This window comes from Gymnodraco acuticeps, unplaced genomic scaffold (assembly GCF_902827175.1).
Source record: "Gymnodraco acuticeps unplaced genomic scaffold, fGymAcu1.1, whole genome shotgun sequence".
Lineage (NCBI taxonomy): Eukaryota > Metazoa > Chordata > Actinopteri > Perciformes > Bathydraconidae > Gymnodraco > Gymnodraco acuticeps.
The window spans coordinates 736,176-796,052 of NW_022992177.1; the positions used below are offsets into that span (position 1 = coordinate 736,176).

At 40.1% G+C, this 59,877-nt stretch overlaps 1 protein-coding gene across 1 annotated transcript; it reads left to right on the forward strand.

Annotated features, from left to right (window-relative positions):
• Positions 1-9,652: 9,652 nt before the first annotated feature.
• Positions 9,653-44,051, forward strand: LOC117538960 (alpha-2-macroglobulin-like protein 1). Its single transcript, XM_034204971.1, has 36 exons — positions 9,653-9,957; positions 12,326-12,506; positions 13,502-13,658; positions 15,601-15,653; positions 16,486-16,506; positions 16,950-17,118; positions 17,221-17,305; positions 18,401-18,521; positions 18,614-18,728; positions 18,824-18,933; positions 19,703-19,858; positions 20,583-20,819; positions 21,114-21,177; positions 21,672-21,817; positions 21,926-22,075; positions 23,157-23,333; positions 23,555-23,630; positions 27,026-27,140; positions 28,996-29,221; positions 29,514-29,640; positions 30,656-30,777; positions 31,672-31,723; positions 32,504-32,587; positions 33,075-33,251; positions 33,596-33,677; positions 35,156-35,312; positions 36,337-36,411; positions 37,046-37,214; positions 38,444-38,640; positions 39,490-39,705; positions 40,423-40,541; positions 41,569-41,659; positions 41,806-41,874; positions 42,018-42,123; positions 42,813-42,852; positions 42,996-44,051. The coding sequence occupies exons 1-36, from the start codon at positions 9,878-9,880 to the stop codon at positions 42,997-42,999; spliced, it is 4,326 nt and encodes a 1,441-aa protein (XP_034060862.1). The 5' UTR covers positions 9,653-9,877; the 3' UTR covers positions 43,000-44,051.
• Positions 44,052-59,877: the final 15,826 nt, after the last annotated feature.

Genomic DNA, 59,877 nt, shown 5'->3' on the forward strand with positions numbered 1-59,877 from the left:
GGAGCACTAATCCATCATCATGTGAAATGTCGAGTTAATCTAAATAATTACTTATGGGTTGAAATCAAATTAACATTAAAACTAAAGTCAGTCAAAATTGGACTTTGCACGGGTCAGAATCTAAGCAATACACCATTTCCCCAGCTCTGTAATGAAAAGGATAAGAAGATTAGGTACATTACAGGAGTGTTCCACACCCAAACATGCACACTTATCTTATTCTAGTAGAGATTAGAGGACAAGGTCTAATGTTGTGAACAAAATGATCAATTCAAAGTTATTTTGTTTATTGTTATGTACCTAATTTAATTTAATAATTAATCTTGAATTACTAATAACTTTAAAGAAGGCAACAATTTACAATTTGGATGAAGTGATTACTCATCCAAAGTGTGTGTGTGTGTGTGCTTGTCTGCCCAAGGTTTAAAACATTTGGGACAGCACAGCAGTGAGAATGTTATGAGAACCAATCTGTTGTTTACACTAAACTCGAAGGAAGCTAGACTGGAACATTTTAAATAAATCAAAACACTTGCACATTAATTAAATACATTTCACATTTAGCTCGAGCTGGGTTCAATACTTTTCTTTATGGTATTTAAATTTGGGCTCGAGTAGAACCCCTGGATTTGGCTTGCAACATAAAGTGATACTGATCTCTGTAGGACTTGGAAGTGTTATGATTCAAAGTGCCTGTGAAAGAGAGGCCCTTGGAAAACAACACCTATTTTGTAACTGTAATTACTTATTTTAAAGAAATTGCAACATTATACTTTTAAAGAATTGCTCAATTAATTTAACACATTTATTATGCACACAATCAAAACTTCAACAAATATATTGATCCTGGCTTAACCAGCAACCTTTACTCTGTTGTTCATAAGCTCGGTTTCAGAAAACTTGTCAGTAGTTTAACAACTATTTTAATTTTAGTAATGTCGATGGAGACCAATTGGTTGATACTAGAAATAATTTGAAGCAGTTTAATAAAAAATGTTAAACAATTTTTTTAAATGTAATTGAACTTCAACTTATATTAATTACCTGATTCCAGTGGCCAGTTGGAACAGAATAATTAACACAGTTTCCATTTTGCTGCAACAGCGCAAAAGGTTTCAACAACAATTAGTATTATGTCTGAGTCTAGTTCTGCTTTGTTTCGGAATGTGTTCAATACATTACGTTTTTATTCATTATTACTATACAATACATAGATTAAGAATAAATGAAACAAATAATACAACATTGACCTAAAACCAGATTTTGCAACCCTGATCTCCTCAGGCAAGTCTCTGAGGGTCTCGGGGCGCAGGACGGGCATAGGGTTTATACAAGGTCACAAAGATATCTTAACATACCAGCAATACCATTTAAGAATGGATTCTTAAAGCAATATAATCTTATGTTCTTCTTACACCTAGCGCTCACCCTGAACAGTGGGCTTCTTGTTTACATTTTCCCCTGCACTCAGAGGCAGGACATAAAAACACTTTTTATTTTTCTCAGGTCATTTACTTTTGGTGAGATAATTAAAGTTTAGTTCATTTTACCCTGTCTATGGACTGATTCATTATTGTTCCAAAACATACACAAGACGGCGGGACAAACCAATATAGACCCCCATACAAACAATCAGACAAACAAAACATGAACTCTTAATAAACACCAGCGCGACAGCAAAGCTCTTCAGCTCAATTTAGTCCGGATTTTAGAGATCTTAGAGGGGGGGGGGAATTCTCTCCAGTGCGGCGTCTTCTCACGCCTCACCCTTGTATACAAGTTATTTATCGGTGCCTGAAAGCCGTCCAAGAACGATAACTAGCTTATCCTCTTGCGACAACCACTAGGCTATTTGTTTCTAGTGGCGCTGTGCCCCCCCGATCGGAGCCCACAGACTTTTCCCCTGCCCTTTCTCTCCAAACAACAGCTCAGTTGACTGTAGTCCGTACGACCAGCCTATATCTACTCGCCATCGAGTTCACCTCAAGGTGAAACACAGTTTGCCTATGCTTGCTTGCCACTACACACCTCTGATCAATTAGCCTATAATTTTATGTATGCACTCCTGACCGCCACCTGCTCCAGAGAGCCGTAGCACATCGGGTGATGCACGCACTTCGCGCTGGCCCGTCTAACCATGAGAAAAGCGGTCCTAAACAACGAGTGCTTTTAGACCGTCCCGTTTGAAGGACGGTGGTGCCGTGAGTTAAAGCCTATACGCAATAAGCTGTGACTTTCTCCCTCTCAGCCTGCACTGCTCCAGCCCCACACACACGCAGTGAGGTTTCTTTTACACACACACACGCAAGGCTGCAGCTGGAGCCGTGTTTTTACAGAGAGGTGATAGCAGTAAATATCTTTGGCTGCTTATTTTCAACTGCTATGTTTAGCCACTAAGACCCTCAAAATCCGGCGATTTGTTCAATACAAATCTTTTACATTGCTTTCAATTCACACAGAAGCTCCACTTCACTGATGCCCTTTCTTTAAGGTATCTCTAAACATGAGCTGTGTATGCCTGTATGGCACTTCCGTTCCGAGCAGCACACACAGAGGAAATAAGCCAGGACTGAGTCCCCAGACACTGATCCCCTGGGTTTATCATCCCCAAATGTTCATTAACCAAAAGGAAACGCAGCCGATCAGTTTCACAGGTAATTTTAGGATACCGTCAATCACAGATTCTGATAAGGCAATGTCCAAAGTAGATTTGAAAATCACACTTACCACAATCTGTAGATCTGTTGGCATCCTGCCGACAACGCCAATTTGTAATGGAAACTTCTGTGTAGCTATGCAGTGGGAGTCACCGACTCAGGAAGGAGACACGGGAAGAGCAGTAGCTTTGATGTCAAACACATGATGGTTTATTTGGAGTTAACGGCCGGAGGATTCACATCACAAGTCCAAGAGTCAGAGGTTCTGACTTCACGGTAGAGTTGCCACGTCAATTCTGGAGAGCCTCTCTCTTGCCAGCCCATCTAACTGGTTTCGCAGAGAGTAAACAACATATTTGAGGAGATAGCCTAAACAGTGTGGGAACACAGAGCTACTTGCCTCGGACACTTATGACCTCGAAGGTTTTACCTTGGAGTCCACAAATACAGAGAAGGAAGTGTCCCAGTGTACCCACAACACAGACCATCTGTATCCCAGTATTGACCGGTCACAGAATGGGAACAATAACATTATTGGCTAAGCCGCCTGTGTCCTTAAAGAAGGTAAACAGACATCGAGGTTTGTCCTGTATGTTACAAATTGGCATGATAATTGATGATGATAATTATTTCCACAACACTTATTGTAGTTGTAAGTGCACTGTCTTGCGGCTTGTAGCACCATCCTTGATGGAGCATATGTGTGGGCAGGAAAGGAGTGAGCAGAGGAGAGTTGTTGATTCTTGTTCTGTTTTCTGTTCCTCACCCTATAGACTTTCAGTTGCGTGCGCTACTAATGAGACGCGCTACCATGGAAACCAAACAATGGTGTAGCTGTATTAAAGTCCGAGTGGAAACAGTCCTGAGTAAATCTGATTTTGTCAGAAATCGGGAGAAATATGACCCCGGGAGGAAACCGGGAGAGGGCAATGAAATCGGGAGTCTCCCACGAAAATCGGGAGGCTTGGCAAGTATGGCACCCACTCATTGAGAAGGAAGACATCGTATCATAAATATTAGATATAAGCAGATCACTGTTTTCACCAATATCTTCAGAGGACAGAGTGTCCCCCCAATCAATCATTTTCACTGCATCCATAAACGTTGTTGCAGATTTTTGGGAATGAAGCGAGAACCGAAGGCAGGGGTTAGGTGTAGCCATGAACTTTTTTTTGGTGAGTTTCCTGGTAAAAAGAATAAGATTATGGTCAGAAAGACCAGTCAGCAAGTTGTAGGTTTTAACTATTATGTCAGCTTTGTTTGTAAATAATAAATCTATAATAGTTTTGGAGGTTTTGGTTATTCTAGTCAGTTGATCCATTAGTTGTATGAAGTTGTGTTTATCCGTGATCCGTTTTAATTTCTTTCTATTTTGTTTGTCATTCCAGTTTATGTTAAAGTCTCCTAAAATAATTAGCTCTTAGTTGGAGTCACAGGAATTCAGCATGAGTTTTACCTGATCATAGAAATCCACCTTAGCGGTGGGTTGTCGATACAGGCAAATAATATTGAGGGACATTTCCTCAGTGTGATTTCCACACCAACACAATCAAACTCAATATTAGCTGGGAGGTCAATCTCCCTACAAGTAATGGTATTCCTCACATAAAGCAACACACCCCCTCCTTTTCCCTCCAGTCTGTCCTTCCTAAACACATTATATGCTGATTGCTGACATATATACAAGAGCGGATGGTGACGACTGTTTTAGCCAAAATTCCGATATTCCCAAACAGTCAAGATTGAACTCAAGGAGGAGATGTTCTAGCTATTCATGTTTATTACAGATGCTGCGGAAATGTAAATGTACACTGAACAGTCCCTTCGGCTTGCACCGAGGATCCCACACTACTTTTGCTTGATTCACTGTTTGAAACATTTTTGTGTAACGGTGTTTTTTTAAATACTGATTTCTAGGCTTTACCTCTGTGCTTTACCTTACTTTCATGTTGGCAGCTACTGGGCAGCATGTTTCTCTCACAACACAACACACTGGGAATTGAATGCAGATCTCCTCTCTGGTAAACAAATACACCCTGAAAACTCTGGCAGGAGCACTCATTCAAGGGTACTATGACTATGCTTGCACGTCATGGTACCATAGCACCTCCAAGGCGCTAAAAATAAAACTTCAAACATCGCAAAATAAACTGGTCAGACTACTGCTTGACCTTTAATCTAGAACCCACCTCACCTCTGCCCACTTTGACAACCTAGGATGGCTTAGAGTAGACGACAGAGTACAGCTACTTGCAATGGGCCTGGTCTACAAGATCCACTACACCTCTATGGTACCCATGTACATGTCAAAATTCTTCCCAAAGGTCAAGGAATACCATGATCATAACACCAGAGGGAGCTCCACAAATCATGTGAAACCCAGATTTGGCACAAAAAAGGGGGAATACACGTTTCGCAATTATGCCACATCAAGGTGGAACGCTCTTGCCACAACTGTAAAGGAAAGTAAAACTATAGTTACCTTCAAAACCTCTCTTAAAGAGCACCTTCGGGGGAGAGCATTGCAAAACTGGCCCCGGTAATGGTACAAATCTCAACCTGTCGTTCAATGGACAGCTTCCCCCCCCCCCATCTATGTATATACTCACATTTTAGACTCTGTTACTAACTGTATATCTGTAGACTTGGTATGTCTTAAATGTCCGGTTAGGATGTATTAGAACGAAATCTAAAATGAAAATTGTAAATAAGCAATCTGTTGTGGAAATATTTTCCAAGGCCTATAACTTTGACCCAGTTTATCAGTTCAAACTGTCCTGACTGAGCACACGCACCTCGTAACCTTGGCTGCTGTGCTCTCAGTGTTCTGTCTCCCTGTTCCTGCCTGTTGGCATCAGCTGATAGAGATGTTATGATTCTATGTTCCTGCCTGTTGACGTCAGCTGATAGAGGTGTTATGATTTTATCTTGTTATGCAGCAGTTTGATGATGCTCTCAGAACTAGTTAAATACATGGGTCTGAGGTAGAGTTCTTTAGAATTGACGTGGCAACCCACCCGTGCAGTCTCACCGGGACTGCTGTGATTTGTGATGTGAATGCTCCGGCCGAAACTCCAATAAATCATCAGTGTTTTGACATCAAAGCTACTGCTCCTACCGTGTCTCCTTTCTGAGTCGGTGACTCCCACTGCATAGCTACACAGAAGTTTCCTTTACACAATCTGTATGTAAAAAAACCACCTGTATATAAATTGTAAATAAACCATCTGTATGTCAAATATGTCTTATATGTCTTAAATGATATGATGAACTGGATATGGGGGACCCTGATGTAAACAAGACGAAAGTCTTTCTCTGGTCTGCATCCCCTTAACAATTGTATATTTTGAGCTGTACTGTACTGTACCCAATATACTAGCTGTTAATAAACTTTTCAATCAATCAATCAATCACTCATGTGATGCCTGCACACTATGGCCATCTTTTATTGAAAGCAATAGTACATCTTATCCTTTAGGGCTGTAAAAAGACATTCTGGAATACGTGACATACTGTATAAGTAAGGGATAATGTGCATTGAAACGGTCATTAATGAAAAAAGAACACTGTCATGGTCAACCGGCGTCTCGACGAGAATACTAAATAAACCAACAACTCACAATATTGATTAAAAATAATTATATTGGTTTAGAAATTGACGTAGTCCGTTCCACTGCAGACCAAAGGCTGGAACTGTGGCGACAACAACTTAACTTAAAACGAGGGCAGCACTGTTTTACAAAGCTATGTTCTCTGGTTTAAATAATCATACCAGTATTTAAATAATGGGGTCAAGAGCCTTCAGCCACTTTGCCCCCGTCTCTGGAACTCTCTCCCACAAGACATCCGCAATATGGACTCACTCAACCTTCAAATCCTGCCTGAAAACCCACCTTTTTAAACTGGGGTATTCAATATCATAATTCCTCTAAACTGATTGTTGTTTTTAATTCTTTATTTTTTAAGTCTCGAATTACTGTTTGACTTTCTGTGTTGCTTGTTTTTAATTATGCTTTGTAATGTGTCCTTGAGAGCTTTGAAGGGCGCCCATAAATAAAATGCATTAATATTATTAATGTATGCTGGTCACCTGGAATCCTTGTAAGCTTCCAGCATGGTATATTTAATACTATTATTAACATAAGCTGGTGATAGATGGATGCTGGTGACCAGCCCAGCATAGACCAGCATACTATGCTGGTCTATGCTGTTTTTTTTAGCTGGCCAGGATGGCTGGTTTAGCTGGTGGCTGTTTTAGCTGGTTTAGCTGGTTTAGCTGGTGCACCAGCTAAACCAGCTAAACCAGCCATCCTGGCCAGCTAAAGTGTCCAAAACCCAGGGCTTGCCCTGACCAATTTGCTGCCCTAGGCAAGATTTTAGATTTTCCCCAAATGCAGACACTCACTATGACTCGCGCATGCACGGTTGTGGCATGACCACCAAAACAGAAAGATATGGACACAAGATGTGTGCAACTGTATTTAGTATCCTATCCATTTGAACATGATTTAAGCGGGGGGTGGACCTAACATCCTCTAGGGGGTCCAGGCTCCCCCAGGAAGATTTTTTTTTTTATATTGAAGTTAAAAGCATCAATCTGGTGCACTTTGAGAGCAAAATTAAGAGATCTATGGATACATCTCTCCCATATAAAACGGAACTGTAAGCAGATTTTATTTTTCTTTATGGATATTTTACAAATCACTCCCCTTTTAAACTGTATCCTTGTTTATTAATAACAACTTTTTTGTACTGTCATATGGTATTTTATACCTGTTTTTCATCTGTTTTCTTATTTATTTTTATAACTATAATGATCATAATAAAGGCGTGCCTTTACCTCACTGAACTGAGGTTATCAGAGCCTCTCAGTCTTTCAGGAGAGAGCTCTCTAAAGCTCTCCCCCCGCGGCCGCTTACACAGTAAATTCCAATGTTCATAAAAGCATACAGAAGCTGTATACGTTTTTTGGGAGTTCGATTTATTTTAAATGAACACAAATACAAAATTAAAACCTATAATTGCACACTAAAACCATTATTTCAAAAAAAGAACTATTTCACATAAACCTGTTTTTTACTGGGGCTGGGGCAGTTCAACTTGATTTTTGGGTGGGGGGGGGTGCCATAGTTTATGGGCGGTGTACGCAATATAGGCGTAGTTCTGTTAGTACAAGACAATAAGATGTACTTTGTTGATCCAAAATCGGGAAATTGTGTTTATGAAATAAAAAAAATAAAAAAATATAATTTCAAAAAAAAATTCCTTTTGTTTTCTTCCCAATTTTCGGCGCCCCCCGATGGGTTGATGCGCCCTTAGCATTCACCTATACTGCCTATGCCAAGGGCCGGCCCTGACAAAACCCCTATAAACCAGCCAACCATTCCAGCCTAATATCTACTGGCTGGTCCATTTAGCTGGTCTAAGCTGTTTTTTTCAGCAGGGTGCCATGGTAAATGTATGTTTAGGTTCACATAGACTATGACAGTGTTCAGTAGCTGCCAATATACTTACACACACAGTATCACTAACAACTGTGTACAGTATGTTAAGTACAGCCTGCTTGAATGTACTTTGACAGTAAATTGATATTATGAAGTCATCAAACTGTCAGTTTTAAAAGATTATTTTTTCCTGAATAACTACCAATAGGTGTTTATATGCTTCATTAATCTCCATAAATCACACTGAAATACTTTTTATTTAAACGTTTATTTAGCAGGGACAATGCACATCAATGAACACTTAAAACAATAAAATGTGTCAAGCGTAAATATGCCATATTTAGCTTTGAGCTCATTTCCATCCGCAGTCCCTGACATAAAACATTTAAGAACATTTCATTTTACAAACATAGCAAAAACAAATACATGATATGCAAAAAGAGCAAGAGCAGTAAACAAATATTTATCACATGGTGATACAAGCGGCAAGAGAAGATACAAGAGATACATAAAGTGTGAGAGAAGATACCCCTGTATTAAATTGCATTTCGCGGTGATTGCACGGATGTTTGTTTCTCAACCATTCTTTCAGTTGACCTTTGAAGCTATTGAGTGGGACAATCCCGTATCTCAGTTGGGAGGCTATTCCAGAAAGAGCTGCCTTTAATGGAAAGGACATTTTGTCCAAAAGTGGTCCGTCTGCGGTGGACTTCAGTCTCCTCTGGTTTCTGACCTAGTGCAGCGTCCAGTATCTTTTTTGTGGATGAATTCCCCTAAGGGAGGGGGGCCAATCCATGTAAACATTTATAAATAAAGCACCTACTTTTAAAAGACTTAAAATTGTCAAAACTCAAGAAATTGTGTTTTTCAAGGATGGTACAGTGGTGGTATGAATATGGCTTTCTGTCAAACACCTTGTTAGCTCTCTTGTACAGCTGTTCTATTGGTTTAAGGTTTGTGGCACAAGCAAACGACCAGTTTGTCAGACAGTATTCAATATGGGATAGAATCATACAGTGGAGGTATGACTTTGCAGCATTGACAGTTAAGAAGGGTCCAATTTATTTAACATGTTGCAAGTTGAATTTAATAGTATTTGATAGTTTCTTAATGTGTTTCTTAAAAGTTAAGTTTGAGTCCAATATGTCTCCAAGATACTTGAACTGGGAGACTTGTTCTAATTCTTCTCATTAGTCAAAGCGAAACCTTTGTGTAAATGTTTGGTGATTAGTTTTGACAACCATTTCTCAGCTATCTTAGAGACACCGGGGAGGATGTATGCATTATTATTATTAATGAATGCTGGTCACCTGGAATCCTGGTAAGCTTCCAGCATGGTATATTTAATACTATTATTAAACATAAGCTGGTGATAGATGGATGCTGGTGACCAGCCCAGCATTCCAGCATACTATGCTGGTCTATGCTGTTTTTTTTAGCTGGCCAGGATGGCTGGTTTAGCTGGTGCTGACCAGCCTGACCAGCCTGACCAGCTAAATTGGTCTAAGCTGGGTTTTTTTCAGCCGGGTAGGGAGGAGGCTGCCGAGCTCCAACGGATTTGTGGGGGAGTGACTCCAGAGGGAGGGGTGGCGTTGGTTTGGAGTTAAAAAGCCAACCACTGCCTCCATCCCCACAACGTTTGAGCAACCTGCCCTGCACATCACTGTCCGCTCTCTCTGCATACGGCCTGCAGTCAGTTGGTCTGGAAGTTCGGGCTCCTCCGGTGCACTCTGCTCAACTTACCCCGCTGCAAAGCTCTGTCTCCGGTGTGCAGACATGGCACCGCCACCTGTGCTGCTAATGCTCGCGGTCGTCATCGCATCAGCGCTCGTGCAATCTGCATTCCTCGATGGAATGTGAGTACAATGTTTTTTTTCCCCAAAACTGTCCCAACTCGTGTTATTGTTTGCAAAAGTTTGCTATGTGCGTCCCGTCACGCAGTGTTTGACGGTTGAGATGAAGTTGGCTCAAAGTTAAATTCAATGTGGTGAATGTTTGGCATCACTAAAGGACTTAAAATCCAGTATCGTGTCTTGGAGAGGCAAAAAGTCTTGTTGGCCTCAGGATACTGTAATGCAATATATAGTGGTGTTTGTGTGTGTGTGTATGTCTCAGAGAGTACCCCCCCCCATCTGCTAGCAATAACCACCATTTGAATTTTAAGCTGCCAACAGGTGTAATGTAACTCAATTTAAGTAATGTACCTAAGTACAATTTTGAGGTAATTGACTTGAGCATATTCATTTAAAGGTGGGGTAGGTACGTTTGAGAAACCGGCTCGAGATACAATTTTTGTTATATTCCATGGAATGCTCTTAACATCCCGATAGCAATGAATATCTTAAGTGCTTTGACAACAAATCCATAAAAAAATGTCATCAGTGGAAGCCGTAGTACTGTAAAAAGCACGACCGGCCTGGCTAAAATAACTGGATGGCCTACCTGCCTGTCAGCCTTCCATCTGTGCACAAACTTATCTTGTGCCCTCATTGGCGTTCGTGTGTTGGAGGAGGGGCTCTGTAAGAAAGTAGAAGATTTCTTCCGGCTGTGTATTTTCAAATTCTAGTGCACTCAAGCTGGTTTTTCCAAAATTACCTGCCCCACCTTTAATGCTACTTTGTACTTACTCCGCTACAATTCAGAAGTAAATCGTGTACTGTATTTCTACTCCACTACATGTATAGGTTAGGTTACTCTGCATATTTAGATTAATGATACATTCACAATCTACCCTGCAGCGTACAAAGTAATTACAATTTGTTCAACCTTTACCAGCTTTGATAACACTTGAATGCAGCAATACTCATCAAAACGTTGTATTATTCTAAAATGGGCCAATCTGCATAATGAGTACTTCTACTTTTGATACTTTAAGTATATTTTAAGGCCAATACTCTTACTTGAGTAACATTTTGTTTGCAGGACTGTTACTTGTAACCAAGGGTGTAACTTTGGTTTGAGAAGTGGGGGGGGGGGGGACAAAACAGGGGGTCCTCCGCAATGAAACATTGTTCTCGATTTAATTCCATTCCCTGCCTTTCTACAAATATATTAATGACTATGGTGTTAACTAATCCAAGAAAAATGTGTAATGTATATAATGAGTGCGCAAACTTATCTAGTATCCTATTCATGTGAGCCTGTTTTATTTGATACTCCAAACCATTAGAATATGCTCACAACCAATAACAAATAATTGATATACTCCTCTCTCCTATCTTTATCTTACCTAGTCTGCATTCTTTCTTTTTATTTATGCATATTTTACTAATCACTCCCCTTTTAAATTGTGTTTTTTTTATCTTTTTACTGACATTGGAATTATTTTTTACTGGGCATTGGAATGATTTAACTTATTTTGAACAACTATATTAAATAGATGGAAATATTTGTTTACATAGATGACCAAACCGTTTGAGACCCACTGAGATAATTTAGACTAAAGTTTACAATCTAATCGCTCAGCGAGTCCTTTACCTCACCTAAACTGACGTTATCTCAGTCTCATGTTCATGTTGTGTTTGGTGAACACCTGCACAGTGTGGGACTGTGTTGTGTTGTCTCGAATCGCTTATGGCTGCTATGCCTTAACTGGAAGTAATGATAGACCCTCAGCTAGCTAGTTAACTAGCGACTTCATCTTTCGTGGTAGCAAATCATTACAGACGTCTCAATTTACCCAATAAAATGAACAGTGGCTGCTTTTATCACCAGTAGAGTGGAAAGTGTATAACATATAGAAAAACAGTCACATGTATAACTTTAATTGAAATAGTGCCGTGTTGACTTGAGCTGTCGCAATTGGGCCTGGAAGCGCCACTACTGTTACGTAGCCAAGATGGCGATCGTAGAGTGTGATTAGCGTTCCACAGTCAACTTTTTAACCGGAATGAGTGCACCTTTCGGGAACTCGTGGTGCATTGTTACCATCATTTTGCATGGGAACGCACTTAAACAGCTAAAATGGCACGTTTAATCACAGATGTACGACAATTAATACACAGCATTTAATTTATGTAACAGGTGATAACGGCTAATTATTTCCTTCTGCTCAGCCTCAATGGGTACTAGAAAAGATCCATGACTCCAATAGTTGATATAGGAGCATTTTTGCAATAACCAAACGCATAAGAATGAGTACTAAAAACCCTGCTTTCTGTTCTGATGTGAAGCACACCATGTCCTTTTTTTTAAACTAATGTAATGTCTTCTTTCTGGCTGCAGTATTTTTGCAGTGACTGTGAGCTCCCAGGTGAAAGGAGGGCAACAGGAGACCCTGTGTGCTCACATCGACGGCCCAACGACGCCCGTCAAATTGACCATCACCCTCGAGATGGGGCCCAGCAAAACCACCATACTCGAGCAGGCTGTTGACAAGAACTTCTATCGCTGCTTAAACTTCCAGGTCTGACTCAGCATGTGTACACCCACATTTTGGCAATTTGCAAAGTGTCTTCTCAAATTTCAGTCAAAACAAATAAAATGTATAACTGCTCTTAGTCATTTGCCAAAGTAGAGTATGGAAGATCAGGAAGTTGTTGTTAGTGGTTAGATGCATTCATGAGCTTTCAAGGCACGTTCCTCTCGCCCCTAATCAGTCAGCTGGCTCCATGACTGAGGCTTTCAACACCCACATTTTGGAAGTAGTCCCTGTTATATAATCGCAGTTCCATTAGCAAGTAAAAACACATGACGACATTTCCTGATTAACCATGTCTGTTCTTTTATTTCTCCAAATAGTTCTTGTATACAATTATAGGTACAATCTACATTGAAAATACCCCAGTTCTTACCTTACATGGTCCCCTGTTTTGCTTTTTGGGGTTTTCCCTTTCTTGTAGTGTTATATAGGTTTGTGTGCATGTAAATGGTCTGCAAAGGGTAAAATCACAAAGTTCCCTCCAGAGGGAGTTTCTCTCCCACCCAGCGCTCCAACACAACACATTGTACATGATAGGCTAAGGGGAGGGACATTTTCGTCATCTCTAAAAGGTTGAACAATCACAACAGAGCTGGCCAGCTAACCAATCAGAGCAGACTGGGCTCTGGTTTCAGACGGAGGGTGAAAAGAGGTGCTGTAGCACAGGCACTATGGGGAAAAATAAAGGCCCTGTTTAACATTAAAGCATGTAAACATGTCACAGTAGAGGCACAACATACAAATATGAACCTGAAAATCAAGTAACATGTCCTAAGCAGCGGACAGATGATGCTCATATTCAGTTTGCTCTGATTAGTAAACTGGCTGGCTTCGTTGTGATAGGTCAACCGCTTACAGATTAGCGCTAGTAAATAGAAGCACACGTGTTACAAAGTGATGTCACTTTGTCGCAGAAGTAAATAAAGGTTGGGCCATGTCACATACCCTCTCTGAAAGATGTATGTTTTCTTCTTCTACAGGTCCCCACAGTGCATCACAGAACTGTGGCATCCATTATTGTCACTATTACGGCTGAGGGTGTCTCGATGAGCAAGAACACCAAAATCCTGATTGAGCGTCCTGCTTTCATCCACATCATCCAGACTGATAAACCCATCTACAAACCTGGACAGAAAGGTTAGTATCACATGTTGTGGTACTTCAGTTTTAGGGTTTCCTGCTGTGTGGTAAAATGACTGCTCTGCTGCAGTCGTACTGTTCATACAGCCCACATTCTCCCATCTGCAATGCTCACCGATTCAGCTGCACTTGCACAATTTTGGACTACATAATGCTGAGCCACTACTTGACAACTTTAGGAATTATAACTAAATTCAGCACACAGAAAGATGGTGGTTGAGTTCTTAGTGGAGGTTTAATGCAAAAAATATCACAACAAAATCACCAATTAAACGCAGTAAAACCCCACCTAACTTTTAAATGTGCATTAATGTAATGTTATTTTTGTAATCACCACGTTATTGCTAAATTAATATTACCTTGGTATATTTGCTATAGAAAGACGAGACGGGTGTCCTAATATGATACTACTATTATCTACTGCTACAAAAGCCAAAAACACTAAAATTAGGAGAAAAACACTGCACTTTAAGAAATGATGCAAATGACTGACTAAAGTACCGGCATAAACAAAACCCTACAAACTGAAAACGCTGCAAATACAAAAACGCTGCAAGAAGCTCAAATGAAAACGAGGACACTAAAAAGGGATGCACAGCTGGAAGAAGAGTGCTTGTTGACATTGGTCTGTTTCATAATTAAGTGTCATCAGTATATTTGAAATGACTAGGTTGGATACGTTCCCTATAGCTTTCAGCAGATTTGGAAGGAATCGTGCGATCACATTGTTGGAATAATCCAATAAATAGGAATTTTAGGAAAGTTTCCAGCAACAGTTACAGTTGTTTAAATTATTCTCGAATGCCCTCCAGAGTGCATTCATTTTAGTGTCCCTGTTGTGTTCTGAGCAACTTAAAGCGTTTTTACTTGCAGCGTTTTATTTTTGCAGCATTTTGTGTTTGCAGGGTTTCATTTATGCGGCGCCTTCAGGAAACGATGTGCATGTATCGTGAAGTTGGTGAAGATGTTTCCTCATTTGGATGTTTTCGGGCACATTTTTGTTTTTATATATTTTTTTGCAGTGGAAAATGTGCAAAAGTGTTTTGCTGGTTTTGAAGAGCGCTGGCCACCGTACCGTACATATGTAATCAAAAAGTGCTTTGGTAGTAAAAGGCATTTCACGCAATCGGGTTGAATAAAAAAATAAAAAAATAAAACAACCTAAAGAAACGTTTCTATGGTGACCTCCCCTGCTAGCTTCATTCAGCTTTCATCTGATTGGTTGTGTGTCGAAAGGTCAGTGGGAAAGAAGGTCTTTGTCATCTTTACCATAACATCCTCTATGATTAGACCCTACCCACTCCATGGCTCTGGAGGAGCTTCAATAAAACGACTAGTTCAGTGATGTCATCAGGATTATTTTGTCTTGTGTTTGGGGATTTTTCATGAAAAGCCAGTATTACATACAGGGGTTTTCCAGGCACCAGAAAAGAATCACTAATTCTACAGAGTAGCATTAAAAAATATACAGTATCCAGTGTTTTGGACCTTTTGTCCCTTACTACTTCAGAGATTCTGCTGATCTAATTTTGACTGGTTTTCTTTTTAAATAATTCCCCTAACTTAACAAAGAGGCAGATATTAATTGCTGCAGTGCCTTTTTTAAACATTGTTTCTCATAAACCCTAGACTGTGGCTGACTAGCACTTCCCCATCTACAGTGTAACGCAATAGGAAAACTTCAGAAATATGCTTTTTAAAATAGCTTCACACAGTCCGCTATCACTAGAAACGTTATCTAAGTTAGGCCTTTAAGAATAGTGCCTTTGTACCATGCAAGTTATCCATCAATGTCCCTCCTCCCACTGGCTGTACTGTAGGGTCTTATTTAATTGATTCTCTGTTTCCCTTACCGATGTTATGTATTGCTGTTTGTGTTTTATGTTCAGAGAAAACATTAATGCTATTTTCTTTTTTGTTTCCTGCTTTTTATTTACAGTTCAATTCCGAATTGTCTCGATGGATTCCAATTTCATTCCTGTAGCCCGACTGGTATGTATATTTATTTGTTATCGCCTTTCAAAATAATTCTATATCGCATGATATATTTAGTTATTCCAACCAGGGAACTTTGCAATCTGGTGCGATTTCTACCAAGCAGTCAGTGAATCTGAGGAGCGAGGTCTATTTTGGTTCAGGAGAGTGGGAGGTGAAAGGAGAGCTGCTTGTTGATTTAGAAGACAGCGTGGGCGTGAATCGCCTTGTGGAGTAGTGTGATAAATATGCCGTCAGAGTTCATTTGGCACACACTGGCCGTTTCTCAATGTCGAGTAAACCTGCTGCAGAGCCACTATTTCAAGTATACTACGTCATCGAGTGGAGCCGAATGACTGTTTAAATGCATGTTAAATGCCCTGCATTCGGCGCCACTTGATGATGTAGTACACTTGAAATAGTGGCTCTGCAGCAGGTATACTCGACATTGAGAAACGGCCACTGCATCTGACCCAAACATCTGAAATAAATTCAAATGTATCGTATCAGGTGGGTAGGAAGCTAAAAGTAGTTAATTTAGCTGTGATATTGTAACCATTTCAAATGCTCTGAATGCTATGAAACTGCATCCAAAACTATGACTGTTTTCATTTAAGTGAATGAAAGTGTCTTTTTTTAAATGTTGATATTCTGTATTTTGCACTTTGGTGTCTGTTCAACCAGGTAAATCTTGCCAATTACCCAGTACTCCTCCTGTTTGTGGATTGTTAATTTTTGCTATTGAAAAAGCTAATGATTTATATTCTGTGAATTTGCTTTACAGTTGTATTCTTCTTGCATATAATGTACAAATTCTACATGCAACTGAAAATGTTCTTTTCTTTTTCAGTACAAAGTGGTGGAGCTCCAGGTAAGAATGAAACAAAGTTATAGTATGAGAAGCTGTCTCTAATGCTTGCTGTATAAGACCCTTATACACATTGCGTGCTAATTCTATAATTCTATACTAATAGAGTACATAAATGCAGTGTTTTATTTTGAGAACATTTTAAAGGCCCTATTGGCAGGATTTAAACATTGTTTCTGGCTTTTCATTTGATCATGGCGACCCCTAGTTGTAGTGCCAAACATACAATCCAATCAACAAACATTGACATGAACTTACACTAACTTTCACAAGTATTATAATGTCTTTATACAAACTGCCATCTGAATATTTTAAAAGATGTAACTATTGCAGGAAAAAATCCATAAGGTTTTTGTTGCCTTATTATAGATAGATTGTAGATACCATGAGACACCGCAGTTCACAGTTCTAAACTCAACCTCAAATGTGCCTCTGCCTTCATGTAGGATCCCAATTCAAATCGCATTGCTCAGTGGTTGGATAGGACCCTTGTTAGCGGTATCCTTGATATTTCCCACCCCATGATTCCTGAGGCGGTTCAGGGAAGCTACCTGATCACTGCCATAACGGACCAAGGAGAGCAAATATCCCACAGCTTCGACATCAAGGAATACGGTCTGCTGCAGTTATTTGCTGAATATTACCAAAATGATTGATATGTTTGATCTTTGTTCCTTTTCAGCAGTTCGATTTTTAAATCATTTTCCTCTCCTTCAGTTTTGCCAAAATATGAGGTAAAGGTTGAACTGCCCAATGTGATCTCCATCCTGGACAAGGAGGCAACGCTAAAGATTTGTGGAAAGTGAGTGTCTCACATCAAGGACCGGACAGTGGTTAGCAATGGCAATGAAGTTTAGCACAGTGGCTATTTTATGAAAAAGATATGTAATTCTCCTCAATGTTGGTATAACGAAAAGGAAAGCTCTACTGGTACTACTGCATTTTTTTGCAAGAGTATAAAACTGTTTTAGGCAATGGTGTCTGAGTGTGCGTTTCACACAGAAAACCGTTCTCTGGTATCTGAAGGCCAACACCCCAATAGTCCAAAACATGTCCCACTGGACCGAAAGCTCATTCGTCCTATGGCCCATTGCTTCACAAATACACATTCTTAACCAACAAACAGCAGCGTATAGCTATTACAACCACATAGCAACAAACCTTAATTATTGTTAAGTTATTTGGGGATTTTTGGGCTTTTTTCAATGTTTGCCCAAATATGAGAGGCTTGAGGGCAAGAGAGGACGCATAGACGAATCTTTCCTATTTGTTTGTATTTATTTCTCCTTTCAACAGTTGACTTATGTAGATATCTATAGTAATTGTCCAGGTAGAAAACCTTAAAAACAATAGAAAAACACAAATGTAGTAACATGTTAGATAATAGAGAATGCCATACAAACAAACTGAGCATAAACAATTCAGCCATCTGAATCTAATTAGATTTTAAATGTTGTCTTAACAATCAAAGTGTTTCCTACTATAGCAAAGGCATGACCTGCATCAAACTGCCTCCGATTGGCTAGTACATGTTGAGTTTGTCTGTTGAGTTGGCAAAAAATTAGGAATGCCGTTTGAGATTTATTATAGGTCGGTACAAATATCACGGTTGGGGTGAAAATATTAAGGTGAGTCAATCGGAGGCTGAGTAGGGACTTTCATGTCTTAATCATGGATGGAAGGAAAATAAAAGTGTACGTATTTTTGGAGCAATGGTCGTTTTTCTTTGGTAAAGAAATTAGCAGTTTGTGTGTACTGTTAAGTGCGATTCTTAATAAATAAGAGCTTTCGGACCTTAATGAACATTAACGTATTGTACTGCAATAAATACACATTTTAAATGTCCATTTATCCATTCCTGAAGAGCATTCCTCAATCTGTGTGCCCCCTCCTGCAGATACACCTATGGGAAACCAGTTGTCGGTTCAGTCAAGGCAGTTTTTTGCAAAATTGCTAACCAAATATTCTGGGTTGAAAGGGAGAAGGACATAGATATCTGCAAAACTTATGAACTGACGGTGAGTACCCCAGATTAATAAAAGACATGCTGTTATTTCTCTCTTTAATTCTATGTTTTGGTTTGAAATTGACTTGTGCTATTATCTTCCAGACTGACAAAGCTGGCTGTGCTACACAAACTGTGAACTTGGCAGTGTTTCAACTCAACTTGAGCATAAACTATGTCAGCTTTGAGTTGAATGCAGAATTGGAGGAGTACGGCACAGGTAGCTTGGCTGTTTACACAGGAGCATTGACTGTTCATTGAGAAATCACCATTATTTCCTGATGAGCTGTGATCTGTATGTTTTCTACCATTTAGGAGTCATTCTTACAGGCACTGGGCGCACCAGCTTCAGCGCTATTGTCAGAACTGTCACCTTCGAGGACGTACCTGAAGCATACATGCCTGGCATCTTGTTCGAGGGAAAGGTATTTAGTCTCGAGAGAGACCACTGGGAGCTACCATATAGATGCCGTCACCACACCACATGATACATATTTATTCATATCCATGCTAGACTGGTGGATAGTTAGCGATACCACAGTTTGGGAAATTATCCACAAACAGTTAGGAGGGTATCTTTGAAAAAATGCATTGCGTTACATTGACCTGTAAATGTAATTAGTAACCTAATCTGAGTATCTAAATATAAAGGAAATGTAACCAGATTTGTTACTTTTGTATAACCTCAATATCAAATAAATAAAAGATAAAAAATATCAATAAGATGTTTTTTATTTTAATGTAACCTTAGAAAAGAGAAGACGATATTTAAAAATGTGTCTTTCATTAAGCATATTCAGGCAGTAGCCTATACACCAACAATGAAACGCATGAGCACATACTGTAATGCAGTTTAAAAAAGTCTGAATTCTGAGCTGACAGAAAATGCTCTGTTTCAGTTTTATATATACAGTTTAGCTCACGCTATTTTATGAACATATAGGTTCACCTACTGAATTTAAAGTAGGCCATTATCGCCATTGCTCATAGGCTAGCTTATACTGCATAAATATTTACCATATGAACATGAATATTCCTATCACACAGAGGACCAGAGGGAATAACCCCTTTAGGCTTAAACCCTTAAATGACCAGCATCGCAAAGTGTACAATTTTAGTGTTACAGTACTTGAAAGTGTCACTTTGTTGAATGGATGAAGATCTTTTAGCTTCTGCTTTCTCACTTATTTACAGGTCAAAGTGATCGGTCCAGACAACAAAGCTGTCACCAATGAGGCCGTGTATGTGTCTGCTGGCAACTCTCCATCAGTCAAGCTGACTACAGGCACGAATGGCAAGGCTTCGTTTTCTTTTGACACCACCCTCTGGAAGGGCAATGTGAATATACAGGTTGGTTACTGCAGCATAATGAATTCAGTTCAAGAGCTTCCTATTTATAACCAATTCTCTATTGATCAATTATACAATCCATATCTAGTTAAAGAAACTTTCCACCCTATTGATCATGTTGGAGGTGAACAAGATTATTTTTTATTTAATTAATCCCATTTTGAGATCATTAAGGTTCATATGTAATAGTTAAAGGTATATAGAGTGCAGGGATAAGGCCTACAATCTGGAAAAGACTTGGTAATTTACCCCTTCCGGTTACATTGTCTCGAAGTTTTTTCCAATGTGTTTGTGGTTAGCAGCCTGAAAAAAAGTCTGTGGCTAACACAAGTTTACGAGATTTTCATATTTGGTTCTATGATATAAAATATGTCAGTAAGTACCCCACTGCCGTATGTCCAAAGCTTCTGTGAGTCAGAAAAATGGCGGTTGCTTCCATCATGTAGTTTTGTTTATTGCTTTTTACTTGTTTTACAGCTGATTCTGTTTACTCTTCAAAAATCATAAAGTGGTGTTAATATGTGGAGATTATCCTGCGTAAAAAAACTTGTGTTGGCCACAATGCTTATTTTCTGCATTAGACGGAAATTCAATAAGGAAATCCTGTTGCTTTTTGACGAGAGAACCCTTGAGATGCTAGACTTCAAAAATACGTCAATACTGCACCTTTCTATAAGTGAAGGCGGTTGTTTTAAAACCTGAGATGTGATTGTTTGGTCTACAGGCTCGATCCAGAGACACGGAAGTGAATGAGCCGTATGTGCCAGGCGTGCGCAAACCAGAGTACAGGACTGCATACCACGACGTCATACCATTTTATTCCAAGAGCAGTAGTTTCCTGAAACTCATGCAGGTGAACGGGAAGCTGGCTTGTGACAAAGACGCAACGGTGCGTGCTCAGTACATCATCGATGGGATGGAGTTGAAGGACGACCAGGAGATCCTCCAAATCTTTTACCTGGTAAGACTCGTGTAATAAGTTATGAGGTACTGTCAGTATTAGCTCATTGTAATTACCAGTTTTGCAAAGATCATCCACATGTTGCTAGCTTTTTGCTTGTAGCTGAAGCACACTTACAGACTGGGAAAGTTAGTTGCAAAATGTCATGGGTTTGTTTGCGCTGTTGTCTAGTTGGACAGTCTTTTGTTTTTCTAATTGAATATCTGACTGAACTTGAAAGACTGTAGGATGCATTGCAAAACTATATCTAATGTAATTATTGAATTGATCTGCCTGCGTCATGTTTCTTCGTAGGTGATGTCCAGGGGTGGAATTGTTCAGCATGGCAGTCTCCCAGTTGCTGTTCAACCGGAAATTGGTAATAACAACTGCTACTTAAACTAAGATGGGCATCAAAATGGATTAGTCTGGTCATGATTGTATTTATATTATTGTCAGCAGATGCCAATCACAAGGTAGCCACGCCCAAATGCACAACCTACTTCATTGTCTATTTGACTCTAAATGGGATCATAATGTACACAATTAACATCATGATGTATTAAAGATAATTAAAACTACTCAATTAAACCATAAACTCATAAAGAATATATTTACCAAATTATTATATCAGGGACTTTTTTTTCATAGACTTCTATGCATTCAGAGTTTTTGCAACCAGTGGAGTCTCCACCTGGTGGGCATTTAAAAAGAAGAAATATGTATGTGCCTATTGGTACCTTCATTAGCATCAGGCTACTTCCGCAGGTTATTATATTATGTTAGTTGAATGAGAAGAGTACATTATTTGTGTTTGCTTATTGTGATGATTTCATATGTAATTTATTTTTCTCTCTGTGTGTCATGCTTCAGTCAACAAAGGAGAGTTGTCTGTGCCACTGCGTCAGGTTACAAACCTGGCACCTTTTGCCCAGGTGGTCGTTTATACTGTGATGCCCAAAGGGGAGCTTGTGGCCGATAGCATGGACTTCCCAATCAGTCTCTGCCTCAATAACAAGGTATTCAACTTCATGGTTTAAAGTCTTTACCATACAGTAGGTCTTTACTTCTTCACTTCTTTTGGGCTGTCAAACTAATGCTTCCCCACCTCGGTGTCTTCTCTGCAGGTGTCTCTGAGGTTCTCCTCTCTCCAGGAGCTTCCAGCAGAGAAGACCACGCTCACCCTGCAGGCTCACCCAGGCTCCATGTGCTCCGTCAGAGCCATCGACCAGAGCGTCCTGCTGCTACAGAAAGAGCAGGAACTCACTGTTGACTCGGTATGAAACCATATCATATCTTTACGCACACCTGAGCATGATGTTTTTAATGCTTAAAACAAGGCATGGATTTAAAAGGAGCTAGAAGTTAAAATAGTATAGATAGAAAACAAGGATTCTCATTACGCAACATACGGTTGCACAACCAAATGTCGTTGTAGCCTAGTCCATTATGCTAGACATGGAAACCCGATGGAACAGAGAGAAAGAAAACGTTACAAATCGACCTAGTTAACATTTATTTTGCTTCCTCTTAATACTGGAGTCAAGTGCAATAGCATGATATTGGATGATAGTATGATATTGGATGATACTACAGTATAGCCCCTGAAATATCTTTTGAATTGATCAGTAATGATTGTCCTTGATCTGACTGTAAATCATTCTAATACACTCTACAGAATCGGTAAATGCAATGACTTTCTGCTAAAGATAACATTCAGATCAGTTCTTTTCATTTATAAGTTAACAGTTTTTTAACATAGAGCTTACATTTTTGACACTTTTTATAGCCTACAGTTTTCACAGAAAGATTCAGCAGAGCTGACCTGTGGAGCTGTGTAGCTACTGACTATTCACACTACTTATCTTGAGAAATCAGTCTTTTGTTTTCCCGCAAACTAACATAAATTGACCAGTTATAGAAACAAAAAAATCAAGTTGTGATCTCCAGATAAAGGCATTACAAATACCTTTTTTCCACTGTCAGCTGCCAGATCCACACTGCAGGTCTTTTTTTATTTGAACTTAAAGGTCCCATGACATGGACATTTCTACTGATCATAATTCCATTGTTGAGGTATACTAGAATAGATTGACATTGTTCAATGTTCCAAACTCACATTGGTTTCTCATACAGCATCTCTGTATAGTATTGTGTGTATTCACTCTCTGTCCTAAACGGCTTGTTGGAGCTCCTGCCCTCCCCTCCCTAAGGACCTTTACTTTTTTTTAAGATGATTTAAAAGGAAAAAATATGTTGTATTAGGAACATGATGATGATGTTGACCTCAACTTGGACTGATCTTTACCTTCTGTGTAAACTGATGACTTACCCTGACTCATGTGTGTTTTTATGCAGGTGTACAGCCGGTTGCCTGTGCAAAAGCTCTCAGGATACAGCTATGAGCTTGCAGACGATGAGTTCAATCCCTGCGAGTTTCATCCAGTACCAAGGCCTGGAATCAGGCCCTTTGATAGTCCCCCATACTACTTTCCAGTGAACGATCAGAAGAATGACGTCTACAACATTTTTAAAGTGAAACATGTCATTTTTTTATTGGTTTTAAATAATGGGCTGTAGATATTGAGATTGATAGATATAACATTAATTTTGAAGGAGAAAATGTATCCTTTTGTAATTTCTGTCAGGGTCATTTAAAACGGTGTGGCTGCGTTATAAATGTGTGACCAATCATATACAAAATATTACTTCATATTTTGCATGTTAACTAATAATCTCTCTCTTTCCCCTTCTAGGGAATCGGGATCAAAATTGTGACCAACTCCGATATTAGAAAACCTATTGACTGCTATCCAAGGCCCTATTTCGAGAGTATGTTTTATAGTTTGCTACTGATATTGTCCATTCTTATTGACAGTAGGGCAAGAAATATAATATACTGTACACTATTACAGCACTGATTCTTGAGGTAAGTTGCAAAACAAGTTTTAAATACAACCCTTATTTGAATGTGGTATATTTATTAGACAAAGGAATGAGCCAATTAATCAGGTAAGGGAACACCTTTTTTGATAAAAACACTTTTTAGTACAATTGATTTTTTAAATTCATTTCCTAACTTGATTTTGTCAACTCCGTCAGATACACCTGACATGCCATTTGTATTAAATGAATTCAACAAGAGTTCTTAAATATCTGATTATGGTGTTTATATAATCCATAATCTAAGGCAAAAAATATAATTGTATGACATTTGGCTGAGGTTATTATATATAAACACATTTAACAAAGAGTAGCAGTTATTTAACAAAATTACAAAAACCTTCTTCTGACGGTCTTGACAAATTACTGATTCTGATGAACACTTGCTATTAGAATTATTAATTAAAAATATTATAAAAACACAAATTCACATTGACTTTTTATGAAGTGTCAAATGTGATTTAACTATTACTTTCATTTCATATTTATATTTATGCATTTATAGCATTAATAAACACTTGTTCTTGGCTGACATGGAGCTACGTTTTGATGACGACATGTCACGCATGTGTTTTTGGGTACAGAGTCTAGCAATCTGATAAAAAATTCCAATGAAACAGAAACTGTTGTGTACCTTATCTCAATCAGAGGTGTTTTGCGCCACAGCAGACGCAGAAGTGGAAGGGGATGTGCCAGCAGTGGCGTTTTTTTATATGTACAAAAGTGATGGGGCACGAACCACTTAGATATAAACTTCTGGTGCTTTTTTAAACACGTAAAGAAATTGCTGTAGGCTATCCATGGTTCCGATAGAGAGGGGGGGGGGGGGACACACAGACACTCATAACCGAGGTCACAATATCAATCGATCCAGCAGAGCAATAGGCTCTGTGCACAAGATGGCGTCTATCATAGGCAAAACACAGAAGGTCAACAAAAGATATGACATAAAATAACTTACCAAAGCTGAAGTAGATGGTCAACTTCATTCATTTTCTTTCCGTTTTACTGATTTTAATCGCTATACTCTGCTCTCTCTCGTCTCCTCTTCACAACTACTATTTTCGCGGCACCCGTACTTACAGCCAATCAGCTCTCTGAATTATGAGATGACGTTTGGTAGGTATGTCAGCACACTGCCCCTTGGTGATTATTTTGTTGCCGCACACATTGAATAGAAAAATACTCTGAGCATGCGCAGTGTAGTTTTTACAGCACCCATTCATTTTGACAGCAGAGAGAGGGGCTAGATCGGGGCTTGTCCCACATCGCTCAACACGGCTCAATAGGCACACTGTGGACACTAATTGGAAGAACGCAGCAGAGTTCCCGTTAGAATCTTTTTTCTTCTTTTTCTTTATTTTTTCTTTCTTTCTTGCGGACAAAATTTGAAAAGTGATGGTCAAAGGTCTTCTTTGTTATTTATTGAGCTTTAAAACAAATTGATATGATTCGATATTAAACAAACTAATAATAGTAGATTAACTATTCAAAAGTGTACAGTAATTTACAATAACACGGGAATAATAAACAGAGCGCTCTCTCCCTCTCCTGACAGCCCGTCAGTATCATGCAGCTCGCGGATCAGTAATAAGTGACCCGACAGTAAAAATAAACATATCTATAACTAGTTTAGGTAGTTTGAGAGGTAATTAAAATTAAAATATTAAAATAGAATTAATTAATTAATTAAATTAAAATAGCTACGTGTGATATTCTAACCTGAAGTGTGTGTTTTGTCCGCTCACCGCTGCATGTGTTCATGCAGAGCTGCGTGTCGACTCGTCAGCAGCAGCTGATCTCTCTCTCCCTTCAGATTAGACTTTACTCGCGTTTATGTCCATATCGATCAGATCTAGCTAGTTCTAGCTAATGATATGACTACCTGCTTATTAAAAGACACCTAAACAATAAGCGTCGCTATCAGGGGCGGCGCCAGGGGGTATCTTGGAGTTGCTGTAGCAACTCCAACAATTGGCCTAGCAACGGCTTAGCAACCCCATTGTTTTGCACTCAGATATATTGCTGCTTACAGATTTCCTGTGTTCCAGTTTAAAGCCTTCTCCTCGCATTCAGGCTGTTTCTGTGCGCTGGTGAAATGTCTGCTCTCAGATTTCTTCTGTGCGCGCTCGGATCTTTTGTGCAACAACCCTGTCAAAATCCCTCAACCAATAGGAAGCCAGGTGTCCTTGCGGGTGCGTTCGCTTTAATTATTAGAGCGTCCCGTAAGGGCGGTTACTATTTGGTTTATAAACTACCGCCCTTAACGGCTTTATAACATAACATAACATGTACTTCACTTGTTTGATTTACAACTTTTTTGGGGGGAAAGCACAGTTAGTATATATATACCAGCACCTTACATAATAGCTACGTTCAGTGGCGCACTGGGACTAAAAACGTGTACATTTGTAAAGTTATTTAGGCAATGTTGTTGGTGGGAGTAGAGACCGCCCCTTCCAGGTGTGTGCGTTTTCGGTGTGAGTGTGGAGGGAGTACGAGACGGTAGGAGTTGTGGTCGAGTGTGGTTCTGTAAGGCGTGGCTGTGGCCGTCAATACTAGAAAATAAAGAGAACGTTTTCGACATTGAAGGCTCGTGATCTGTGATCTTGAATAGCGGTGAACGAACGCTACAATATGAACAGGCTCGTGCTTGGCCCACTGGTATTGTTTGTTTATTTATTTTGAAAATTAACTAGCAACGCCGTGCTGTCATATAGCAACTACTAAGCTACTGCAGCTAACAAATCCTAGCGCCGCCCATGGTCGCTATGCAACCGGGTGAGACCGCAAAGGCGCTATGTATTCGTTTACATGCCCACCGGAACCCCGAGGCATTACCAACAGATCAACGCACAATCAACCCATACAGCAGGACATCTCTTTCTCCACATTACGTGTTAGACATTAGAATGGACTATTCTTGTCTGTCACATACTCTTTTGTCTGTCACATACTATTCTTGTCTGTCACATAAGTGGCGCAACTGATGCGGTATTGCGCTAAAGGGACATTATTTTGACCAGACACTTTGACCGGAGAGATTTAGATTTGCCGGTCTTCAGCATATTTTACCGGTCATAGTCCGGTAATTACAGGCTAGCGGGAACTCTGGAAAGCAGACTAAAACAGCAATGTAGAGACGAATCAGATGACTAAACATGATCTTAAAATATATTTTTATATTGTTTTTGCATATTTTTTGAATTATTATTTGCATTACCTTCTGCTGACACTAGGTGGTGCTTAATTCGATTGTTGTTTTTTTATTTGTGTGTTCCCAGGGCTAAACTCTCCAATCACGGCCATGGCAAGTCCAGGTGGTGAAGTGGAGCAGAAGAAAGAGACTCTCAGGACATTCTTCCCTGAAACCTGGATCTGGGACCTAGTTTCTGTGGGGTAATAATAACAACATATATGAATAGGAAGAAAAAACAAGACATTTGTGACTTTCAAACGTGCGTGTGAGCAAACACATTACGTTTAACAATATAGGCATTATATCATTAACAAGTTATTTTTCAGTTAGAACGATTAATTTGTTTATTTATGTTGAAAGGAAATCAATGTTCATGATTAACCATCACATTTTCTGTCTAAATAATGAAAAAAAACAATCCATGACCCCCATATATTAAATAAAAAATGATGTTGAACTGTAAACAAACGGCAAATCGTTATACTTTAGAATCTGCCAATAATTAATATTACACCTGGTTATAAATCCCAAGTATGTTTCCATTCAATTAATAAAGAATGGACAAAGTTGTACAATTTGAAAATGCTTCAAAACTGTCCATACTGGCAATGTTACACATTTGCAACAGTTGCAAAATTGGTTCAATGGAAAGTTGGAATATAAGTGTCACCTAATTTATATGAAAAAAATATGGTACAACATCATCCTCTATTTTCTTTTTTAGTTCCTTTTTAAACAAAATGCCCTGAATTTGAGTTCCCCTAGTTTAAATGTTTTGCATATATATCTAGGTATTTTATTGTGAAAGGTAAGAACAGGAAAAATGTATCTTGTGTGAGCTGCCTTTGTCAAGGCACGTTCACACCGCAGTACTTTTCAATAGTGCTTGCAATAATGAAGTTTGATACAATACTGACCTTTTGGAGGGATACAAACAGAAATACATGATTCCGGGGCCTTTTTTTATTTTTTATAAATGTAACTATTGTTTAAATAATGTATTTGTATTTGTGTTGGTTGTGACAGCAGTGTGGCTCTCACAAAGGCTATTTTGGTCTGTTCAGCACATCGTACAGTTAATAGTTATCCACAAAAGTTGTCGAGATATTCGGGTCAGGAGCAGGTAGTCATGCTACTCAGAGGATGCATCCTAATGACTTTTGTCACATAAGGTTAAGATTAGGGATGACGTTGTCTGTAGGTCAATCATTTCATAAATGTTCATGTTAATCCATCCAATAGTTGTGGAAATAATTCAGTAGGGAGCAGACATTCATGATTCCCAGAGGCCACCATAACGTTGGTGATTTGTCTTTCTTTATTTTCTTACTGACATTCATGGTGCCCAGTGAAATAAACCTATGACACAAATTTGGTACATACATTTATGGTGCCCAGTGGATATAACTTAATTACTTTTTACCTTGCACCACCATGGAGTAAAAATTCATATGTATCCAATACTTTTGTTTATGAATACCTAAAAATCTAAGCCCCAGAAGTACTTTTCACTTGTGTTATTGCTTATTAGCTAATTTTGTTGAGAAAGTTGTGCCCAGACAAAGCCTGATATTCCAACTTTGTGTTTAACTTCAGACAGAAGCTAACATTAGTCGTTTTTGACTTAATATCTTAGCAACTACTGTATGTTTTATCAGGATGTTTTGTATTTACTAAACAACTTTAACAAATGATACATGCTAATAATGAACGTGGTTAACATTATACCTGTTTGATATTAGCAATTTAGCATTGACAGTGTTAGCATGCTGATGTTAGCATTAACTCAAAGCACTTCACAGAGCTGCTAGCATAGCTGTAGACCTTTTGTTTTGTTAGAAGTTGTTTTCTTGGGCAGGAATGAAGTTCCATTTCAACCAAATGCACTATTTATTGATCATTTCAGCTGTACTAAAGAATATTTACACTGAAATGTACTGAGCACTTAAATATCTCATGTGCAGTAGCAATGCATGGAATTTGCTAAGCATAGGCCTATGTATTTTTTCGTGCTACTTTTTGATTTGACTCTTGCTTGTTTGTTTGTTTGAACAGAGACAGTGGCTCAATGAACGTGGAGAAGACGGTCCCTGACACCATCACTAAGTGGGCAGCTGGAGCGTTCTGCGTCTCATCTGTGGGCTTCGGCGTGGCGCCCAACGTGGCGCTTGTCGCCTTCCAGCCGTTCTTTGTCAGTCTCACCCTGCCCTACTCGGTCATCCGAGGGGAGGTGTTTACACTTAAAGCAACAGTCTTCAACTATCTCTCCAAGTGCATTATGGTAAATATTCTAGCTGTTGCAGATGTAATTGATTTGAATGGATACACATAGGACTGTGGATAGGGTAGTCAAATTGTCTTTTTTAAAACGTTGTTTTTACATGTTTAGTTTAGTTTATTTGTTTATTGTGTCGTGAAAAGTCCCCATTAATCAACTGTCACAAAAAACAGTAAATGTGGCAGCTTTATCCAACATTGCTAATTTCCAGCTGTTGTCCCCGGCCAGATGATAATGGATATGTATTTTATATATTTTTATTTCTGATTATGTTTGTCTTTGATTGTGTCTGCAGGTTAAAACCACTCTGGCTGATTCCGACCAGTATACCTCCATAAACTGCGACGGCTGCCAGTACAGTGTGTGTTTGTGTGGGGAGGAGAGCAGGACTTTCTCGTGGATTGTAACTCCAACCACCCTAGGTACTGATGGCTGGCGCATTCCGTTTAGAAACATGAACATGCTATTGCAAATTATACAGTATGAGGCAGTCAGGGTTTTTTTTCACGTAGTTTCCATATATTCTTTGGTGGTCGGTGGAAAGAGCTTAATTCTTTTTACAGGACATTAAAACGACAGTTTGGCCTTTTTGACCATTTAAAGCTCCTGAAAAACCATGATTAGAAGTATTGCTTAGTAACATTAGATTTGTATGACTAAAAAGAGCACTAAAAGTGAATATATGCTGTAAAAACATCCTTATTGATTTTGAATCCACCTATTAATCCACCTTTTTAATTAAACTCCTGATAGTTGAAAAACATGTGACATCACATTTGTGAGCTTTTCCCTTTTCAACGAGTGAGAAAAATCACAGAAAGAAATACACCCAAAAATCTCTCATCTGAAATATCCATAATTATTTTGTAATTTGTCATACATAGGGTGTTAATTAAGATTCAAATTCTGATTGAAAAAATATAAATTATAAGGTTTCTAAATATTTTTGGGGAAATTGTTTCAAAACTACAAAAACAACATCCATATTGGAGATAGTATAATAATGATAATCATGAAACACTTTGTTGTGGCTTGAAGTAGTGATGTCTAGAACACTAAAACACTAATATGGTCCTAATGTGTAAGCTTCAATGCTCTTTTTTGGGGCACCTTGGCACCATTACGTTCTGGATTTGAATTTAATATCTGTGCAAGATATCAGCTTTCAGCTTCAATAAAAAAATGTCTGACTGTTTGAGATATTATTCATTTTATTGAATTTATTTATTCAGATGGAGCGCAATAATAAGGCAGCAAATGGGGATTAATGAGGGTGAATAACACGGGGAAACAGTGGGAGGAAGGAAACCGGACAGGAGGTGTGGAGGATAATGAGTTGGGTTGAAAAGCAGACAGGAAACTGTTTCTGCCTCCGTACACACAAAGTGACAGGGTGACAGGAAGCGCTAATCAATACGACTGTATGTGTACCCACAGGTCAGGTGAATTTGAAGGTCAGCGCTGAAGCCATGAAGACTAACATACGGTGTGGCAACGAGGTGGTAACTGTCCCCGACATGGGCAACATCGACACGGTGGTCCGCACTCTGCTGGTGGAGGTGAGTCTCTGTCAAACACAACACACCGGAGAAACAAGGTGGCATGAGCAGAAGAGTTTGACTACTGATATGGACAATATTTTCATTAATATTTGGGGAAATTACCTATTTTAGGGATTTGAGAAGAATGAACCATCTGAAGCTGCAGACCATGTTTGGTAGTGTGGTTGCATCTGAAGAGCCTTCTCTAAAGAGGAATTTATATATACTTAAAATACTTAATAATATAATTTGTTTTATCATTAGTCAACACAAATGTATTACCCTGTTATATTTGTTATTTGGCTTTGTTGTGTCCAGTCTTTTTGATGAATGATACTGGCAGTTTTTTATTTTCCCTGTTTATGGCACGTTGGCCATTTCTTTCTACTGAAGACGAAAATCATAAATGTACTTTATTTAAAGGGTCCCTATTATGCTCATTTAAATATTTGTATGTTGTGCCTCTACACTGTGTTTAATGTTCAAAAAGGTATATATCTTTCTCATACTGCACCCTTTTTCACCCTCTGTCTGAAACCAGCAAAAAGACTCTTTCCAAATCAGCTTGTTGCTGTAGTTTAACATAACTCAGACAGAAAGTCATGGTCAATAATGTTGGGACTATTTCCAACGCGGATTATCCACGTTTGGTTTACTAGTTTGGGTCAGCTGGACGATGAATGTTATTTAGTTTTGGGAATTAGTCCAAATTAACTGTTTGTGTTGATGAAGGAACATGGTGCCCAAGGCATTTATTTCAAATTGATTAATTGTAATAGTTTTTGCACCCCGAGGAATAACTTGTATTAGAAGCTGGATACACACACAGATTGCACTTGTTACAATGCTTTCCAGTTTTCCTGTGGTATATCTTCAACCCAATCTCATTCTCTTTGTCTCTGTCTCCACCAGGCTGAAGGAACACCACAGATGGTCAGTCATAACGCTCTCCTCTGTCCTGCAGGTGAGCACACACACAACCTGTGTATCAGCATCTGTAATGTGAAGCCTCTGGGTTAACGGCCATCTTGATTATCTCTCATTCTGTCATGGAGACCAGAGTCAGGGTCAGGAGTTGAGTGTGAGGGATGATAAAATGTTATCTGCACCTCATTCATTGTTCAGAAGCCTTTTGTATTTGTCGGATCGCAGATGAGTATGTGTGAAATAGTTGACCATGTTAGAACAAAAGAATAACAGCTGTATACGGTTGCTAAACTAAATACACAGAATCAATACAACCCTACGTTGTTAGTGTTAAAAACATTCATCACTAAGAAACCATGAGACTATTAGCTTTGCGTAGAGACTCTCTAAAACTCACTAATGAACATTTTACATGTTGTTTTTAATCTTTTTTTCGTTGTTAATCCATTCAAAAAGAATGCCAAGCTATTGCTTTATGTGCGGTTAAATGCTAAGCTAATTAGCTGCTGCTTTAAGTTGCATTACATTACATTACATGTTACTTGTTAGACGCTTTTATCCAAAGCGACTTACATACTCAATACTGTGGAGTGTGGACAATCCCCACAGGAGCAATTTGGGGTGAAGTGTCTTGCCCAGGGACACAACGACATGCTGACTGCAGTGGGGTTTGAACCTGTTTGAACCTGTGCTCCCCTTATCCCAACACCAAGGCTCTAACCACTGCGCCACACGCCTCTATACAGGCATTTTTTTTCAAGCTGGGAAAGTTGTTTTTTTAACCTTTTTTTTCTTTTGTTCTGTTCTTTGTTTCCAGAGGGCCCTGTGGAGAAGACCATTTCCCTTCTGTTGCCCGAGATGTTTGTGGCTGGATCCGCCAGGGCCTCTGTCTCTGTACTGGGTCAGTCACACAGTCTCTCTTGTCTTTTTTTAACTCTAGTTATCAATACTTGCGATTTACCAGCACATTTCTCCTGTATTTTTAATAGTGCTGTCAATCAATAACAACATTGTATCATGTTTATCACAATAATAATCTTAAAAGTTTAAAATAATAGTTTCTACTTGTATTTTGGCGGGAGATAAAACAAATAGAGATGTGGTGGCATGACAAACTGGTGAAAGAAATCAGATTTTGTAACTTTAACAAGATTTCTGAATTACTGACCTTGTCATGGAGAGCTCTCCTGTCTGTACTTTATATGTAGCTTGTCCAGATTCATGGTAAACATCTGTGCTGAAAATACAGGAGGAAGTTTGGGTCAAACTTGGTTTTTTAAACGCGTTAAGGTTTTCAGATTAATTATGGTGTTTACGTTGTTTCACCCTCCAACCTGCGAAGAATGAAATGTTGTGCGGGTGTTATATTTGTCCTGTTGCTCCTGCAGGGGACCTGATGGGCCGGGCCATGAAGAACCTGGACAAGCTCCTGGCCATGCCGTACGGCTGCGGGGAGCAGAACATGGTGCTGTTTGCGCCCAACATCTTCATCCTCAACTACCTGAAAAGCACAGAACAGCTGACCAAGGACATTCAGGAGAAAGCCACACGCTTCTTAGAGAGCGGTGAGTGCCATCTTTGACAGACAGTGAAAGTGGAAAATAGTTCACAAGGTGTTGCATCAGACAGTAGATCCCTATGTTACATGAATATCACCTCATTCATCTTGAAAAAAATGAAAAGTTAGTCTAAATCTCGTCTCCAAGTATTATAAATGCTGTTCTGACATCTGATAGGCCGTCAGACTCTTGATGTATTATTTAAAGCAGCCTGCTGGGATTGTATCATCGTCTCACCAGCATGTGAAACAACTGGGCCTCACCAGTGTAGCCCCCCAGCACTCTTCTTCTTTTGTTTTTGTCTGTCTGCAAAGCTGACTTTTTCGTAAATGTGTGTGTGATTGTTGCAGGATATCAGAGGGAGCTTAACTACAAGCACGACGACGGCTCCTACAGCGCCTTCGGGAATAGCGATATATCTGGAAACACCTGGTCAGTAACCCCTCCTCAACATCTGTAACAACATGATGATTAGGATAAAGCTAATGACTTGTAATAGCCCTAACATTTTCTATATTTGTTAACAGCTGATGGCAAAACCAGTGTCATATATTTTAATTAAGAAGATCTTTTGTGCCTTATTTTGTAATTTATTTTTTGTTGGGATATAGCACAACACAACTGTTTTAATTAGAAGAGGCATTTTTATCATTACTATTTTAAAATACATATTCTGTTCTATGATGTGTCATTTATACATTTTAAATTATTAAAAAACCAAGACGGCTGTACAAAGAAATAACAACCAAATTGAAAGAAAATACATTTGAAAGGTGCAAAGTAAATTAGATGAAATATTTAGGAATAAGACAAAATAGTAACATTAATACAAATAATAAATATAATTTATATAATACAAAAATAATAATAATACAAATGATGTGTTTTTAATTCCACCGATACAGAAAGCACATTTGGAAAGGAGAATAGGAAATGTTGGGACAGTGTGAGTTTGAGGGAGCTTTCACTGGCCTTTTGTTGGGAGTCCCCAGTAAAGAGGCCTTTTTCTGGGCAGAGCATATACACAAAAGAATACTAGACCTTGCAATTTTCCACATTTCTTTTTTAAACGTGGATTTTCCCCTTTTTGTCAGTGAGGTGTGGGTGTGTGTTTGTGGTGAGCAGGAAGTAGGGCTCTCAAGTGTGTAATTGAATTAGAATTCCAAACAGAGATTGGGTGGAATGGTCTAATAAACTTGAAAAAAAGGGCTTAAAATGAATTTTATTATAGATTTCTTTCCAAGCTACTGTTATCAGCATCTTATATGAACATTTGCACATTTGGTTATGTGTAGATTTTTTTCATTACTCTTGGAAATACAGCTGCGGGAATGTTTTTTGAGTATATGACAACATGGCAATAATCTCCTTTAACAGACAATTTGGTCAAAGTAGAGATTAGCAGGGTTGACCAATACTGAAAGACAAAATGCTTAGTAATGTAATGTATCTATTATTGTCAACATTTCTTGACGCATTACATCTGAAATACAACATTACAATTAGGGATGTCACATTACCACATTAATGCTCCCGATGTTTAAGTGTCGGGAAGTTGTCGAACTTCCTAGCAACAATTCAGAAATCATGTTGTATGAAAGTGAAAAACCCTCTTACCACTTGCATTTCTTTATTATAACCGTTACCGCACATGTATTTGTTTTATCCCCCCCCAAACATTCCAAGTAAATACTAATATTTAAATGAATGTGATTAATCACAGATTATTATTGTGATCACCACAATTACATTTTTGAATCTATGTACAGCACTAATCAGAATATAATATGTGGATATTTTACTTCCCATCGTTATTCTGGGCTCCGAGGAAGGGTTCATTTGGGGGTAACTGAACACAGGCCCACTTGGTTGGATTTGTTTATAAAGACTTTGTGTTTGTATCCTTCCAGGCTGACCTCTTTCGTGATGAAGTCCTTTGACGGGGCGAAACCGTACATCTTTGTGGAAGACAAGCACATTCAAGAAGCCCGGAGCTGGCTCTCCAAGCTCCAGCGGCCTGACGGCTGCATCCAATCTGTGGGGAAACTCTTCCACAACGGCATGAAGGTGACAACATCAGTCTGAAACTTGGACATTTTAGCTGGGAATATAGGGTTTCACATCATCTGCCTTTAGTCGTTTAAAGCTTTGCGTGGGTGATTTTCTTCCTATAAGACCTAAACCAGAGAATTAATTCAATGTGAGGAGAAAATTGCATGTTGTCTCTGAGAGCTGTGTGCAGGGAGGGATGATAGCCCCAGGCCTGCCTGCAAGCAGCACACCCTAACAGCAGAGGAAATATCCCAAACTGATTAGTTCTAGCCTATCCAACTACAACATTTCATGAAGCCAACTAACACCAAAATAAATGAAAGATGTGTGGCAGATGCCGGTACCTATGTGTTTTGGAAAGTAGTTGTATTGGATAAAAAGCTCTGAAAATAGATCATTCTCAATGTCAGCTGATTACTGTATTGAGCGAAGGATTATTCTCAGTCTCTCTCACACACACACACACACACACACACACACACACACACACACACACACACACACACACACACACACACACACACACACACACACACACACATACACACACACACACACACACACACACACACACACACGGAGATTCCCATCTAGGAAGTTCTTCAGCATTAGCTGCTGAATACATGGCACATTCACCGTGTAACACCTTTAATACATTTTGAACATCTAACTTAATCATACACTTTAAATACCGTAACCCTTCTCACTTTCATCACAAGAAGGGGGTTTACTTTGGATGCAAATGAGATAAGGTTTGTTGTTATAAAGAACTGCAGCCCCGGTTTTCTTCTGGCCCAGTCAAATGTAATGTTGTAGATTTAACTACGTTAAATAAAATAGTGTTGAGTGTAAAGAATCCCACACCTGTTTAGTGCAGCTTTTGCAGGATCCTAGAAAGTAAATATTGTATTCAACATAACTGCAATAGCAACTTGTGTGCCATGTACATGCATTTTTTAGTTCTTTAAGTTGCCAGTAATGACAGTGACATGAATAAAAGTGTGTTTTCTGACTGTTCCTCCTGTGATGTTTCTAACAGGGAGGAGTGAGTGACGATGTGTCTCTGACGGCCTACATCACAGCTGCCATGCTGGAGCTCGACACAAGCACCTCCGTGAGTCTCGGTCACAACTCGAACTCTGATGAACTTTCATTGTTGATATCCACCTGTTGCATTCCTGATTTTAAATGTTATCATATGATGTTCGTCTGATAAGTGCTTGTACTGCAACAATGATACATTTACTGTAAATATTCTGCAACCTGGATCCTTTAGATTAATTATTAAGTCAAACACTTAAAATAGTTTTCATGCCCTGGTAAATATTAAAACTTTGGGCTATTTGCTCCCATAACTTCTCCTCTTTCAGACCATTTTGAGAGCAAAACATCCAAAATACACAGGTGTTTATTTGTGTCTAACTTTGTATATTTCTTAGTGTGGATTTCTCTTTAATTCAACACAAATGTGGCAACTTGTCATTTAAAAAGGAATATCTTATTGTAAATAATTAACAGGGGAAAAAGTAAATGTTGATCTATTACTTAAAGTGTTCTTTCAGAGATGTGTGTTTGTGTTCTTTTTGACTCTTCATCTTGAAATAGGCTGTGGTTGAATATTTCCGTTCAAATGACTTCAAATTCGTATACAAAATGAATATGGTTCATTGTTGTGGTTGACAGTTCTCGCCCTCCTTTATATTCTGCTGCTCATTGTTTCCTCTGTGTGGGTGCTGGTTGTGTGACAGGCCCCCGTGGTGCAGAGGTGCCTGAGCTGTCTGAAGGCATCAGTGGACTCCCAGCTAGAAGAAAACCTGTACACCACCGCGCTGCTGTCCTACACCTTCACTCTGGCTGGAGACGAGGAGATGAGGATCAAACTCATCACTTACCTGAACCAGAAGTCCAACACGCAGGGTAAGACGGCAACATCTGAACCTCAGTTAATGCTAGACCTCTGACAACACTGTCTCATATCAATGAGACAGTGAGACATTTATCAAAATGTTTTACTAAAGCTGAATTTGTAGCATGACATAGTATTAAAAAAACTGTGAAGTTCAAATAGCAATTCAATATTGAACGAAATCAGCATAACTGTTCAAATGGAAGTGCTGAAAGGAAGCAGATGTTGTAGTGTAAGCCTTGAACACATTCATATTTCTCTTTAACTACTTTAATATTCCTTTACGTCAGATTGCAAGTAATTGTTAAACGTAAGTGACATTTTAGTTAAAGTGGAAAGCCTGAACTCTGCCCTGAAAGCAGTTTTTTCAAGCAATGAAGGCAGTTGAAAAATAATAACATTTATCTTTAAGAAATAAACTGTTAAAAATTAAATGTTGGAATAATAGATTTCTTTTTTGTCAGGATATTGTTGTTATTTTAATACAGATTCTAGCCATAAGAGGCAATAAGACTGAACAGATAAGCGCAGATTAAAATGCATTTGTAGTCACAAGAAAGACATAGAATAGACAATATAGCTTCTGTTTGAAGTGCAACGAGAAATCAAAACTCACCTTGAAGAAAACATGAATGCTTTTAGTTTTTAGAACATGCAGTTCAGCCTCCATTAAGGATTATCCACCTTAATTTAAAAAACATTGCCAAATGACGATTAAAAGTTCTCTTACAAAGCCTAGCATAGCGAGCTAGTGCACAGGGTCGGTCATTGCTTACCTTCTAAAGCAAGGATGTCAAACTCAAGGCCCGGGGGCCAAATCCGGCCCGCGACTTCATTTTATGTGGCCCCACAAGAGCTTGCAAAAAATATGATATGTTTATTATACGGTTACATGCTACTTTACAGAGGCACATTGCCCATAAACTACATGTCCCACAATGCATCTCAAATTTGACTTTTTTTTAATTTTCACATTTTTTCCAGAATGTGGCTTTTCTTTTTAAAACATTTCGTGACATTCTCACTGAAGAGACTTGCAATTATTTGCCCTAGACTTCTGCTTAAGTTTCAGACGTAGTTAATTATGAAGGTATTACCCTATCCGATAATAATCCAATGCAGAGGCAATAATGTCATATAATACATTATTTTATATATGTTAAATATTTATATATGTATTTTTATATAGTCTTAAAGTTACAACCGTTCTAAAGGATGAATCCACTGTTCTGATTGACAGGTGGCTCCCGTCACTGGGATAGAGCCGGGACTTCTGGGAAAGGCCTGGACTCTCTGGAGGTGGAGATGACCTCCTACGTCCTGCTGGCTCTGCTCTCCGGTCCGGCCCTGCCAGACTTCGGCCTGGATTACTCCTCCAGCATCGTGCGCTGGCTGGTCCAGCAGCAGAACCCGTACGGGGGCTTCTCTTCCACACAGGTAACACACATAACACACAGGTGGCTTATGGGAAAACTCTTCTTAGTGACACCTGGCGTAGCAACGTAAAAATCAGCTGTTGTCTAGAGAGAGATAAGTGAGGCAACAATTGCATACAAAAATAGTAATTAGTATATTAATCTTGCTAAAATCTGTTAATGCTTGCAATGATGGCACCCTCCTAATGAGTGAGCACCACTCAACTATAATACGTAAGGTAAAACACCCACAGACCAGGTGCCCGTTATAAAACCCTAGACATATACTCTACTACTATTTTGAGGGGTTTCTCAAAATGTTGACCTGATGACAGGTACTTTTACTTTACCTGAGTTTTCTACTCGAAGCAGACGTGGTACTTTTTACTCCTCTCTATTTATCTGACAGCTTAAGTTACTAGTTACTTGAACACACACATTATAAGCTAATATAGGTTAAGATATTCAGCAGCAGAATACAAAATGATTACTATCAGTCACCATTTAACACCTTGGCTACAAAAATATTGGGATCAAAATATACTTAAGTAAGATCTTGAATGCAGGACTTTTACTTGTAACAGAGTATTTTTACAATTGAGTATCACTGCTTTTAATTATAGTAGCCTATAAACAACAACAAAAAGTATAAATTCTGAGTACCTCTTCCATTTCTTCCTGACAACCCCAGGTCAGTTTGTTTCTCTTCCCACAGACTCCAGAAAAACTAACACTTCATCCTATAACTTGTTTGTTTTTAACATGTAATCCTGATGTAGTGTAGATCTCGATAAAAACATATTTTAAGGTTACATTTAAAACACCTTCAAACCAACATTTATGTTCCTCCTGTAACCCCTCCGTCCCTCAGGACACCGTGGTGGCCCTCCAGGCTCTGGCTAAGTACGGCGCGGCCACCTACAGCGCAGAGGGCAGCACGAAAGTGACGGTGACCTCGCTGGGAGGCCTGAACACAGAGTTCAGGGTGGATCAGAGCAACAGGCTGCTGTACCAGGAGCAGAAGCTGAGCGAGGTCCCCGGAGAATACACCATCAGGGCCCAGGGCCAGAGCTGCGTCCTGGCACAGGTACGGGGCATGGGTGTATAAAGATAACTGGATACTGCGTCGGAGGAGGGGCCTCCTTCATTCCTATGAGAGTTGCTCAGTGGCGCATGGAGCCCAAATGGTCTGATGCTCTCGAGAGCAAAAGTCCCAAATGACCCATCATGCCCGCCTGTCGAGAGCAAAGTGCCCGTATGTACGCTCATAGAGCATGCGCACTTGAGTTCTCCTTAAGCCCCACCCCCGATCTCCCTCTCTCTGCTCAGTAGAATGGAGAGAGAAAATCAAACTGAATTCAGGTTTTAGCAAATTTACACATTTTAAAACCCTAATGATTCAAATATGGGCTATACAAGTGTTCATACTGGTTTGTTTATTTATTTATTTTTAAATGATCCGCTGATTTACAGACATCTCTTTCCCAATGTAAGTCAATGGGGAAAAGTAATATTGGGCCCAATGATGCAGAAGTTGTAGAACCACAGTTTGGCCACTACGAATATTTGCATGAGCGTCCGGCGCACTTGGGTACTGGGGTCTTGGTACGGGGGCCTCGAAGGACGAGAAAAAGAAGAGCCTCGCGACACAAAGGGCTAAAATTGACGTAAACTAAGAAGTAAAAGCAGTATATGATATTGTAATGCTACAGATGTGTTTTTTATTTTAAGTTACTGAAATATTTGATCAAAGCGTATTGTTCCTTTGTACTGTGTATTGACTGTGATGACTTGTCTCTCTCAGATTTCCATGCACTACAACATCCCCCCTCCCCCCGACTTCTCTGCCTTCAACATCACCACTAACACCAAGACCAAGTGCAACATCAAAAGGCCCCAGCTCATCCTCTTTGTGCATGTCAGGTACAGTGTGTGTGTTAGCTGTAATAGAGATTGGAAACCTTTTAGTTTCAGTAATACAGTGAAGGAAATAATAATTTGATCCCTTGCCGATTTTGTAAATTCACGCACTTACAAGTAAATGAACAGTCTATCATTTTAATGGTAGGTTTATTTAATCCAGAAATGTTCATCATATAAGAGAAATAAATGTATTTGCTGTGGGAAATAAGTATTTGATCCCCTTGCAACAAACAAGGATTCTGGCTCCCACAGACCGCTTACAGAAGTCCTTTTCCTTTAAAAAAGACTCCTAATATCAACTTGTTACCTGTATAAAGGACACCTGTCCACAGAATCAATCAATCAGATTCAAACCTCTCCACCATGGGACATGTTTTGCAAGGGGATCAAATACTTATTTCACACAGCACATCAATGTTTATCTTTTAGTTAATGTCAATTTCTGGATTTTCTTTTTGATATTGTGTGTCAAAAAGTGGGCAAACTTAAAACATTTGCAGGGGATCAAATAATTATTTCTTCCACTGTATATGTTGGTACAAATATTGTCGCAAATATTCAATCATACCAAAAAAAACATCTCAATGCTCCTTGAACTGTAAAAAACAAAGTTAGTTATCGTGTGTGTGTGTGTGTGTGGTGTGTGTGTGTGTGTGTGTAGTGTGTGTGTGTGGGTGTGTGTGTGTGTGTGGGTGTGTGTGTGTGTGTGTGTGTGTGTGTGTGTGGTGTGTGTGTGTGATGTGTGTGGTGTGTGTGATGTGTGTGTGTGTGTGTGTGTGTGTGTGTGGTGTGTGTGTGTGTGTGTGTGATGTGTGGTGTGTGTGTGTGTGTGTGGTGTGGTGTGTGTGTGTGTGTGCTGTGTGTGTGTGTGTGTGTGTGTGTGTGTGTGTGTGTGTGTGTGTGTGTGTGTGTGTGTGTGTGTGTGTGTGTGTGTGGTGTGTGTGTGTGTGTGTGTGTGTGTGTGTGTGTGTGTGTGTGTGTGTGTGTGTGTGTGTGTGTGTGTGTGTGTGTGTGTGTGTGTGTGTAGGTACCAGGGCAGGAGAGAGGAAACCAACATGGTGATCATCAACATCAAGCTGCTGTCTGGATACATTCTGGATAAGAGCTCCCTGGAGCTGGTAAGTTCTTCCACTGAATAGCACATGTTTAGATACTTTAATACACATGTAGTCTGTGCAGTACTAGACTGTAGCAAATTCATACTACATAATATATTTTTATATTGGTGTATACTGATGGCTGTGTGTTCTGTGCTTATTTTTAGCTGAAGAGCGACCGCTCAGTGAAGCGTGTGGATCTGGACGAAGGATACATCAACATCTACTTAGACGGGGGTAGGAAGCACCAACTGTGTGCCTCAGATATGCATGAATTAATCCTTTATTTTATATCATTTATTTAAACCATTACGACCTGTGTGCAGAGCTTGTGATAAAGTAAATAGTAAAGTATGAGTTTGTTCTTTTGTGGTTGCAGTTGAAAAAGGATGAGACGCTGATATACAGTGTGACACTGGAGGAGGATGTTCCTGTCAGGAATCTGAAACCAGCTGTGGTCAAAGTCTACGATTACTACCAGACAAGTAAGAGCTTCGTAGTTACTTAGTTTGTAATGTATGTGATGCTCAGTTTCTTTAAGTTAACTAAATGTACGGAAGCCCTGAGAGGCAAGATTTATTATTTTTTCCCCTTGTGATCCATTTTATAATTTGGATTTATATTGTTTTCTCGCCTGTCTTTATGAGACAAGAACACTTTATGAGAAAAGGTATGCTATGAAAATCTTTCAAAGATAAACAATATTAAAATGTTGTCATTTGTGAAAACGAGGTGGAAATTAATTTTGCCAGAATGATTTTTCATCTTTTTCGATCCATAAACAGATCTTTTAACTAAAAGCACTCGTGTTTTCTTTAACCTGAGTTTTTTTCCAAGAACTCTAAAAACAGGGAGCATATACCTGAAAGGAAACATGTCTGATTCATATGGTTCACTTCCTGCCTCTTGAGCCCAAAATAAGAATAACAACAACACATCCTAAAAATGTTTTATCCTGGCCAACTTTTAATTTCACCTGGTAAGACTTCTGTCACAGATAAAATAAGAAATAGAAATGTAAAACATTTTCCTAGCAAAGGTTTTCCTAAGTCATAAAAACAGCAAAGGGAAAACAAATGTTATTACTAACTTCTCATGGCTTCCAAACAACGACACAGTATTTCCTCCCTCGTATTACTCGCCCTGTTTCTGATGTTTGTGTTGATATTTGCAGGTGATGAGGCGGTCACTGAGTACAGCTCCCCCTGTGCAGAGTAAGTAACATTGTTAAGATCTGTGATGACTTCATTCTTACTGTTGTGCCAAGTGGAACTCAAAACTAGGGTTTCTGTAAGTGTCTTATTGAAACGGTAAATGTGTAGTCCACAGGTAAATAACACAACGTTTTCTCTTCCAGGTGACGTCATCAACGAGCTGTAACTCACTTGGCAGAATCAATGCGTCGGAGAAAGAAACTTCTCGATGTTCATTTTTTTTCTTAGACTGTCTTCATTAGTTTTTACTCCTTTTAACTGTTTTAGCTTTGTTTTATTGAGTGAATTCCACCTTTTTAGGAACAAAAATGATAATAATACATTTAATTTACAAGTGCCTTTTCAGGTGCTCAAAGGCGCTTTACAGTGGTGATAAAACGAGATATAATACAATAAAAAAATATTAAAACAGCAACACATATTATAATAGAATAACAACAATATTAAAACAGCAACACAACATAATTCACAAATTAAAAGCCAGTCTGAAGAGGTGTGTTTTGGTCAGTGTTTTGAAGGTGGAGGTGTCGATGCAGTCTCTGATGTGTTGTGGAAGGGAGTTCCGGAGGGTGGGGGCAGCGATGGAGAAGGCTCTGTACCCCCAGGTTCGGAGCTTGGTTCATGTGGGGATAGAAAGGAGGTTCGCTTCTGATGAACGAAGGCTGCGGGAAGGGGTGTGGTGGTGGATCAGGTCGGTGAGGTAGGGGGGGGGGCTGGTCGTTGAGAACTTTGTGTGTTAGCAGTTCTGGATATATTGCAGTTTATTTAGAATGTTGGATGATGAGCCATACAGGATGCTGTTACAGTAGTCCAGTTTTGAAGTGATGAATGCGTGGATGAGGGTTTCAGCAGCCGGGAAGGAGAGTGAGGGGCTGAGGATCGAAGAAGGCAGTCCTGGTGATGTGGTTTATGTGTTTATCGAATTTGAGCTGGCTGTCAAAAATGACTCCAAGGTTGCGAATATGAGTAGAGGGGGTTAGTGTGGCGTTGTCAAGGGTGAGGTTGAAGTTCTGGGTGGTGTTGGTGCGGGATGTGGGTCCGATTATGATAATATCTGATTTGTCGCTGTTCAGTTGAAGGTAATTTGTTTGCATCCAGGATTTAATTTCTGAGAGACAGTTGTTGGTGAGTGTGGTGTGTTATACTGTGTGTTCTGCTGTACCAGTAAATAAAAAAAGATTGATACATCACTACCATAATTTGCAATGTAACTGATCAACAATAAAATTTCTAAAATGACAAAAATAAGTACAAATTGTCTTTTTCATATAACACTGTTTCATTTCAATAGTAATATTATTTTTTTCATTCAGGCATCCTCTTTACAGTATATTGAGTTTCCTTTCTTCTCGACATATTACAACAGTAATGTATATACCAGCTACTATCAACAGACATGATTTAGCAGCCTTGCCAGAGTTGAATAGTTTGGTTTGCACATGTTAACTGTGCAGTGTTTACGGAAGCCTAGAGGCAACTTCTTTTCAGATTTTTTTTTGAATTATAGACACCGGAGAGAAAAAGTCATTTGTAAAAAACATTGATCACATTTTTTCTCTCACTTATCTCGGGGCTTCCGTAGAAGGGGAAGTAAAGGCAAGGGGACAGAATATATTAAGGTCTTTTCACTAGTCTTCTTTTTCAATAGTAAACGTGTAACATCTCAGGCACCACAACCATACATTTTCATTACTGTCCCGACACATGAAACTAGTGAGTTCCACATGCTCTGAAAATCACAGTTTGTCGTCTGCTTCTACAAAACAAACGGCATACGGAATCTGTTTACTACAAACCGTCTATAGACTCACAACGTGATGATCGACACTTGACGACAGTCTTTTAAAGCTGAAGATATTTTTTGTATCCGCTCTCATGCATGCAAGCCTCCACTCAGTGAGGATTCAAAGCAGGGGTCTTTAACACTTCCAATTCAGTGACGTTAAATAAAAGTCGACTGAACAGTTTTGTTAGTTCAAACGACTACGATAAAAAAAAGGCTAATTATATATTTAAAAATAGTCAAATTAATTGATAACCACAGTTCCAGGGGTTTGCATCATATCACACGTTGACTTACTTTTGGAAAACTTTGTTATTTGTAAAATTATTGTTTTTCCTTTTCTTTTATGTGATCTTAAGACGGTTAAAAAACGGTTGCAAACGATGCACAACCCATAGTGCTAACAGCGGCCGCAATCAATTATCTGTGAATTCCCCCCATCAGTTTCAATAATGCCAGTGAACTAGCTGCCATGGATGTATAAAGAGAACTGGATAAAGCTTTGGAGGCGGGACCACTTTATCCGTTTACACTGGCAACACTGGGATGGACAAAGGGATCAAACAGGATTGAACACTACATTTTCACACAAGACTAAGGTTTGTGTCTGAGGTAACAAAACACAGATCTGAACCATGCATCATCAGGCTGTTTCCCTCTATCACAATATGCAGTGTTTGGTTTGGACACACAGGGTTCAGTTAGGGGTAAAAGGGAGAGAACAGAAAGGCTCATACATACACTGGTCATATTCAAGTTGAAAAATCCCTCCTGTGACAGCAGCCGGCCAAAGCAAAAGCACAAACTGAGGAGAAGAAGCAAACAGCAGAATGTGCAGTTTTAAATGAAAGAGAGTGCATGAGGAAAGCAAATAAAGTGTGAAAATAAATGAGAGGAAAGCTGTCAGAGTCCATCCACTACAAACCTTAGTTTTTCCTTCAGCTTGGTCTCATGTTTGTCTGTGGGAGGGAAAATTACATGGGTTTGGTCCAAGACTTAAATGTCCCATGTCATGGCTATTTCTACTGATCATATTTCCATTGTTGAGGTCTGATTTAAATTGTGCAATTTTCCAAAATCACATTGGTTTCTCATACACCATCTCTGTATAGTATTCACCAGGTATTCACTCTCTGTCCTAAACGGCTTGTTGGAGCTCCTGCCCCCCCCTGTGAGCCCAGTGTGCTCTGATTGGTCGGGGCGTTGCGAGGCTCGTTGCTGCGAGGAGCGGACAGGTTTCCAGGTCGGCGATACAGCGAGAACAAGCGAAACTCATCCTGAGCACGCACACACACACACACACACACACACACACACACACACACACACACACACACACACACACACACACACACACACACACACACACACACACACACACACACACACACACACACACAGCCGAAGTAAAAACAATACGTGTGGCTTGATATTGAGTAAGAAAAAGGTTTATAACGCTGTGAGAATGGGTCTGCGGAGAGCATTTCCCCGCGATCCCAACTCGTCTATTACCAGCGTTCAGGGTGCTCTATGCAAGTCAATTGGGACTCCCTTTTAGTTAGCCAAGGGATCCTGGTGTGTGAGGTGCTCCACGGATTGGTCCATTTGGGCTAATCCAGGCGTTCGACTGGACGGCGGAAGCTGAGTCTGCTTTTACGGAGGTCAAGACCGCGTTGGCTCTGGTGGCCCTGTTGGCGCACCCATCATCCACGGCTCCCATCTCCATTACCACAGACGCATCGGACTACGCCGTTGGTGCGGTGCACCTCAGCTGACGCCCAGGGAACGCAGGTACAGCGCTTTTGACCGAGAACTCCTTGGACTCTGGCTGGTCGTGCGGCACTTCCATTTTTTGCTGGAACGCCGTGAATTTACGGCGTTTGTCGACCACAAGCCGCTCACGTTCGCCATGTCAAAAGTGGCAGAGCCTTGGTCTGCACATCAGCAGCGGCAGCTCTCTTACATCTCGGAGTTCACCAGACATTAAGCACGTGGCTGGCAAATTGAACCTGGTCGCAGATTGCCTCTCCAGGGTCATCATCTGGGCCGTCCAGTTGGGCCTGGACTATACCCGCGGTTCCTCTCGTGTCGACGTCGGCGGCTGACATAGCCCGAGCTTTCATTGCGACGTGGGTGTGTTGGTTTGGCACCCCGTCGGACATTTCCTCTGACCGGGGTTCGCAGTTCACGTCTGAGCTCTGGAACACCGTGGCGTGTGGTCTGGGGGTTAAGCTTCACAGGACAACCGCTTATCACCCTCAGGCTAACGGCCTCTGTGAGCGTTTCCACCGCTCCATGAAGGCAGTACTCAGGGCCGGCCTGAAGGACGGCAATTGGGTCGACAAGCTGCCTTGGGTAATGCTGGGTTTGCGGACCGCGCCCAATGAAGATCTGCAGTGTTCCACGACTGAGATGGTCTACGGTCAGCCGCTGAGAGTTCCAGGGGATTTCCTCCCTGACACATCGGTTCCCTGGTGTGCAGGACACCGCCGAGGCTTTTGCTCCGATTCCCATTGCTCAACATGGTACTCAGATGTCCCGGGTTCCTGCGGATCTCCGCTCGGCAGAGCACGTCTTCATACGGCACGATGCGCACAGGGGTCCTCTACGGCCTCCTTACGATGGACCTTGACCTTGAGGAAGGACTCAAGCCTGAAGGAAGAGGCATATTTTTTCCGGTTGTGTATTTTCAAATTCTAGCGCACTCGAGCTGGTTTCTCCATTCTTACCTACCCTACCTTTAACTCTTTTTAGGGTGCAGCTATGTTTTATTTATTTCAAAGTGGGCCCATTTTAATAATATTTTTTTTCTTCAAATGTGCAGACGACTCCCCAAGTGCTGTGTTTAATTTATTTTAAAGTAGGCCTGTGTATTATTTTTAATTCTCCTTATAAGAGTTCTTTGTTTCTTATTAGAGGTTAACAGTTTTATATCATGTAATAAATAGCCTAATAAATGCAAAAAAACTGTTGTTTTTGTCTGATATAACAATAAAAAACTATGAAATATGTTTTGCGACTCCAGACAAAAAAATGTTTTGGAAAAAGGAGCAAAATGGCTCTTTTGGTCAAAAAGGTTACAGACCCCTGTTCTAGTCAGTTGATCCATTAGTTGTATTAAGTTGTGTTTATCCATGATCCGTTTTAATTTCTTTCTATTTTGTTTCTCATTCCAGTTTATGTTAAAGTCTCCTAAAATAATTAGCTCTTAGTTGGAGTCACAGGAATTCAGCATGAGTTTTACCTGATCATAGAAATCCACCTTAGCGGTGGGTTGTCGATATAGGCAAATAATATTGAGGGACATTTCCTCAGTGTGATTTCCACACCAACACAATCAAACTCAATATTAGCTGGGAGGTCAGTCTCCCTACAAGTAATGGTATTCCTCACATAAAGCAACACACCCCCTCCTTTTCCCTTCAGTCTGTCCTTCCTAAACACATTATATCCTGACATACAAGAGCGGATGGTGACGACTGTTTTAGCTAACATTCCGATATTCCCAAACAGTCAATATTGGACTCAAGGAGGAGATGTTCTAGCTGTTCATGTTTATTACAGATGCTGCGGAAATGTAAATGTCCACTGAATAGTCCCTTCGGCTTGCACCCAGGATCCCACACTACTTTTGCTTGTTTCACTGTTTGAAACATTTTTGTGTAACGGTGTTTTTTTAAATACTGATTTCTAGGCTTTACCTCTGTGCTTTACCTTACTTTCATGTTGGCAGCTACTGGGCAGCATGTTTCTCTCACAACACAACACACTGGGAATTGAATGCAGCTCATGTGATGCCTGCACACCATGGCCATCTTTTATTGAAAGCAATAGTACATCTTATCCTTTAGGGCTGTAAAAAGACATTTTGGAATACGTGACATACTGTATAAGTAAGGGATAATGTGCATTGAAACGGTCATTAATGAAAAAAGAACACTGTCATGGTCAACCGGCGTCTCGACGCGAATACTAAATAAACCAACGACTCACAATATTGATTCAAAATAATTATATTGGTTTAGAAATTGACGTAGTCCGTTCCACTGCAGACCAACGGCTGGAACTGTGGCGACAACAACTTAACTTAAAATGAGGGTAGCACTGTTTTACAAAGCTATGTTCTCTGGTTTAAATAATCATACCAGTATTTAAACAATGGGGTCAAGAGCCTTCAGCCACTCTGCCCCCGTCTCTGGAACTCTCTCCCACAAGACATCCGCAATATGGACTCACTCAATCTTCAAATCCTGCCTGAAAACCCACCTTTTTAAACTGGGGTATTCAATATCATAATTCCTCTAAACTGATTGTTGTTTTTAATTCTTTATTTTTTAAGTCTCGAATTACTGTTTGACTTTCTGTGTTGCTTGTTTTTATTTATGCTCTGTAATGTGTCCTTGAGAGCTTTGAAGGGCGCCCATAAATAAAATGCACTAATATTATTAATGTATGCTGGTCACCTGGAATCCTTGTAAGCTTCCAGCATGGTATATGTAATACTATTATTAACATAAGCTGGTGATAGATGGATGCTGGTGACCAGCCCAGCATTCCAGCATACTATGCTGGTCTATGCTGTTTTTTTTAGCTGGCCAGGATGGCTGGTTTAGCTGGTGGCTGTTTTAGCTGGTTTAGCACCAGCTAAACCAGCCATCCTGGCCAGCTACATTTTTTATATTGAAGTTAAAAGCATCAATCTGGTGCACTTTGAGAGCAAAATTAAGAGATCTATGGATACATCTCTCAACACCCATATGAAACGGAACTGTAAGCAGATTTTCTTTTTCTTTATGGATATTTTACAAATCACTCCCCTTTTAAACTGTATTCTTGTTTATTAATAACAACTTTTTTGTACTGTCATATGGTATTTTATACCTGTTTTTCATCTGTTTTCTTATTTATTTTTATAACTATAATGATCATATAAAGGCGTGCCTTTACCTCACTGAGCTGAGGTTATCAGAGCCTCTCAGTCTTTCAGGAGAGAGCTCTCTAAAGCTCTCCCCCCCGCGGCCGCTTACAGTAAATTCCAATGTTCATAAAAGCATACAGAAGCTGTATACGTTTTTTGGGAGTTCGATTTATTTTAAATGAACACAAATACAAAATTAAAACCTATAATTGCACACTAAAACCATTATTTCAAAAAAAGAACTATTTCACATAAACCTCTGTTTTTTACTGGGGCTGGGGCAGTTCAACTTGATTTTTGGGTGGGGGGGGGTGCCATAGTTTATGGGCGCTGTACGCAATATAGGCGTAGTTCTGTTAGTATAAGACAATAAGATGTACTTTGTTGATCCAAAATCGGGAAATTGTGTTTATGAAATAAAACAAAATTAAAAAATGTAATTTCAAAAAAAAATTCCTTTTGTTTTCTCCCCAATTTTCGGCGCCCCCCGATGGGTTGATGCGCCCTTAGCATTTGCCTATACTGCCTATGCCAAGGGCCGGCCCTGCATCCACGGCTCCCATCTCCATTCTTTCACACACAGTGACGTCACGAGCTACCCACAATGCAACACGCACCATATAAATATATATAAATGCGCCATTTTCCTGGAGATGCTAATATCCTGGAAGTGCAAATATAAACAGCTAGCTAACTAGCCAGGCAGAGCGCAGTAGGTTTTTTTTCTGAATTAACGACCGAAGAAATCGCTGCATGTCTTCGGATTACATCTCTGGACTTGAGGGGTGTGCTTTAGGTCGTTACCAGCGTAAACTAGAGCTGTGTGGGTTGTTACAGACTGCCTGCAGATGTATGGAAAAACGGCAGTGGCCTTCGTCGATTTTGGCTGCATCTACGTCTAATTTCTGGAAACACCAGGTGAATACCCCACTTGTCACAATAACATTATCATGCCATTGCATATATGTGGTATTTTAGAGTTGACTAGATATTGATTAAGGCAATAGACTGATATTCAGTACAGGAAGCTTAGCAACACCAAGACGGTGTACGGCTGCTTGCACCTCGCGTAAAACGGCGCAGACCGGAAGTACGGTGTCGCGCTCGGCCCAATACCCGTATGTGTGTGTGAAAGAATTACCACAGACGCATCGGACTACGCCGTTGGTGCGGTGCACCTCAGCTGACGCCCAGGGAACGCAGGTACAGCGCTTTTGACCGAGAACTCCTTGGACTCTGGCTGGCCGTGCGGCACTTCCATTTTTTGCTGGAAGGCCGTGAATTTACGGCGTTTGTCGACCACAAGCCGCTCACGTTCGCCATGTCAAAAGTGGCAGAGCCTTGGTCTGAGCGTCAGCAGCGGCAGCTGTCTTACATCTCGTAGTTCACCAGCAGTGGCGCCAGCAGGGGGGGCCATGGCCACCCTAATATATTTGTTGGCCCCCCCACCACACACACCGCCTCACCAGTCACGTATGCGTAGTAGTTTATCTGATATTTAACAACAAATACACAGCCTGCGAGTCACTTGATTTGAGCTTCCAATGCTCATACTGCAGCCCCTCCCTCTGCTACCATGGTAACACTCTGATACTCGGTGCACCACTCTGATACTTGTACGCACCACTCTGAGATTCGCACAGACAGCAGCAGGTTGCAGCAAAACGTTTCTTTCTACTGACTTGACAAAAATCCACCAGACTTCTAGAAGGTAAGTCGTATACGTTCGTTGCCTGTTAAGCCCCACAACACTTTAGGCTTTAGTGTGTTAGCTTTATGTGGCAAAAAACGGAGATATGCTTACCTTTAGTTGTTATTCTGATCAAAAATGGTGTTCAATGGCATTAAAACGAGAAAAACGCTGGAAGACCTGGAAAACAGACTCGGGGCTCAGTAAAGGCTGGCTTGACTTCAGGTATAATTCGTCTGTAAACACACTTTGGCAGCTATCCTAGTTAGCCTTAGTTTAGCTTGCTAAGCTAACGTTAGCTGATGTCGGTATGCTGGGCTGGTGTAATGCGTAGGCTACTATTAATCACTGCTGTGTGCAATGTCAATTTGCAGAAAATGAAGAGAAAGTCAACAGACATCTCTTTTTATTGTAAGAAGAAGATGAGTAAAGGAGAGACAGAGCTGGCAGGGGAGCAGCAGCATAGGGCAAGTGAGGAGATGGCTAGCCCATCTCCTCACTTATCTGATACATGCTAGAAAGTACATGTGGAACTCTGTTTTGTAAAAGTGAAACTAAAACCTAAGAAACGAGAATCTATGCAGTTTTTCCTCTACTGTGTTCTGAGGTTATGAGCCGACCATTAGTCAAGTTTGTTTTCATAATGTTCTGTATGCTCATTTAAAAAAAGGGTAACCAGTTTGTTTATAAAGTATAAATATACATTTTCAAAACAAATGGAATACAAGCTATATGTATTACTCTCACCACAGTGGCCTAATCTAAAAAAAATAGAAATATGTCTCACCTATTTTCTGTCTAATACTAAAAGGTGGTATTTTGTATCATTTATAATGTTTTGAATTTGCTATAAAGGTCAATAATAGATGGTGTTTTTGTGTTCAATCACAGTATGTATTTACCATTTTATACCCCTTGTGTTTTTGGGTCCTGTTGAAATAAAATAGTCATGTTTTAAAATTTGATTTAATAAAGTCATGTCAATCATCTTTGATCCCAGTGTGACACAAACGGCTTTGTTCAGTCTAAAACAATTTATAACCTAGAGACATTATATAACTGAAGAACATGTTGTGTTGATGTTGTGTATTGTATGTGTTGAGAATGCTGAACATTTTGTGCCTTACAATAAAGGAATTTATTTAAATTAAGCTGTATTTGTCTTTTTAAAAGGAAAGAACAACTAGCATATATAAAAAACAAAACAATATATCACCAACACATGTATACATAACACAAAACAAGGTTCTTTTAAATGTTGTTTGAAGTAAAATGTTAACTATCCGTATTATATTCACTTCAGATGAATAGTATCAGAAAATGTAAAATAAGAAACCAAAGTATATCAGTAGGTGATTCTCTTTGCCATTATTTTCATCTAGTCTATACTTTTACAACAATTTAATTCTTGGTTTTGGTGGGCCACCCCAAGATTTTCAGTGGCGCCATTTGGCCACCCCTATGAAACATTTCTGAAGGCGCCACTGTTCACCAGACATTAAGCACGTGGCTGGCAAATTGAACCTGGTCGCAGATTGCCTCTCCAGGGTCATCATCTGGGCCGTCCAGTTGGGCCTGGACTATACCCGCGGTTCCTCTAGTGTCGACGTTGGCGGCTGACATAGCCCGAGCTTTCATTGCGACGTGGGTGTGTTGGTTTGGCACCCCGTCGGACATTTCCTCTGACCGGGGTTCGCAGTTCACGTCTGAGCTCTGGAACGCCGTGGCGTGTGGTCTGGGGGTTAAGCTTCACAGGGCAACCGCTTATCACCCTCAGGCTAACGGCCTCTGTGAGCGTTTCCACCGCTCCATGAAGGCAGCACTCAGGGCCGGCCTGAAGGACGGCAATTGGGTCGACAAGCTGCCTTGGGTAATGCTGGGTTTGCGGACCGCACCCAAGGAACATCTGCAGTGTTCCACGGCTGAGATGGTCTACGGTCAGCCGCTGAGGTTCCAGGGGATTTCCTCCCTGACACATCGGTTCCCTGGTCGGCGTCGGCGCAGCGGGTTTGCCTGGTTTATTAACAGCTTGCATATTGGGTACAGTACAGCTCAAAACATACAATTGTTAAGGGGATGCAGACCAGAGAAAGACTTTCGTCTTGTTTACATCAGGGTCCCCCATTTCCAATTCATCATATCATTTAAGACATATAAGACATATTTGACATACAGATGGCTTATTTACAATTTACATACAGGTGGTTTTTTACATACAGATTGCTTATTAACAATTTTCATTTTAGATTTCGTTCTAATACATCCTAACCGGACATTTAAGACATACCAAGTCTACAGATATACAGTTAGTAACAGAGTCTAAAATGCGAGTATATACATAGATGGGGGGGGAAGCTGTCCATTGAACGACAGGTTGAGATTTGTACCATTACCGGGGCCAGTTTTGCAATGCTCTCCCCCGAAGGTGCTCTTTAAGAGAGGTTTTGAAGGTAAGTATAGTTTTACTTTCCTTTACAGTTGTGGCAAGAGCGTTCCACCTTGATGTGGCATAATTGCGAAACGTGTATTCCCCCTTTTTTGTGCCAAATCTGGGTTTCACATGATTTGTGGAGCTCCCTCTGGTGTTATGATCATGGTATTCCTTGACCTTTGGGAAGAATTTTGACATGTACATGGGTACCATAGAGGTGTAGTGGATCTTGTAGACCAGGCCCATTGCAAGTAGCTGTACTCTGTCGTCTACTCTAAGCCATCCTAGGTTGTCAAAGTGGGCAGAGGTGAGGTGGGTTCTAGATGAAAGGTCAAGCAGTAGTCTGACCAGTTTATTTTGCGATGTTTGAAGTTTTATTTTTAGCGCCTTGGAGGTGCTATGGTACCATGACGTGCAAGCATAGTCATAGTACCCTTGAATGAGTGCTCCTGCCAGAGTTTTCAGGGTGTTTTTGTTTACCAGAGAGGAGATCCGGTATAGGAATCTAGTTCTTTGATTGACTTTTTTTATTACATTGGATGCCATTTTGTCACAGGAGAGGTTTGCCTCAAGAATAGATCCTAGGTATGTAATTTCCTTCTTACTTGTGACAATAATGTCACCCACTGCAACTGAGAAGTCGTCGGATTTGCTGAGATTATGTTTCGAACTGAAGAGAATGGACTCTGTTTTACCCAGGTGTAATGATAATTTATTATCGGCGAGCCAGGTGCAGATTCTGCCGAGCTCGGAGCTGAGGGTTTTTTCAACCTGCAATCTGCTCCTGTCAGAGACCAGCAAGTTGCAGTCACATGCTGATGACATGTCATTTGCATAAATTAGGAACAGTAACGGACCTAATATGCTTCCTTGTGGAACACCACAGCTCACTGGGAGGGGTGGGGACAGAGTACCGTTTACCTCCACCATCTGTTCTCTCCCCTCCAGGTAAGACCGCATCCAGCTCACCGATAGTATATCAAAACCAATTGCTTTTAGCTTGTCAATCAGAATGGGGTGATTGACTGTGTCGAAAGCCTTTTGTAGGTCCAGCATCACTATGCCGCAGTACTTGCCCTCGTCCACCTCTTGTTTGATGTGGTCGTTCAAATAAAGAAGGCATGTGTCAGTGGATTGGGATGTTCTAAAGCCAGATTGAAATTCATAGATTAGTTTCTTTTCCGCGAGGTACTTTTCGACCTGTTCATATACTATTTTTTCCATGACTTTCGAGATGGAGGTAAGTATAGAAACAGGGCGGTAGTTGCCTGGGTCCAATTTGCTGCCCTTTTTGTGTAGGGGGGGTTACTCTTGCAATTTTGAAGTCTTTGGGTACTTTTCCCTGTTTTATGGAGAGGTTAATTATGTGAGCTATGATTGGTGAGATGGCGGTTGCTGTGTCTCTGAGGAATTTGGAGGTGATATTGTCGTGGCCAGTGGCCTTGCTAGGTTGGAGGGCGCTCAGTTTAATGAGTACCTCTGCTGTTGTTACCCTTGCTAGACTGAAATCATCTTTGCGTACCCCTAGGTTTTTGTAGTAGGTCATGATGTGATCTACCCCAAAAAGCCCTGAGTGGGAGGGTAATTTATTTACAAGAGTTGTGGCTATGTTTGTGAAAAAAAATGTCAAGTACTTGGCCACATCCAGTTTGTCTGTGATGAGCCTGTTATCTGTCTTTATGTTTAAGTTCGAAAATCTCGTTTTGAGTTTTTTACTGCAGCCAAGCTGGTTATTGAGTAATTTCCAAAGTTCACGGGGTTTATTTTTGTTTTCCTCAGTTTTGACATTGATGAAATTCTTTTTGGCAGTTTTGATCATGGAGCTTACGTCATTTCTTAGTCTGTTTCTTTCAACTGCTTGTGCTTTTGGAAAGCATTGACTGACTTTTATGAAACTCAGAGCATTTTTTGTCTCTGGTTTTCATGGCGGTCAGTATGCCGGAGTGCATCCACGGCTCAGCGCGATTTTTTTTATCCTGGTTGTTCTTAGGGGGGCCAAATCATTGAGTATTGCAGTGAATTTGTTTTTGAAACCAAGCCATGTTTCTTCAACTTGTGTACCACTGAGCTCATCTGACCAGTCCAGGCTCTCCAGTTCTAGGTTAAAGGCCTCGCTAGAGTAGTTTTTGAGGTCTCTAGATATGACTGTTTTGTGACAGCCGGCCCTTTGTTTTAGCTTTTTGCGGGTACAGAATATCATATAATGATCACTTAAACCGCATGCTATAGCCCCTTTACTGGAGATCCTGGACTTGTCAGAGGTCAGAATGAGATCAATGGTAGTTTGTGTTGTTTCACATACCCGGGTGGGTTGGGTGATTAGCTGGCTGAAGCCGTGCAGATCACAAATCCTACTGAAGGACTTGAAGACGGACGTGTCTTTACGTTGCATATCCGTGTTCCAGTCTCCAATAATAATTGTCTCTGCTGAGTTGCATCCAAAGAACACCATACCTACTGTGAAACATGGGGGTGGAAACATCATGCTTTGGGACTGTTTTTCTGCAAAGGGACCAGGACGACTGATCCGTGTAAAGGAAAGAATGAATGGGGCCATGTATCGGGAGATTTTGAGTGACAACCTCCTTCCATCAGCAAGGGCATTGAAGATTAAACGTGGCTGGGATTTTTTTTTTTTGTCTCATAGTTGAGGTATATCTAGGATGAAAATTACAGGTCTCTCATCTTTTTAAGTGGGAGAACTTGCACAATTGGTGGCTGACTAAATACTTTTTTGCCCCACTGTACATCTTATAAGAGTATAATACATATGTATAATATCAGTTAAAATAAGTGCTTCAACATAGTTAACATTGCTGGAGGTATGCACAAATATTGATAGATGTCTTGTAATGCACTATTGAGGAACCTGCGACCCAAGTTTTTCATTCAATACATAACTACACCGTTTGTGAATATGATATGTCAATAAACCTTAGAAAATCTTGAAATGGATGTGCAAAATAGTCATTATATACGGTCTTTAATTAACTATTAGTAGAGAACAACGAGTAATGAATATACTTTATAGGGATCTGTTACGTGCCGTAGTGTTTGTGTGGTCGTGTGGGTGTTTTTCTCTCTCTCCCTCTGACTCCCCAGGTGCAGCCTTGATTGTCCCCAGGTGCAGCCTCTCCCCAGGTGTTCACAATCCTCAATGAGGGCCTCCATATAGGACAGGGGGAAGGTTGCTGCTTTCTCTCTCCTTCTCATCTGGCTGCATGTGTGCAGCATGTCTCTGTGTGAGACCCAGCATAGTTGTGTGTTGTTTACTGTAAGTTTGTTTTGTAATTGGGCTGGTGAGCCGCCTTACTTCTTAACTAATTAAAACCTCACTTAAACTCCTTCAGCATTCAGTTTCCTCTCCTTTTTCTCTCGTCCGGCTATCTTGTGTCGCTACTTCCCTTGGTACCCCTAGCTCTACAAGGGAACGTAACAGGATCCTATTAATATCTAATAATACAAATAATGAAATTCAATAACATGCTTTAACCACTAGGTGTCCCTTTATATCAGCTGTGCACCTTTATGGTGTAAATACAGCCTTTCTACCAATTGGATCAAATATAAAAGTCAGCCGAATTAGTGTTGATACTGCAAGGAGACGTATTGTGTGAAAAGAAATGTAAGATGTTGTTTAATGGCTGATATATTTATGATCCACGTCACGTTTTCAGTTCCTCATGTTTGTCTAGAAGTCTTCTCATCAGGGCTCTATAAATAGAGAACTACAGCAGATATGTAATATTTAATGCAGCCGAACCGTGTATTACAATGCCGTTATGTGATGACTTTCAAAGAGAAAAGCAAGCACACTCGGAATAAAGTATTTTTTAAATTTTAAAAAATGTTTTCGGTCTGTTTCCGGTATTTGTTAATGACTATGTGCTGTGAGATGTGAGACTGGAATTGCACAGGGGAAAATAACGTATCTTTAGATGCGGATTTTGTTAAACTAATACGTTTGCGCTGTGGACCAACACTATACATTGACGGGGAAGGGGCTAGCAATAAAGATAACACCATTAAACAGTTACACAACATAACAGAAATAATATCGATAGCAGCGTCTCTAGCAACCACCTTGGTAACAATGAAAACGTTCTATGGACGCAATTTCCTGAAGTAATCTTCGTAATAACTAACAAACTAAAGATCATGTACATCCACTGCACACATAATCTGAAATAACAACTCATATTTCTCGCATCAAATGACATCAAAACGCATTTTAATGGCCAAACTAACTTTAAAATAGGCATTTTCCACCGAGAATAAAACGAAGTTCGGCCATGTTTTTTTTTCTGCAGGGAGAAATTTGAAGATCACGTGACATAGATGCCAGCCATTGGAATGAATGGGGGGTTTGTCAAACAGAGCATATGGCGTAGTCCTAAACGATAGCTGGGGATTTTGGGTAGTGTAGTGTCTTCTGCTATCCTTTACTCCGAAAAAATATTTGTTTCTCCGAATCGAAGGAGAAAAATACAAAAGCATTGCACACAATTTAAACCAATCAATGTTGTGTAATTAACAAGGATAATCTGGTGTTTTTTAGTCGATGAGTAGTGCAGATATCACTGTTAAATCAATCGACAGTAAGGGGAATACTTACTTCCGGGTGTACAATTCTCCGTTATCCAATGGGAATGGACGCTCACATTGCCTTTTAAGGGCAGCCGACACAAACGAATGCCGTGCTTCCATGAGCGTCAAATCCCGCCGCAGATGGGAATACATTGCAATCAGTTGAAAGCTATTTGCGTCCCTTTATGATGCTGAAGGAGCATAGGAGCGTCACAACTGCACGCCACGGGACCCTGACCAAACGTCGCTCCTGGACGATTATGGAGTGAGAGTGTGTTGGTTTGATCCCTTTGTCCATCCCAGTGTTACCAGTGTAAACCATGGTGTAAACGGATAAAGTGGTCCCGCCTCCAAAGCTTTATCCAGTTCTCTTTATACATCCATGGCAGCTAGTCAGGGCCGGACTGGGACAATAAGTCAGGCCGGGAATTATACACCCAACCAGGCCACTACCAGTTTTATTTTGTGTAATTTTCCTGGATTTATTTGTCAATATTTACAGCATTGCTGCCCATAGTGATAGCCATAAACTTTAAAACTACCCCAGAATAAACATATGGACATGGGTTACTATTTTTTTTTAAAAGTGCAAATCTATTTAGGAACCTATCCATGTGAACATATTTTAAGTGGAGGTGGACCTCAAATCCTCTAGGGGGGTCGGGGGGCATGCTCCCCGCGGAAGATTTTTTTTGTTTTAAATGTTGGACTTAAATGCATCAATCTGGTGCATTTTGAGGGGGAAATAAAGAGACTACACCCATATGAAACAGAACTGTATACATTTAAATAATCATAAAATCATAAGAACATGGCCATAACCAATAACATACCATATCCAATATGAAAAAACATTGAAACTTGTTTATTTATTTGTTTTTGGTTCATTTATAGTTAGCATGGCATAGTGTGTCTGGGCTCCTGAACCAGCCTCACCCGTCTCCCCCTGCTCCTCTTTGAGGCAGCAGCAAAGACTAGTTTTAGCTCTCAATACGTTTTTAAAGTTTATCCTACCTTTTTTCACCTAGTTAACTTTTTTTTTTGTATTATTCATGCATATTTTACTAATCACTCCCCCTTCAAATGGAAATATGTGTTTACATAAATGGTGACCAAACCGTTTGAGACCCACAGAGAACTTAGACTAAGTTAACTATCTAAACACTCAGTCCTTTACCTCACCTGAGCTGTAGTTATCAGTCTCTCAGTCTGACAGGAGAGGACTCTCCTCCACCTTGTCGACAGCTCATTCCGTTAGCGCCGCTAGCTAGCACCGGATGCTAACAACAACAATACACGTAACCAGTGCATGCGCTTTCTCTCTCGCTTGCTCGCGCCACACATACACACCCTCCCGAGCTTGAATGACACGAGACCAATCGAGGGCATTAGTGTATGATCTGTATGAAAGTGGCCATGTCGGCAGGCCACATCATGTAGACAGCCAGTCACCCTCTGTGAGGCATAGTCAGACCCACATTTGCGCAGCGTTGCGTTCACAATACATACAAAAAATTCCTCAGGCCAGCAGGCCACTTAACAGGCCAGGCCAGGCCATCGGGAAACCTCCCGGTCCTCCCGATGGCCTGCAGCTAGTTCACTGGCATTATTGAAAC

Coding starts and splice junctions, on each gene's coding strand:
- LOC117538960 (XM_034204971.1), top strand. CDS start 9,878: ATGGCACCGCCACCTGTGCTGCTAATGCTCGCGGTCGTCATCGCATCA. Junction 15,654..16,485: donor TCATTCCTGTAGCCCGACTG/GTATGTATATTT, acceptor TTTCTTTTTCAG/TACAAAGTGGTGGAGCTCCA. Junction 41,660..41,805: donor ATAAGAGCTCCCTGGAGCTG/GTAAGTTCTTCC, acceptor GCTTATTTTTAG/CTGAAGAGCGACCGCTCAGT.